The following is a 72,089-nucleotide window of genomic DNA, read 5'->3' on the forward strand; positions in this document are numbered from 1 at the left end:
TCAATGTATACAAAATGAATACAAGAGATTTGATATGGATACCTTTCTATAGTCCAATATCAATGTAAGTAGTATTAGACTATCTATTATTTTTTAATTGCTTTTTGTTGACTCCTACTGTTTTCTTACTTCAAAAGGGTCTCATGGAAGGCCAACATAATTTGTGATAACATATAGGCCCCTATCAGAAATGGGAAAAAATAGACAATTTCATAGAGAATGGTCAACAATGAACAATAATAAAACCTGATGAAAGTAAATTGATGAGGCTTAAAATCATAAGACATAATAACTTGCTATTTTCTCCTCTTTAGACAACTGGCCTCCCTATATTTACTGACACACCTCATGTAAATGTAGTATTGAATTACTTAAAGTCTGGTGAATTCCCAGTGGAATAGACCTGAAAACATGTCTGACATACATGTACATAACAAATAATGGCAATGCATATTGGGTGTCTGGCCTCCCGCTCTCGTGCTACTACATGTCCATGCAAAAGTCCTTCAAGATAAGTGCTTGAATACATCCTCTTTATTCTAGGTAATTAATTTCTAGATTTTCTATGATAAACTCTAAGGCCCATATTTTGAAGTCGGGTTGAACTTAAACTTGGGTTTAAAGTTGTGGTTTAAGTATGGATAGCCAATTGTTACATAAATCACTAACAGTAGAGATACCACAATTCAGCTCATTTGGCTCTAAAATCATTTATTATTGTCTGGGAAGTATAAATAGATGATTGTCTTCACCATCAATGAATCAGGAAAGAGCACAGTAAACATTAGAACATAAAACTTAATAAGAATTTTGACACTTTTGGCTTCCCATAATAGAGTTAGACCATGGTCTAAGTTAAACCTGACTTCAGAATACGGGCCCATGAACTTTAAGGGCGGTAGGAGTGGAAAAGGGTGGATGAGTGACAACTGATTCCACCCTTTTTAAAAACATAACTCCCTGGTCCTTCTTATACCCCTTTCATAAACCCAATTATGCGGCTAATAGCAGCATAATTTGGTCGTAAAATCAGAGGAGGACCAGAGTTATCCGCAATATTTTGATGCTGCAATTATCCGCATAATAGCAGCAACGGGACCAGATTTTGACTTTATGAACGCATTTCCAAAGTAATGCGGATAATTGCCATGGAGCGGTCACAAGGTCACCCTTTTCCAATGCAACCGCATCGGAGGGGGTGTGCGGTTGCCATGACGATTATCCTCCTTTTTCAGGACAGCGCTCGTAAAAATAGTGCAGATTATTTTCGGAGTTTATGAACACAATTTTTATTGAATTATCCGCATTACTCTTAGGCAGCTAATATGCTTTTCACATTGCATTTCCTTAACCCCATACTATCTTTTTTTCGATTCACACTGTCTTTCTTAACCCCATACTATCTGCTCAACCGTGGTTAATGCCTTAACCCCGGACTATCACTCAGCTCATGAATATTGATGGTTTTACCAAACAGAGCGTGATTAACGTGCAATTCGACTTCTGTGATTGGCTAATGCTTAGCCCCACTTTCCTTAGCCCTGTTTCATTTTCACACTGCATCTCTTAGCACCACAATAAGCCGGCTAAACCTACTCTTTTGCAGGGCCAGATAGTACCGTACTATTTACCGTGTTAGCCCACTTTGCTAAAACGTAGTGTGAAAACGAAGTGGGCTAAGCTTATCCCCGGGAAATTGGTGGGGCTAAGACCCCCCCTTAGCCCCAACAATTTAGGACAAAAAGTGCATTGTGAAAAGCATATAATTGGAGGATAGGCTTATGAAAGGGGTATTACTCTCAGGGGTGATTTACCCCTTTCACACCCTTTCATTTTCATAAAATGTAAGATGGTATATGGAGCTAAAGGATGTATTTGTAGATGACTATCAAAAGTAACCAACTCGAGTTGATAATTGAAATATTCACTGGTTCGAGTCCATTGTGCTATATTTAAAGTTTTTTTCTTTACAAGTTTTTAGTCAAATTATCCTGGAATTGTGCACTGGTTTTTCTACAATTGTATGAACAGCACTGGGGATGCAGCTGTGTATGTATAGTGCACAAGTAGTGGCATATCTGGAAAACCATATCAGGGGGGGTGTTTCATCAACATTTTCGTCCCACAAGTTGTCAGATCTGACAACTTTCCTGGATTCTGATTGGTTGAGAAGCACTGTTAATATAGTAACTGTCGGATAAAACAGGACTTGTCGGATAAAACGTCTGACAAGTCCTTTCATGAAACGCTCCCCAGGAGGGGCAAATATTTCCTGAGAGTTATCAACATTTTTAGAAGCACCTTCCCATAAGAAAAAAACATCTGAATATAAGTTTTTTAAAAAATCATCAAAATTGTTCTGTGGGGGAGGGGGGTGGGGGGCTAATGTGGAAGAGCAGTTTGAGCACACATGTTTTAATACTTGTATTCCTAATTGCAATTTTGTTTAATATAGGAAATACTTGACAGGGTTATCTCTCTATTTTTTTTCTTCAAAACTTGAGATTATATTGATCTCTATGTCTTTAAACTTAGTAACATGAAAATAAAAACTTATGTATAATTTTACAATATGACATTTTAGTTCCATGATCACGTACAGGATTGTTGTCATAAGATTGAACAACACAACAGTGCAGTGGATACACGGAAGGAAGAAACAACAAGAAGCAATGAAACAGAGAAAGGTGAAAATCAAGTCCCACATTTTGTCTTCAGAACAGTAGATTTGAAGATAATGAGAAAGCAGAAGTCTGATGTTTTATACATGGCATTGCTCATGACACAGATATCTAGTAGCCTATTTATTTGACCCAAATGCTATTCTTGGACACAAAACCAGTCCACCTAATCAGGGGACAATATCATCCACCACATCACTCTAATAGCTGCCATATTGTTGGCCTAACTTCCAGCCAAAGGTATTTGTAAAAGGTTTGTTTCAGAGAAAATTATTTCAAGAAAATCTTTAGTATTTCTAATGGCATGATTCCACATTTAGATCCTATCTCAATCATTCCATCTCTGTTCACTGAAGTTTTATCAGTTCAACACAAAGTATAAAGTGTTTTTGTATACATGACCCAAAAATAAAAGTAAAATGAATCATTTATATTGAAAAAAAGAAATATTTGGGTCTGAGGCCAAACAAATCAATTTAAGGTAGGAGCACTAACTACTAGGTGGGCATCTACACATATTACAATTTCAGGGGATTTACAAGTACAGTGAAAATTATGTCATTCAAAATCTATTTTATTTCAAGGTCAATTGGTTTATGAGGTAAAGTATAATTTATAAAGGGCCTTTTCATATTGCAAAGGTGTTCAAGTACAACCTGCATCAATGGAACTTTCCATTCAAGGGCTAAGGTACCCGCTCTGAAAGTATTCATATCTAAATAAAGAGAGTGCTTTGTTTGTCTGATTTTTCTTTATCTGTTTATATCATATTTTCAGCCCGGAGCATCCCATTCCGTGTGATAAAATCTAAGCAACGTCATGTTGCCTAAAAAAAAGTTGCTGAAGAAACACAGGGAATGAATTGTTTGTAAATATGACAATAAACTTAATATCAATACCATTTGGCATCTCAAATATTTTTAATTTGCAGTTATTGAAAGCTGGATCAAGAGAAGAGTCAAACATTGATAGATCCGATCAAGATCATGCTACTCACACAACATGTATCCTACAGTATGCAATTTTGATGGATTATATTATATATTTCACAACTTATAGTAGTAGCTAGTATATATTATTCATTTTCCATAAAACAACAAAGTATACAAAACGGATGTATAGCCCATATTCAGTTTTGTCAACATGACAACACTGTTCTTCCATGTGGTCCATACATGTACACAGTAAAAAAAATGATACCATGAGTGAAACAGATGACTCCACGCAAAATAACCCTTTTGATATTGAAATATAATCATGATACAGGTCCCTTGGAAAGGATTATAATCCATATTGTCACATATAGGTTGTTGCTACACGTACTTGCTAACATGTTTCAAACAAAATTATTAATGGGGATTAGAATTTAAAACAAATGAGCAGAGAGTGTACTGAGAACATGCTCATGTTTTCCATAAATAGTGATCTACTTTTGATGTGGACGTAGTCTGTTAAACTCAAATTGAGGACCACTGCAATGAAATACATGGATCATGCATGTTTTTATACAAAGGATAGTGAAAAAGGGAGATGGGGGTGGCATCTAAAATAATAAATTCATTACTTCATACATAGCCTTTTGTTCACTACGATCTTTTGAAATATTCTAGTTTGTCCCTCGGTCTTTCATTTGTATTCCATCCCCCCTCTCTCTCTCTCTCTGTCCCTCCATCTTCCCATGCCTTTCTGTATTCACTTGTCTTTTCCCCCTTTTTCACATAATTTAATCTCCAATCAACTACATGTACATGTATATTGCTTCCTTTATATCAAAATATCTTTCTTTAAAATAGAATAAAATATTTCAACACCCTACAGTACACCACAATTAACAGTAAATAACATTGTTTGATACCTCTACATGTATAGTTTACGATTATACATTTAAGCTTATATTCAATAAGTACATTTAAGTTCAGAATGGGTGGTATGAATAGACATGATGAGGGGCTAAAAGAAAGCTACATGGCACCTTCCCCTTTACACATGTCAGACTGTCAGTCCAAATCATCATCAATCATGCACATGAATAGGTGGATCTCAATCAGCCTTAGTCTGGCCACACAGTGGTGTAGAGGTTCTGACTCCCGCCTTTTGATCAGAGGGTCATGTGTCCGAATCCCATGCGGCCTAGTCCAGATTAGATATTGATGAAGCTCTCTTTTCTAAAGCTAATTAACATCTACATGTATAGAGGGCCTGATTCCCAATCCCTATCCAAGTGCCAGGCTTCTACAACGTCCAATCTAGATTAAACGCGGCCTAGCGTCCTTTGGCAAGGCATCGATCCACACTTTGCTACCCTCCAACCAAATGCTAAATAGGAACCCTGCATGCTGCAAAAAGCAATGGTGTGTTGGCTCTGTTGGTAGAGCATTCGCCTCACAACCGGGAGGTCGGGAGATCAAAACCCGGTCACGTCAGACCAAAACGTTAAAAGATGGGAGTTGCTGCTACCCTGTTTGGCATTCAATGATTGAAGGGATAGAGCCTCGTCGATCTGGCACTGCACAGTGGCTGCCTGGCCCATGATGAGTGGGGCAAAACAGATTTTTAGTACATGCATACATGTACCTAGCAATTGAGTGTTTAAACTTTCAATGGAATGCTCTCCAGGGAGGAAAGGAAGTGTACAAATGCTGTGTGGAGAAGCCAGAATCTGATTATCTGTTCAGAGATGTCATTATCAAAATATATTTATCAATCATGATCATGGAATTAAAGATACCACATTCCCGTCCTTGCAACTAATTTTCAAAGAGTTATGTTGATAACCAGTTTCTTGCAGTGCAATATTTAGTAGGATGGGTCGAACACTCATGCTAGTTGATGAAGATGGGCCGATGTCCAATGGCTGTCAGATAAAATCATCTTCAGAAAGATCCATTACAGGAGGGTAACTGTCATCCTTGATAACATTGCACAGACTACAGACAAAGAAGACCAAACCATAACCGCAATACATTGTGTCATATTATCTTACCATATGACATCCTAAACTAAATTATGTATAAAAAGAGTAGTGACATGGGTATGATATTTTGGACATACAAGTAAAACTAGAGGATACACATGTACCAACTAATTTTTTTTACTTCTATTGAAATGAAGAGCAGAAGTTGTTGGATTGATATATTGCATATTGGACACAAAAATTGTATTTTTTACATTTAAAATATATCTTTCTTGAAATGTGATAACAATGCACCTTATTGGCAAGCTTCATGTATATACATGTATGCAACAATCAGGGGGAATGGTGATATGATTATTATAAAAACTATGAGTTGTAATCTATCTTCTAACATCCAAACTACTTGGTTATGATTCTTGAGGCTTTTGTCACAGCTTTTTTTGGGGGGCCCTCTATAACATACTTCTGTACAAAATTCAAAATACACCACAGCCCCCCCCCTGATGAACATATCATTTATTCCTTCTCCACACCACTTGAGTATTTTTGTTATTTAAATTTGTATTTCTCCATACATATGAATTATAAATGTTTTATGTAATTAATACATACAGGTATTTCTTATTCATTCTTTTATGCCCCCGCCTCATCTTCACACATTTCATGTCTGCATTTTCTTTTCTTTTCATTTACTCTTTTTCCCCCACTTTCATTTCACCACTCACTACCTCCCCCCCCCCCTCTCTCTCTCTCTCTCACTCACTCTCTCCATCTCTTTCCTTTCTTCATTTCTCTCTCTCTATCTCTCCTCCTTTATCTACATGCATGTCTTTATCAAGCACATGAAGTCCTTGAATATTTCCTCTCCTATCATTTACATTTTCTTTGAAGATATTTCCATGTCATCAGGCATCAAGCACAAGCTATGGCGCACCCCACAAAGTCTAAACATGACCATGCTCTCCAACTGAGTAGGTAAAATAAAAATAAAAACATTAGGAAGCTTATTAATGTCATAATGGTTTCATGATTGAAAACTTGAAGGAAGTTCATCCTGATATTTGTGAAGGTTTGAGTTAAACACATTTTTAAAAGAATTGAAAAAGTTTTTATTTTTTGTACCATACATGTGATGTACTGATGTCATATAGAAGCAGCTTTCCCATACATTGTGTAGTAATAAATCAAGGAAATGTCCTTTTCTATTAAAAAATAAAAATGATTTTGAATGTACCAATGTGAATTTTGCATGTACAGTACATGTAATATTATGAACATATGGGGCATTTGCCTGTATATATGACGTCATGAATACCTCCACCAGTGTTTTTTATTATTTTTTTTCTGATATTTTTACAATACCGTAAGCTTTTCGTCAGGGTGAACTTCCCCTTTGGGTCTTGGCATATGTACAGTATAATCACCATCTATATTCAGGTACATATTTAACCACACCTGTTCAATCCTACTTTAGAGTTCAGACTTACGAAAAATGAGGATATATTCAATTTTGTGCACTTTGAGATCTCTTTCAAGGTCTGTTGAAGATCTAAGATGCCATCATGACAAATCAAACGAAAGCAACTTTAATTCAATTTGGAATGGATAATTTGTAATATTTCAATATATTGGGAGCAAAGTATGAATGGAGAGTATTTAGCCTGCAGCTTTTATATACATGTACATGTACCATTAAAACATTAAAGACTACACCCAACAACAAAGGATCTCTTCTCTTCTTTATGCAAACTGACTGAACATCACAAGCCCTTGCATGCAAAAGGCTCATGTGTCGAAACCAATCACATTCCCAAGACATGGGGGATGAACATAAATGCATAACATAACCCCATAATGACTGGTTGCTTATCATATTACTATTCTCATGCAAGGTGCCTCTTGGATTGAGAACGATGCTTGGTTGTTTTCCCATGGCTGGATGCCAATTACTGACGACTTTCTGGTCATCTTTATCTCTCGTTATCAATCGTAAACAGGCTTAGATTTGACATAAATATTTTGAGGAAAGTTCCCCTTTCATGCTGTGCATGATATTTCTCATGAAAATATAGATATTTTGAAAGTAGGCTACAGATCTCCATGATCTGAGCTTTGTGCGGAATTGTTCCAAATATCCCAACTTTCTCACAAATATGTATTTCATGGTTTGCTTAATTATTTGTTCAATATACATTGTACAACTTCCATTGAATACAATTTAATTTAAATGTAGCCTTCATGTGCATGAACCTTTCATAAGAACCTACATGTTCTAGAATATTATTGTGGAAAAAATCTTGATACACCTTTGTACCTTCAAGTTTTATTGATCATGATTAACTCTTTAATACAAATGAAATTAGGAAAGCCACTTCAAACATGCACTGTATTAAAATGACACAAGTAATGTTGTGTTTTGTTGCAGAACATACATTTTAATTAAATAAAATTGAATATTTTTCAGGGCAAAAAAGGAAAAATAAAAGGGGAACCCAAATTTTCCAAGGCCAATGAGAAAGATACATGTATAATGCTGATCAAGGCCATGGTGGCATTGGGTCATTCAAAGGTCTGGAAGATGGACTTCATATAAGGAAATTCTTCTTTTGGAATTGAGTAAATTAGTTCTTGGAACAGTTACATGTACCAGAAGATGTGGACTCAATCACTGGAAGGATGCTGCTTTTGTACACAACTTAGCATAATGAATGAAATTTCTGTCTTGCCACATGCAACTGTTTGAAACTGATACTGTAGTAATGATCAATGAACAGGGTAGTCCTGCAAGCATTGTTGGATGATTAAAGTAAAGTAAATAAAATAAACAATGTACAATTTCCCTTGGGCTTTCATGTAGAAATTAATGCTAATTTGTCAGTTTTTTGGTATAATCACTATGAATATCTTCTCTCAACCTGAAACCAGAGTGCATGGTCAAAACCCAAACACCTATTCTTAATGTGCCATTAAATTCTAATTATAAAATTGCTTCCATCTTCATCAAAGCAGTCCTAGGAGATGGAGGAGGCCAAAACCCACAGACGTGTTAAAATATATTACCATATAGGTGATTAACAGTTGTGATTTAATGCATGGTTGATTAAGAACTTATTCCTACTGCCCCCCCCCCCACACACACACTGCAATTTCCCTTGCAAGCATTCTTCTCCTTTTATTTTGCCCACATATTTGACCTACATGTATCATCTTCAAGTTCAACCTGCACGAATCAACTTTTCTTAAAAAGTTATCAAACTACTAATTAACATGAAGGGTCCTGACTCCTACATGTAACACATACATACATATACATGTATGTAGTGAAAGTTCACAAATACATTGTAGCACTAATGTGATAGCAAAATTCAAGATGAAGGTGACATGTTACCAATTCTCTGTTATAACAGAGATGAGCCGGAGGACACAGATGGGTGTGAAATGAAGTGAAACAAAACCATCACCAATCAAAGATGTATGGCCTGATATCCATCCGTCAAGCATAATGTACATTGTGTATGATGGATACATGTACGTGTATTGTAGGTTGCACGTAGAAATAGGGCCTACTCCATGCCATGGTAGAACCCATGAATGCTAGAACATAGCATTATACAGTTTGTATCTTTAAGTAAAAGTTGTACATTATAAACTGAATGATATGATGATGATGATGATGATGATGATGATGGTAGTGATGATATTGATGATGATGGTGGTGATGGTGGTGGTGATGATGATGATAATGACGATGATGATGATGATGATGGTGGTGGTGATGATGATGATGATGGTGATGATGATGATGGTGGTGATGACAATGATGAAAGTGATGATGATGAAGATGATGATCAGATGATGATGATGATGATAAAGATGATGATGGTGGTGATGATCATGATGATGATAATGTGATAATGATGGTGGTGATGACAATGATGAAAGTGATGATGCTGCTGTTGGTAATGATGATGGTGATAAAAATGATAAAGGTGATGATGCTGATGATAATGATGATGGTGATGATGAAAAAATGCTAATAATGGTGGTGCTGGTCGTATGGTGGTCTTCATAACGATGAAGAGGATTTATAGGGTAATAAAGGCAACCAACATACAAAATTTCAAAACATTAATGCATCTTTTAGAAACTTATGGCAAGTAACAGAAGTTCTACTGTACACCTAGACTAGTCTGCTTGCACAGACCCTTGGTTTTCACAGTTCGCATAGTACATGATGCAAAGTCTGAATTAGTGAGACTAGATTCACTATGTACTGCGGCTGGCTCTATTTTGACACAGTACATGTAGGTGGTTTCAAACCGCCTCGATCACAAGAATCCCCGTTAAATTACGAGAACTTTTTAAGGCTAGAAAATACCCGTTAATTATTCCTGCATTCACACCGCCCCAAAACACATCCTTCGGGATAAGTTCCCGAAGTTACGAGCATGCGCAGTATGGTCTGATAACCAGGCAAGGCGCGAAATTCAAAATCACTAGCCCAGCAGCCACCCACGCCGCCGCGCCCAACGACACGCTGGGCTAAAAGTTCCCGTAATTTGCTTTCACATCGCCAAAATACCTACGACCTTGGAAAAATCCCCACGAAAGTTCTCGTAATTTCGCCAAGTACCTACTATTTAGCGGGTATTTTCTTTCGGGGAAATTACGCGTAGTTTGCTTTCACATTACCAAAATACCTGGTATTTTCTGATCGGGGTAAATTTCCCAATCAGAGAATACCTGGAACTGGCGAACTTCGAGGCGGTCTGAAACCACCTAGTGTCTTTAAAGTCTAGTCTTCACTCTAGACCTACATGTACTATTAATTGGTTAAAGTGTCAAATAAGAGTCTATGCCTGCAGACTACACCCAATGCAGACCTGCATCATAACTTTATTAAACCCTACAACAAAGATCTACATGTAGCTACATTCATCTCAATTATTTGATATCCCAAAAGGAAGAGTAATTGAGGATTCTGTGGCCATGAGTACACAATGTACTGTATATCCAGTTGTAATTCCATTACTGCAAATTACACAATCCTGTTATAAACAGCATTATAGAAATAGTGCATTTACCCCTTTATAGCACATGCCTGTATTACAAAAGGTACTGTACATGTGGGCCTATGTATGTACTGCACAAATATTAGTGTTTATGTACGTACAGTATGTTGTTTGCACTACAGGCCTGACAGGAGTGGACCCTGAAAATGGTTGCTAAATCCATGGTAGGGTCCATGCTAAATCCAACAAAATTGACACAAGATCTACATGTACTATACTGAGTACTCCATGGCGTCCAGGCTTCTCTCTCTCTCTCTCTCTCTTGTCAATAATGTCATGCCTAATTGAATTCTGTTTTTTCTACCCATCTGCCTTTCAACATGGCAGCCTAACGAACATGACTTTAACATAGAGGCCCTTTTATCTTATTAAAATGTGACGAGCGATCGGGGGAACGCTCTGATTGAAATGGAATGAATCCATGATTCCTTGCTAGACAGAAAGGGGACTTCAAATAGAATATATAAGAAAGAAAAAAAAAGAATGAGTTCATACTACAACTAGAATCCTTAAACAGTATCAAATCAAACTCATTTGCCAAGAAATTCATCATATTAATGAGCTGCACTCAACCCAGGGATGGTATTCCGAAAACCATGTTAGCACCAGCACTACGCCAGGTACATAGTGCATATGAAATAAAAAAGCATCACAATTTGCATGCTTAATCACTAGTTAGCAGAAATCATGATGATTCTCTTCCACACTATTCCCTTGCTGAACTTCTAGAGTTAACTTTTTCAAAAATAATTAACATAATCTTCATTTCCGGGTCAGCACTTGTCCGATCCGTACTATTTGAGGGCGAGTTAAAACGTACAAGTTTTGCATTCTCTATGACAAGAATGCAAGCAGGAGGCTATTATTGCAAGGCACTCAAGCAAAGTATAAAGGCGAGTCAGCCTCGTCTGCCCAGTGCCCATCAAAGTGAAAATCATTTGGTTTAGAATGTCAGCATGAATAGATTGTCCAAAACAACAAGCAAGGTCATCACTCTCAAACAGAAGAGGAGACAAAATATTCACATAAACACACTAAAGATTAAACAAACATGATCAATGTGCTTTTGTCAAGAGTCCTATCTTTCTTTCTTCACAAAAGAATGCTATCTGGTTCTGATGATTTCCCTCTTTGGCTCAATATATTTCAAACAGTAGCAAATGAAATGACTTCCAATTCTTTTAATGAGGGCTACACAGGCAAACCAACAGTATGAAACTAATGCTACAGGTCTGAGGTCTGTAAATTGGGAATTACTTGGAGTTAATAGCAGACTTTGCAAAATGTTTGAAATCGTAACAAGGCCTAGCTGCCATCAACCTTAGTGACTTCAGACAAAAGTAGCCTACAGACGAGAGGGAATAGCATCAAGCTTAAGCATCATTTCTTGAAAAGCGATGCCCACACCGCATATTCATCCTCTTACCTTTGACTGAAGGATGACACAATGCTGACACATCCAGGTCATCCACAGCCCAGTGAGCTCAGTACAAATTCAATAAAGTCTGGTGAGTACTGTACATGTACATTTTTGTAGATCTAGCCTGAATATGCCAACTCAGCCCCAGACAAAACAATACAAGACAAAAAAAGACAACCTGTGCATATGTAGCCAACAAGAAAGTTAACAGAACAAGGAGAGAGCAACAATATTATGTGTACCAGTACATTGAGGCCCGTTTAGACACTGTTTCATCAAATTCACATTCAAGAAAAAAAAAGTTCTGTGAAAATCCTCACACTATTTCATGTCTTCCAATTAAGTATACATGACTTGTATGAATGAGGGCGATGGGCGGTTTCGCCCACATGACAGCAAATATTGTCCCTACCATTTACACATGTACCATTTGGAAAACAAAATGCTTTGGGCCGACCATCTTGAAAAGTGCCCCAACGTCTACCCCATCAGTATTCAAGAACATTAAGAAAATAAATATTCTCCAAACACGAGAATAATGCTTACCTGGTACATGTATAGCATAATTGCTCATTGGGGAAAAAAGCAGCCTTGAAATTAAGGAAATAGCCAGCCAAATTCAGCCATTGCCCCAATTAGGCAAAAAATACAGCCTCTAAAAATAAAATTATTTACCCAAGACATCACAGATCTAATCTGCATTCCCAAAATGGACGATCTACAAGCATTTTAAATCTCAATTTATTCAATGTGCTCATTAACTTTCTTATCATTCATTTAAATTTTCTCAAACTCATTGATCTGTTGAACTTTGATTTTTCTCTTTTACATGAATTCAACTGCTTTCAAGGTTTCATCACTTTAATTCTCCTTTAAAATCAAAGTCAAACCAAGTTGCAATAAACTATGGCAAATGCCTACGTATGTCTATATAAAACTATAAGGTGTCCATGTCTTTCAATTCAACAAAAAACTGAAAATAACTCTGCATCTGCAAGTCAAAATCTGGGTAATAATATATCTGTAAAGCGCTTAATAATAGACACAACGTTCCGATGGATTAAGCGCTATATAAAAACAGATTATCATTATTATTAAAATCTACAAACTGATAGACGTTTCCTATGTTCAATTTTAAGTATTTTGAAAGTTAATGCATAAATCAAGACCTTGCTATGTTTTGTAAATCCTATTTAAATGCTCCTACATGTATTTGTCTACAGTATTTTGCCATAGATTATACTCTTAGTTAGTGAGATGCCAGTTGGTTTGGAAACAAACAGAAAAAATAAAAAGAATAAACATACCAATACACTGAAAATTTCAATGAAAACAAATTCATGGAAAATATGAAAACTATGAAATATAGCATTTCTAAATATTACTTGACAGAAATATAAACCTTGGATTTAGCTTCAGTGCAATTCAAAGAAGTGTTACAGACTTGGGATTACACTATTGAAAATGTTTGTTTAGCCAGAAATTGCGAGTGTGTCTGAATGACCTCTTCAATCATGTCATTGTCACCAGAAATCGAAATGAAATCATTCGATTCCTGCTGGCACTGCTGCCCGTGGACAGGAATAACCGTTGTTTCAGGGGATTTATTTAACAATTTCTGACATTTTACAATAATCCCAATTTACCATGTATTGGTGAGTGGAGCAAACGCAGTTCAACGGAACAACCAAAATACAGAGACTGAATCTTTTGGTCTAGGCCTATGGCTATCCTGCAGTAATATATGCTGCTGGCCGCTGGCTGCACTAACTTAGTTGGAATGAATAGAGGGCTCAAAATAATGCATCAGACTTTGTATCCCAGATTTACACATATTACACAGTGATGTAGGCCCTAATCAAATTGTAAAATTTGGCCCAGCACTCATTATTATAAGACTAAAGTAAGCTTCTTACCTTTTTATCCACAGTTCCAGCGAACTTGAACACCGTCTTGATGTCTGCCCCACCGCCCGCAGCTCCGGCAGCAGTGGCACTCCCTTTCCCGCTGCCATCTCCAGAAGTACGGGCCTTCTTACAAGAAAAGATGAGAGCTTCACTTGGATCACTGGAACGCTTTCGTCTGACTCTCAAGACAGTAGCCATATTTTAGAGTATCCTAAGTTTTCTCTCCGTCGAAATATTCCAGAATAACGTATTATGATCTTTGGAAATGAGTTATTTTAGGCTTGAGAGACGGATCGAGGAATCACCTTCGTCGAAATGCAGAAGACATGTGAACATTGCGCAATATAACGGGCGCGCGCGCATCAAGCGCAGCTACGAGCACGTCGTATATTTTTATATGGTCGGATATAATAGAGGGAGGGAAAATTTGCTCACTGATTTGCAATTTTTCCAGTGAGAGAGGGGGAAAAAATCCCGGGCTGTAGGCCCATATATTGAAATGACACCATAATGTCACGATTACCATAGATCTGCAAGAATCTTCATCCGTTAAGGAGGCAGATGTAACTTGAAGAAGAAGAATTTTAGATCTTTAACGTAAAACTTGAATTCATTTGTCATAGATGACAATTTTAAAAATTTATATTGCGATTAAATAATAAAAAGCATCTCTATAATCAGATCCAGAAAATTGAAATAGGGGCCTATTTAAAGGAAAAATGAAATCTTTGGAACAAGATAGCTTGTTCAAAAACAGACAAATCATAGACACATATCAAGGAAAGTTTGCAACGAGATGTGTGATGTCGCATGTGAACATCTTTCCCATTTCTTTATATCATAGCTGCCAAGTAGTACTGATTTTCAGTATTTAGTACTGGTTTCATACAAAATATAGTACTGATTTCTAAAGTTCAGTTTTATGTTTTGTCCTAAGGCATATCTTTGAAAATACTGATTTCCTTGCCAAAATACTGATTTTCAGCTTTTAAATTACTGAAATGTACTTGTACAGGTTGGCAGCTCTGATATATGTATATACATGTATTTCACTTACAGTAATCTGCCTCTTTATCACCCAGTGGCGTACCGTGGGTCACGGCATGGGGGGGGCACCAGCAAAATTTTTGAGTCACTTAGGGAGCGCGCGCAAAGCGCGCTCAGGTGCCAGGTATACTGATCGACCTAATAGATACATTTTAAGGACATGCAGTACCATTAAACGGATATGTATCTCAATAATGCGAGCGTGAAGCGCGAGATGAAAATTTTTGATATTCAGACCTAAAAAGGGACATTATAAGCAATTTTTTTGTAATCATGATACGTACCTGCCTCGCTAAACAAACAATATGCGAGCGCGAAGCGCGAGCTGAAAATTTGTATATATTGACCCCAAACAGGGAATATATTTTAGAAATCCATTAAGAGTATACATATCTCAGCGTAGACATCTAATGCTAGTACCATCCTTTGTGGATTTTGTTAGAATTACATCTTAACACATTTAGCACTTTTTGTAGACATGGTAATCATGATTATCATACGCATCTCACTAATCAAATACTGCGAGCGCGAAGCGCGAGCTGAAAATTTAGGAAATTCAGACCTGAAGAGGGGCATTCTAACTGCTTGTTTGCAGGAATTCACTAAGACCGTACGTATTTCACTAACCAAATGACGCGAGCGCGAAGCGCGACCTGAAAATTTTTGATATTGAGAAAAATCAGAAAAATTGACATTTTAAGGACTGATTTTAGGAATTCATGAAGAGCAGACATCTCACCAATCAACTAATGCAAACGTAAGCACGGAAGGAAATGTTTTATATCAAGACCTTAAATATAGGGCAATCACTGTAAGTAGTCATGAAAAAGAAGCAAATGTCACCATATGAAATAATAATAACTCGAATTTTGCATACCAAAGACGTGCTGATAGAAAGTATCGTACTAATAATTGTACATTTATTTTGTATAATACTCAACTGCGCATTACAATAATTAAGGGTAAAATAGTTAAGGTAAATATACGAAAGTACGATTAAGTTCTAATTACTGGAAAAGGGAAGCCTATATCTCTACAAATTATGTAACAAGTGACTTATTTATTGATACTTTCTTGAAACAGATAGTATAGGCTTTTAGTTTATTTTTGAAGAAGGTAATAGATGGGAAAGTTTGGCTGTGCACAGCACTAACAAAGGCACGCACGATCACCTAAAGTAATTTGTTTTAAAACTTAGGAGCATGGTGTCATGAGAACTTCGGAGTCCGTTATATGAATGGGTGTGTGATCGTACGATATAATTCAAATGACATTGTTCTTTGTACAATGATCACTAATTTTCAGTCATAATAAAAGGAAAAGAATAAGATATATAGCCTCTTTCTGCAATACGCATGCGCTTTACAATCGCATGAAGCGCGAAGAGCATCCAATGTGACGTCACATGCATGAAACTCGAAGCGCGTCACAGGTCACCCTGGGAACGCCTCTATGTTATCACAGTGATTATTGTAATAATCTTATCCGAGTTAACTTGCATTCAGCAGTTTCTCTGATAATTCTTCACAAATCTTCGGTATTTTCCAAATCTTCATCATGGGATGTACAAATTCAAAAGTATGTCCTCTGCCTATGGGTTTGGTGGTGGAAACTTCACAAACTCGGCGTCAAAAACGTAATGGGAGATCATTGTTGAAGGCATTGAAAAAGGTGCTCCGCAGGAGGAATAAAGTAAGAAACCCTCAAATTTCAGAAGGGGGGGGTAAGAAATTTTTTTGGTGGCCGACCGTCTACAATGTTTGGTATAATTATTTTTTAAAGTAAATTCGCATGCTTCAAGCGCTAAAAGTTCTATTGACTTGATTAAATTGATCTTTTACGAATGTGATTGGAAAAAAAGGTTGTCAAACAAGAAGCTTATAACTACTAATATTGTTCTTGATTACCGTTACAGTGGATGAAGAAAATAAGAGAGAGAGAGAGAGGGGGGGGGGGTGGATGGAAGGGGGATTGAAAGAACTCGTGGTATACTTTCTGATTGTCTTGCAACCCAGTGGCTGACAAATTTGCAAGGGGGTGTGTTTAGAGACGCACCATTAGATACGGGGGGGGGGGGGGGGCTGGAAGTTTGGGTTGATGCAATTTTTTGCTCTTTCTTCTTTGAATAAAGCTTATTTTTCCTTAGTTCATTGAGACTAGCTTTTTATTCCCCTTTCAGGTGATTTGTTAGTGGACCAAGTTTTATTTTTACTTTGATGGTAAGTCAATTTTTTTTTATTTTTTTTTTTTGGGGGGGTAACTTCCAGCCCCCCTGTATATTTAATGTTGCGTCCCTTAACAGCTTGTATGAAGAATACTCACATAAGCATAATCAATTGCTACATTCATGAATCATACTCATTAACAGGTGGCACCAATCAATTTCTGCGACATTGATGACGTCATCAACCAGCCTTCGACATCATATCCCAGAGACGAAAATATCAACCCTCAAGAATTCCTGGCTTATGGTATGTCATGAATAAAATGTGTTATTTAGAAAATATTTGTAAGAATGGTAGGACTATAATTACAAAATGGCAGCGCCTTTTAATTTGAAGAATCTTTAATCCAATAAGTTCTTCTCAAACTGTTTTACTTTTTAATGGTTCTTCTTTAAATTTCTTCTTTTTTATAATTTACAATTCTCTGGTCTATCCTCTACACATTTCGCATTTTGATTTCCTGTTTGCATAGAACGATTCTTGGCCAGTACTGTTCATGATGACAGCGATCAGTCTGACTTCGATGACGATGACAACGTCGTCAAGCAAAAACAACCATCAATGTCATACCCACCAGGAAAGATCAAGAAGAGTTGTGACATCCTCGTCATTGGTAGGTCGTCTCTCTCTAAAGAGAAGTAACAAAATAGGAATTAATCACAAAGGGAAGGAAGATAGCCTGGGATGATTAAGATTATTGTACCAAATTATTAACGGATAGTGAAATACAAAAAAAATATCTGAAGTAGGGTTTAAGCCCATGGATCTAGAAATTGATGCTTACTTTTAAATCTCGATTTACGAATAATAATAATATTAAACACGATATTTGTTCTTCTTTGCTTTTCTCTGCAGATCATAGCGAAGACGAGGATAACTCGGCTCACATCACTCAAATCAAAGCACGCCCTGGGGGTGTGGCTTTTGAAGTTGCGAATAACTTTGACCATATCACAGATGTGACAGACGTCAAAGTCAGCCGTGGGGGCGTGGCTTTCGAGATCACAGCAGACCAATCTCTTGCTCCCTCTGCAGATGTTTCAGAGATGTCTCTCCCAAGTTCACCAATCACAACCGTGAGCTGCACACGTCACGCCAAGGAAGGCATGGCTTTTGAGATCGATTTCAGCGATAACGAGGAGCAGAACCTACAACTCAAGACTCTTAGCAAAGTGACGTCACTCATTGCCAAAGATGGGTGGAGCGAGCATGACATCATCAAAGAAACTGACGATGTATGGGTTGCCAACAAAGTTCTTGCAATGAATGTAAGTGGAGTGGGTCCAGATTCTGGAGAATTGTTTTTAGTTTTAATTGAGTTGGATACATTACAACAGAGATACGTCATAATTCGTTTTGAATTCATGTTATTGCTTACGAAAAAGCAAATAGGCCTACGTACATATTTCGAAACATTTAATGCTAGAATACTTTAAGAAGCTTTTTTCTCTCACCAAGTGATATCGAGTAAAAAGTGTCCTGAAGATGTCGGTGTAAGCAAAGACACTACCGTGTCTTTGGTATAAGCTGATAATTGGAATAATATTTGTTTTTGTTTCTTGCTGGTTTGTTTTAAGGACAATGCAAAGAGGAATGAGAAAAGGTTGGCGTCTCTGAGGAAGGCTGAGGAAGAGTTCGACCTGATGACAGCCACTATGACAGAGAAAGCCCTTGACAGCTTTCACTACATCCTGGTGAAGGAGACCTGTACAGAACACAGTCTTCTCAGGAGAGCCCAGTTCAAGGCTTGGCAGAAGAAGATGATGCAGTAGATTGAGCATGTAAGAATTTCTTGCACAACCAGGCTATATTACAGTCAGCTATCCACAATGATATCTCTTCTTTCTGGCCTGCGACACCTTCCCAGAACGGAATGGAAGAAGAAAATGAAGAAGATGTGGGATTCCCTTCAAACGACCTTCGTCGCAGAGGAGGGCTTTCGGTGTGATAGACCGGATAATTCTTTGACACTCTTGTTGCCAAGAACACTATCTTCGTTGAAAGGTGGATATTCTGACACGCGAGCCAAGTAATGATAGATAATCTGCATCCAAGGAAAAATCAATAAACCTATTGCCAAAGATGTACGGAAGGAGATGATGCAGTTGATTGATCAAGAAAATAACTTGCCGGATGTTTTAATTGAGATGGACAAGGAAAGTGGGAGTTGGATGGACCACATTATAGCCAAAATTATTTCTTGAAATCCTGGTGAAGGAAACCAGCTCTCCCCAAAGTCACCTTAGGCAGGCTCGTTGAAGGTCTGGCGGAAGAAGATGGTGTTGTACACTGATCGAGGAAGATCTTCTTGTCGGTGAGATGGACGATTGAACAGACATGATCCCTCGTACACTGATACATTGTGGTGAAAATCTCCTGGTGCATGGCAGAACATGCAGAAGAAGATGGTGCAGTAGATTGAGCTAAGGAACACCTTCTTGTACCTTATGTGGACATTGGACATTATAACTGCCAATTCTGATGAAGAAAAGAACAAAGTCATGGTGAACAAAAGACATGGCAGAAAAGGACATTGGGAGATATAGTAGGTCGCTTTAAGACCAACTGCACAAAGATCACATTTAATGTGACTGAGCGAGATTTGACAGCAGTATTGATAAAACTCGGAGCAAATTCATGTCGAAAGTCAGAAAAGTGTCTTACGGAATGAAGCAGCATGAATTAAATCAAAAAAAGAAAATCAGTTTTATGCCGTCTTCTTTCTCATGACTTTGGGACATCATTGAGTGCAAATGAAAATTGTGCAACAATGATGGTAACTGTTACAATAATGGTGATCATGGTGATGGTGGTAGTGATGACAATGGTGAATATGATAAATCATAGTGGCAATGATGGTTATTGAGAAGATGCTGTTGAAGTTGCCAATATGTTTTAAAGCCCACGATCCAATTTTGGAAGAAATCGCATATTGCTCATTTTCTGAAAATGTGAATAAAATGAAACTTTTTATTTTAGGTTCAAAATGATGAACCCAAATAACACTAATATATATATATTTTGGATGATTGCAAGCCTAAGTTAAGGCCAAATTAGTTAGAAATTGTAACCAATCATACGATTGGTATGATGTCATCACGACTAGAAAGTCTAATTGTCTAAGTCTAAGTAAACTATTGATGCAGGCATTAGACAGGTCCAGATTTGAGAAAGAGTTGATGAACTACAGGGGCGGATCCAGCCTTCGCCAATAGAGGGGGGGGGGGGTAGATTTCTTTTTCAGCCACATTTTCCCCGATCGGCCGCTCGAAGTTGATTTTTGTTTGTTTATTTGAAGGGATAGTCCTAATAGTCGCTTCTGAGCTTAATATTCTTATAAATCAACATAAATATATAATAATGTCATAAGCCTTATTTAAATAGTACGAGAGCGAAGCGCGAGCTATTTTTTATTTCATGTATTTTGTGCTAAAATTTAAATATTCTGAGTAATGTTTGTGATCCTAAACGAGATGTGTATCCAATTAGATAATTACTGCGAGCGCGAAGCGCGAGCAGAAATTTTTAATGTACGTTTCGATCTGATCAAAAAAAGGATCTGTTAAATGGCTGCTTGCAGTTAGCCATGAAGGCGTTACATGTTTCAACAATCAAATAATGAAAAAATGAAAATCCATAATTTATTGTTCGAAATAGACATGAAATGAAATACTCCGAAAATTTGCTTTGCCCAATTGATCGTGGGCCCGGCACCCACTGTGCAGCGCCAGATCAACGAGGCTCTATCCCTTTCATCGTTGAACGCCAAACAGGGTAGCAGCAACTCCCATCTTTTAACATCTTTTGGTCTGACGCGGCCGGGGTTTGAACCCCCAACCTCCCGATTGTGAGACGGACGCTCTACCAACTGAGCCAGCACACCGGTAATTGCGCGAGCTTAAAATTTTCCTATTCCTACCTGAAGGATAAAAATTTTAAGCACTTTTTGTATTCGTGAAAATGAATATATAACTAAACAATTAATGAAAATTCGAGATTAACACCAAAAAATTGGACACTCTATTTATGTTTTGTTAATCAGGATATGGATGAGTAATTGAAAAACTTCCTACATTAATCATGCGACCGCAAAGCGCGAGCAGAAAATTTTTGATATTGTGATCTGAACCTGGATAATGATTTAAATAGAGAACAAGCTTTGAAGTTACCCCAATCGGAAGTTCTCGAGAATTGCGCATTCAAAAAGAATGAAATATTTTTATACCCCACGAGATCACTATACGTTGAGGTTACACCTCTTTTACCAAAATCAAAGTCAAAATCCATGTAAATTTCATCAAATGTTACAGTAATAGATAAAAATTGTATATTGAAGATGGAGAATTGATTCATATTGCTATTCGTTTGCCCTATTAATGCTATAGCGGCACCTTTATTTCTTTCAAATGGTGGTGAGAGATTGACAAAAACATAATCTCAATCAAGTGGTTAAGATTTCAATACTAAATCTGAGAAGTACAATAAACACTGCCCTTTATTTAAAATCAATGTCATCTTCACCAAAATTTGACAAGTATAGAGGAAGGTTTACTTCCATGCTGGAAACATTAAAAGTATAGGGGTTCATGTGCTTGCTTTCAAACTATCGTCATTTTTGTTGGAGCAAGCATGGCAAGTGTGCTATTTAAAACACCGTGCCAAAAATGCGCCAAAGACTGTATCTACTTGAGGAAAAATGCCAAACCACTCTACCATTTTACTTAGGTAATGTTCGTCATATTTTAATTGCAGCATTTCCGAGAAGATAACTCTGAAATTGTCGAGGTGTTTAAAATGGGTCCCTGGATTATTTCAAGCTAATTAGCTTTGTAAATTAACATATCAGATATGCAGTTAGGATTATTATCATGTGAAAAAATCGGCTCGGTGTAAAAATGGCAGAGGTACAAATGACAAAGAAAAAAACATGGCAGAAGTAAAAAGGGCGGAGGTAAAATTGGCAGAAGTAAATATGGCAGAGGTAAAAATGGCAGAGGTAAAAATGGCAGAGATAAAAATGGCAGAGGTACAAATGACAAAGAAAAAAACATGGCAGAGGTAAAAAGGGCAGAGGTAAAAATGGCAGAAGTAAATATGGCAGAGGTAAAATGGCAGAGGTAAAAAATGGCAGAAGTATAAAAATTGCAGAGGAAAAAATAGCAGCGGTAATATTGGCAGAGGTAAAACCGATACCACTTCAGTTGGTATTTTTTTCTTAGACTTACATGCACGACCTTTTTATATGAAATGGCTCTTATAATATTCAAATTTGAAGAATACTTTCAATCCAAAACATTGTACTTAATTCATCAAAGGGGAAACTCACACTGACATAAAGTTTGTTAAAATGATATTGGTGAGGGTTTTAGGGAATCCAACATAGATTTAAAAAGCTACTAAAATTTTACGTTAATGGGGACGTCATTTGCGAGCTGTTTTCCCCATATATGGTGTAATAAAAAACATCAATGAAATGTCATTTTCTTAAAAAAAAGAAAAATGAAAATTGTTTTAGTTGTACCTTAAGTATAATAACATACGAATAATCTCACATCCGCTGCTGAAAGATTTTTTATTAGCAATCATGAACCACTGATTAAAAAATTGAAAAGTAGACATTATTTTTGATGGATGAAATACGGGGTAGTTACTAGTTTATTTATGACGTCACAGATCAAACTCAAACTTCTAATAACTTTATTAATCTTATGGGTTTTCCGCAAACCTTCACCAATATTTTTTTCTGCTATTTTCACAGTAAAACATTTGTCAGGGTGCATTTCCCCTTCAAAACAGGTCGATAGAATGGTACCTAATACCCCTTTCATAAACCCAATTAAAATGAATTAGGCGGCTAATAGCAGCATAATTTGGTCGTAAAATTGGAGGAGGACAAGAGTTATCCGCATTACTCTGATGCTGCTATTATCCGCATAATAGCAGCCTCGGGATAAGATTTTGAGTTTATGAACGCATTTCCAAATAATGCGGATAATTGCCATGGTGCGGTCACAAGGTCACCCTTTTCCAAAACAACCGCATCGGAGGGGGCGTGTCCAGTTGTCATGGCGATTATCCGATTTTTTCAGGACGGGCGCTCGTAAAAATAATGCGGCTTATTTTCGGAGTTTATGAACGCAATTTTTATTGAATTATCCGCATTACTCTTAGGCGGCTAATATAAGAAACACCTATTAATTTAAATCCCTGATTCGCTGCACATTTCAAAATTCATGCGGTCACCGTTACCATAGAAACAAGTAAAGGAACCCGATATCCACTTGGACTAGCTGCAATGAGGTATTACTCTGAAAAAATGAACACTAGACATGCTAGATGCTATGATCATATTATTTACATTGAACTATATACGTATCATATCAATATCTATTCGGATCATTTATGATGTTGAAATATAAAAAATTACTTTTATTACAGAACTTTTTTTCCTGTTATCCAAGTTATGCAAGTGGTTCAAAGAAATTCCGAACTCGTTTATTTCAGTGCACATTGGTGTTTCCATTACGAATCGTTTGGTATGTTCTACTATACGAATTGGCCAAGATACATCCTTTCATCACTCATTAATTGAAATCATTTTGGCATGGAAATGTTTGAGTTTAATCATATCAACGATAAAGTATAGACCTAAAATGATTTTTTTTAAATACAAATAATATCTCATCATTTCATAATACTCATTTTGTCGATAGGGGTCCATTCAAGGTCAATAATTGTTACTGATATTATAAATGGAACGTCCTTGCTGATCAAGCATGGCGTGATCTTTACCTCTGTCATATTTTACCTCTGCCATTATTACCTCTGCCATTTTGACCTCTGTCATTTTTTACCTCTGCCATTTTCACCTCTGCCATTTTTACCTCTGCCATTATTACCTCTGCCATTTTCACCTCTGCCATTTTCACCTCTGCCATTTTTACCCGGCACCAAAAAATCATGATACCTATTCAAAGCTGATAAATCACCTGTTCGTCCATTGTAACGTCAATGCACATGCGCTTTACGATCTCATGAAGCGCGAAGAGCATCCAATGTGACGTCACATGCATAAAACCCGGGGAGCGTTTCATCAACATTTTTGTCCGACAAGTTGTCAGATCTGATATCTTTCCTTGATTCTGATTGGCTGAGAGGTACTGTTACTATGGTAATTGTCGGATAAAACAGAACTTGTCGGACAAAGTCCCTTCATGAAACGCTCCCCAGTTCGTCTATTGTGACGTCAATGCACGTGCGCTTTACAATCTCATGAAGCGCGAAGAGCATCCAATGTGACGTCACATGCATGAAACTCGAAGCGCGTCACAGGTCACCCTGCACTGAAAACCAAAATTGGTCGCCAGACTAGTTTAAAGTTAGTCCAGATGGTGCCCACCTGGACTAGCTATAAGTTAGTCTGCTTTACTGGACTAGCATGATGGACTAGTTTTGCTTAGTCCATCTTGCTAGACTAGCCTTTCATTAGTCGGTTGACTAGCATGTTCCTAGTCAAGCGACCAGTTTAACGTTAGTCATGCAAGCCTGACTAGTTTGATGCTAGTCCAGCGACTAGTTATTGGTTAGTCCAGCGAGCTGGACTAACATACAGCTAGTCGCTCGACTAGTTATTGACTAGTTTTAAGTTGGTCCAAATGGTGCCCACTTGGACTAACTTCAAGTTAGTCTTGCTGCTGGACTAACATGATGTTAGTCCACCAAGCTGGACTAGGTTGCTGAACTAGCATGTTTCGGTGCGTCAAGCTGGACTAGGTTGCATTACTAGCATGACGGACTAACTTGACGGACTAGCCATGAATGATCCAGAAAACCTAGCCGCGCCTTCAGACGTTCCCACCACGTTGCTAGACATCGCTAAAATAAGAATGAAAATATTTTCGAGGAACAAAATAAGAAATCAAGAAAATTTGTAAATTTATTTACAGTAACAATACAGTTTTATTATCCAAATATCATATATTTCCAAGACATTAAAGTAATATCACATCATCAAAATAATGGCATCCAGATGGGCTAGAGCATATACCATATTTTAGACAAATTATTTCTCACTATTAAAGTAGAAAAAATACCTCCTTGACAGTATTAATTAATCAATGCATTCTTTACAATAAATTCTTTTGAATTTGTTATTTGTTCACAAGAAAATAATATCAACCCCATATCATCTGACTGCCAATGAAATTAAACTTCCAAACATATATGCAAAATCTAACCTATTTACTTTTCCAAATGAAGATGTTCCTTCTAGATTTAAACATATATTATTAGGACGTGCAGTTTAATGCGCACTACATACTACGATTATTTGACGATTTGTTTTTCTTTTAACAAGGTTATGTAAACCATCATATTCAAATTCTTTCTTTCAATTTAAATAATGAGATTGAAAAAATCTTTACAAAATATATAGCAAAAGATATCGTAGATTAAAAAAACACTGTAAAACGTAACAGAGGAAAGAAATAAATAAAGTATTAAATACTAAATATTCAAAATCAATACACCGAGCATAGTTTGCATGTACATTAGTGGAATCCCCACTCTAGACAGGCGTAAACTTGAAAACATTAGAAAAGCGTTAAAAATATTGCATATTTATATACATTAAATACAATCATTGCAAAAAAAAAGTAAATCAAAATGAATTCGAATAAAAAATCAAATAAAATTTGTAAAGTTGTAATTATAATCATTAATTAGATTTCAGTCTCGATACAGGGAATATGTATATTTTGTTGAAAAATATGGCAGTAGGAAAATGACTCAAAGGTTGATATTCAATTGAAGGACTTCAAATATGAAAATATACATATGAAAACTTTATTATTTCTGGAAGTTTACTTGCTTACTTTTGTTCGATGTGTTTCTGTAAACATGAGTTTTGTACATTGCAGTATGTTATCATGCTCCTCATGAAAATATCAACAAAATAATTTTGATACAAATTCAAGGTATAGAAGGACAATTTTGGTTTTGTACTCGAGTGACAGAATTATGAAAAAATACATAATACAAATTAATAGTCAGATGAATTCCTTTGTGAAAAGGGTGATAAAATGCAGATAAAACAAATTACAGAATTTGGTATGTACAAACTGTTGCTGTCCAAATAAATAAAAAAGAACTAATGTTTTGCTCTGTAATGTCATAACACAAACATTTGCATTTGTTTATTACGCAAAAGGAAACCTTTTCAAACTTAGTCATATACCCAGAGCATCCCACAATAAACTTGGCGTCTGATTAAGAAAACACTATTTAGATTTGAATTTGTGAAAACCAACATTTTATAATACAGATTTAAAATAAATCTGATATTGTTTGGAATATCAGATTTATCTTAAATTATTATTATTGTATGGAATAAACCTTAACCAAAATTATTAGGACACTAGAGTGTTTGATTATACTAGATTTCAGCAATAAAGAATTAACACAAATAGATATAGAAGGTTAATTATCTTAACTCACTGCATGATTGATTTATTGTTAATGTAAATATGGGCCGTGGACTGTTGTCTCCATCCTGAATATCTAATAAGATCTTTGCATAAATATGAGAGTCTTACTTAGGCAAGTGGGATATTGAAAATAGACGATATAAAACGAACAGATCGACATCGTGGCCTCTGACAGAAGGTCGAGCGATTTGGTGATTGTGAGGATTGTGTTCCGTGTCCGTCTGGAGGTGTAAGGGATTCAGTGACTGTTCAGATAAATGATATAACAGACGATGGCAATGACAATTAGAGTGATAGAAACAATTGGAAAATCAGAAAGATGAAATCGATATTATTCAGAGTTAGCAGCATGTGCTGGCGAGGAAGGCACCACTACGAAAATCATAGTAATAGTATATACATGTATCTTTTTTGTCATAAAAAATCGCAATTGTCATATAGAAAGAGATGACCCCTGTATCTTACGTCATAATTACATGGACTATGAATAGTTTTCATACAGTCTGATACTTGTGCAGAAATCCCCTTAAAACAATTGCCTCATAGCTAGCTATCACATTATAAACATACCGAATCCTAAAGACTAATGTAACTAATGTTTCCATAAGAATGTGTTTATTAAAATTGAAGAGAACATGGGAGTTAGATGTTAAATGTGGAAGGAACTTCATCAGAAATTTCACAATGTTTCATTTTTGTTAAATCATATCAATATTAAGGAAATGTGAAGGAAAGCAAAACATTACACATAGAAATTTAACTAACCTCAGTTCTGGTGACACAAAGAGATCATTAAATTTCCATGAACATGCTGAAGAAGTCATGTTGTTGCCAAGGATGGGTCCACTGCTTATGTCATTGCTTCTAGAATGCTTAACTGAAAAAGAAGAACAGATGTTCAATTATTATATTCATTTTATTTCTTTTTATCAATCGACGCAGAATATGTCAGGTACAATAAACAATAAAAAACATTTCATGACAACTCCTTTACACCATTAAGAACAACAGTGAAACATTGTTTTGTACAGTATCTTCAGTGGTATATGATGATGGTCAACTTGTCAGTAATTAATCATTTATAATGTTTTTTTTATTCTGCCTATTCTTTTAAAATGTAAATCGTTTGTAAGCAGCAGATAAGCATAGAAGTGCTTCCTCACCTTCTCTTCCTCCCAGACCTCTATCGTCTATAGATGATTGGTATGCTTCTTCTTGCCATTCCCAAATTTAATCGATGAGTTAGACGTTTTTGCGAACCCATTTTCAATGATCGGCATATGCGATATTTCTTTATTCTGTAGACGACCCATCTCTGTAGATAACTGTGTAAAAGAAAAAAAATCATCATCATCGTTTTACTACAGAATCAGTGCGTCTCATTGGGTTGTTGTTTCTTATGTGATAAACAAAATAATTAACTAGCTCCTGCAGTTCGCCATCGTCATTTGTATAACATATAAACATTGATTTTATGCTTATGGGTCTTTTAAATCACTCGTGGGTTATGTAAAAAGGGATAAACCTATCGATTTTCATCTACTTGCATCAGTTCATTTATATAATTTTATAAGCCACTTCTTCGTGAACATTTGCCTAATAATGGACATAGATTATTCTAAAAACTGCCTACAGTAGGCTCCAATTTCAATTTTTTTTGGTGAGATTCTGAATAAAGAATTTTTCTTTCCTTTCCATAAGTGGTACAAGTATAAAAGTATCAAACCCAACACAATCCAACTGACAATGGGGGAACGCGTAAAACATTCCATTCAAAGACTGCTTTCCAAATACAAAGATCCAGCTAATGGAAACTTAATAAAAATTATATAAGCCTACCTAATATTCCAGATATCACAAATAAAATATAAAACTAATGATAGCTACTGAACAATTATAATTATTTTCACAATACCATATCTAATCTTACAAAATTCAGAAAGAAACACAAAGAATTTCCTTTCCTACATGCATGTAGAAAAGACAACAATCTCAAATAACTTGGGCTACGAGTATGTATGACATATTTTTGAATTTCCTTCAAAAAAGATGCATTTCTGATACTTTAGTTAATTTCAAAAGTTCCACAAATCAATTTAATGCGTATTTGCTAGTGAAGAGTCAAAAAATATAACCGAAAACCCCCAGCCGAAGTTATCGGCACTATACTCTCCTATATAAGAATACGAAAATTCTCACACTCCTCTCACACACTTCACTTATAATTATTGGAAACACTTAACGGGCATGCAGTGACATATTTGTGCCGTTGCTGTGTGAAATATGCTCTTCGTCCTCTCCCAGATTTGTCTCTTTAGGATCATGCATGCATTATATCGATTTTAATCTTTAAAAAGGAGGAAAATTGTACTTACTTTGAATTTTTCGATATGGTTCGACTGATTCTAGAAAACAGGCAAAAGATACAGGCTTTCAGTAGAAGAACTTCAGACTTGCTTCCCTGATCGTATCACACAGCGAAATGATGACCCAAATGATGCATTGTTTGTGAAAGCGTTAATTTGAGCGGGCAATTTCCAACTGAAACAAAAGCTGGCTTAGGATTGGTCTTTGTATCCAAATAAGCAACTTCTTTGTAGTGCTCAGTGCTACTGCATGTTGACAGTAATGCATGTGTTTGCTTTTCGGGTTATTCAATGCACAGGCTCAGATTCCAGTTAGGCCTACCTGTAAACACTGATTGTGGGACATGGGTTAAATGTGCCTATAGGCAACCATCTTGAAAGAATCAGAACATTAATTGCATGTTGCTCATCTTTCATCCGATCTTTTTTTTTTTTTTGCTTTCATGCACTTCATGATAATCATTGATTTTTGTTAGAACTTTCTTCATTATTCAACAGATGTCTTGAATCAAGATCCGTGTCGTACTTTGAGCCGCAGGTTATTCACTATAATCATGATTCTGTGAAAGTGCTAAAATACCTAATCTTTTCTAATAAATATTTTTTTAGGCGTACTAATCATAATACATAAATTACAATAGAGGACAATGGTATATCCAAGAGCTTTCTTCTTTTTTTGTGGTGGAGCCAAACATACTTTAGTTTAAAAAAAATGTAAAAGCTATTTTATTTTCAGCATCTGACTTGCCTTGCCTCAAATTCGACAACCCAGGCTGGATTCACTATTAAGACAAGCAGGAAACCTTGCCTGACAACCTATCTCGATTTACATAACTCAAACTAGACTGTACTGCTTGACAAGCTAAAAGCTAGTCTGTCTAGATTGACAAGTCATAAACTAGTCCTCCCTGCTTGACAAGCCCGAAGCTAGTCAGTCTGGCTTGACAAGCTACAAGCTAGTCCGTCCTGTTTGACAAGCTAAATGCTAGTCTGTCTCGAATGACAAGCCTTGAACTAGTCAGTCCTGCTTGACAAGTCAGAAGCTAGTCAATCTGGCTTGACAAGTTACACGCTAGTTCGTCCTGTCTGACAAGCTTAAAGCTAGTCTGTCTCGATTGACAAGCGATAAACTAGTCCGTCTTGCTTGACAAACCAGAAGCTAGTCCGTCCCTAAACTAGTCCAGCACAGAAAAGGACATTAGTCGAGCAATTTCGACTAATTTCAAGCTAGTCCAGCAGGCCGAAAGCTTGTCTTAGAGGCTGGACTAGTTTAAAATGCAGGTTTTTCCTAGTCCAGCAGCCTCGACTAACATGCCAGACTAGTTAAAGCCTAGTCGAGCCTCCGCTGGACTAGTTTAGGTTTTCAGTGTGGGAACGCCTCTATTTTATCACAGTGATTATTGTAATAATCTTATCCGAGTTAACTTGCATTCAGCAGTTTCTCTGATAATTCTTTACATATCTTCGGTATTTTCCAAATCTTCATCATGGGATGTACAAATTCAAAAGTATGTCCTCTGCCGATGGGTTTGGAGGTGGCAACTTCACAAACTCGGCGTCAAAAACGTAATGGGAGATCATTGTTGAAGGCATTGAAAAAGGTGTTGTGCAGGAAGAATAAAGTAAGAAACACTCAAACTTTAAAGGGGGGGGGGGGGTAAAAAAGAACTTTAATGGCCAACCGTCTACAATGTTTGGAATAATATTTTTAAAGTAAATTCCAATGTTGCAAGTGCTAAAAGTACTATTGACATGATTAAAATGATTTTTTTGTACGAAGGTGATTGGAAAAAAGGTAAATTAAAAAGGGTCTGCCTACTATTTGATTACCGTCACAGACTCACAGTGGATGGAGAAAACAGAAGGGAGAGAGAGAGAGAGAGAGATGGGGGGATGGAAGGGGACTGAAAGAACTCATTGTATTGATTGTCTCGCAACCCAGTGGCTGACAAATTTGCAAGGGGGGTGTTTAAGGACGCACTATAGATACCGGTGGGGTGGGGGGGAGCTGGAAATTTGGGCTGATGCAATTTTTACCGGTGGGGTGGGGGGGAGCTGGAAATTTGGGCTGATGCAATTTTTTCCCCTTTCTTCTTTGAGTAAAGCTTTTTTTTCCTTAGTCCATTGAGACTAGATTTTTATTCCCCTTTCAGATGATTTTTACTTTGATGGTGAGTCAAGTTTTTTGTTTGTTTTTGAAAAAAATCCAGCCCCCCTGTTTATTTAATGTTGCTTGTATGAAGAATACACACATTAGCATAATCATTTGCTATATTCATAAATCAAAATAAATGAATTGAATTGAATTGAATAATACTTATCAACAGGTGGCACCAATCAATTTCTGCGACATTGATGACGTCATCAACCAGCCTTCGACATCATATCCCAGAGAAAAAAATATCAACTCTGAAGAATTCCTGGCTTATGGTATGTCATGAATAAAATATGTAATTAAGAAAATATTTGTAATAAAGATAAGATTATAATTACAAAAAGGCAGCGCCTTTAAAAGTGAAGAATCTTTAATCCGATAAGTTCTTCTCAAATTATTTAAATTTTTGAAGGTTCTTCTTTTAATTTCTTCGTTTTTTTATAATTTGCAATTCTCTGGTCTATCCTCTAAACATTTTCCATTTTGATTTCCTGTTTTCATAGAACGATTCTTGGCCAGTACTCTTCTTGATGACAGCGATTCTGACTTCGATGACGATGACAACGTCGTCAAGCAAAAACAACCATCAATGTCATACCCACCAGGAAAGATCAAGAAGAGTTGTGACATCCTCGTCATTGGTAGGTCGCCTCTCTAAAGAGGAGTAACAAAATAACCATCGCTATTATGGAAGGAAGATATCCTTGCATGATTAAGATATGGTACAATATTAAGGGATAGTGAAATAAAAAAAAATAACTATTTGAAATCTGGATGCGTTGTGGCCCAGTGGATTAGTCTTCGGGCTTTGAAATAGAGGGTCGTGGGTTCGAATCCCAGCCATGGCGTAATTTCCTTCGGCAAGAAATTTATCCACATTGTGCCGCACTTGACCCAGGTGAAGTGAATGGGTACCCGGTAGGATTCATTCCTTGAACGCTTTAGCGCCTATTAATATGGCGGCTCAGCTACAGCCGGGGTAATAATATGATACCAAGTATCGAAGCACAGTTGAGTATATGCACATAGTAACTGCGCTATATAAATGGACATATTATTATTATTATATAAGCCCATGGATCTGGAAATTAAAGTGCCTACTTTTTATTTTCCTGATTAAAATCTCGATGTAAGAATAATAATATTAAACACGATTTTGTTCTTCTTTGCTTTTCTCTGCAGATCATGGCGAAGACGAGGATAACTCGGCTCACATCACTCAAATCAAAACACGCCCTGGGGGTGTGGCTTTTGAAGTTGCGAATAACTTTGACCATATCACAGATGTGACAGACGTCAAAGTCAGCCGTGGGGGCGTGGCTTTCGAGATCACAGCAGACCAATCTCTTGCTCCCTCTGCAGAGGTTTTAGAGATGTCTCTCCCGAGTTCACCAATCACAACCGTGAGCTGCACACGTCACGCCAAGGAAGGCATTGCTTTTGAGATCGATTTCAGCGATAACGAGGAGCAGAACCAACAACTCAAGACGCTCAGCAAAGTGACGTCACTCATTGCCAAATATGGGTGGAGCGAGCATGACATCATCAAAGAAAGTGACGATGTATGGGTTGCCAACAAAGTTCTTGCAATGAATGTAAGTGGAGCGGGTGCAGATTCTGGAGAATTGATTTTTGTAAATTGAGTTTCATACATTACAGCAGAGATTCGTCAAAATTCGTTTTAAATTCATGTTAGTACTTACGAAAAAGCAAATAGGCCTACGTACAAATGTCGAAACATTTAATGCAAGAATACTTTTAAAAAAATATCTCACCAAGTGATATCGAGTAAAAAAATGTCCTTAAAATGTCGGTATAAAGATAATATTTGTTTTTGTTTCTTGCTGGTTTGTTTTAAGGACAATGCAAAGAGGAATGAGAAACGGTTGGCATCTCTGAGGAAGGCTGAGGAAGAGTTCGACCTGATGACAGCCACTATGACAGAGAGAGCCCTTGACAGCTTTCACTACTTCCTGGTAAAGGAGACGTGTACAGAACATAGTCTTCTTAGGAGAGCCCAGTTCAAGGCTTGGCAGAAGAAGATGATGCAGTAGATTGAGCAAGGAAGAATTTCTTGCACGACCAGGCTATACTAGATTGCAGTCAGCTAGCTATGCACCATGATTTCTCTTCTCTCTGGTATGCGCCACCTTCCCAGAACGGAATGGAAGAAGAAGATGTGGGATTCCCTTCAGCACTGAACATGGAACGACCTCAGGCGCAGAGGAGGGCATCCGGTGACATAGACCTGATAGTGTTCTTGACACTCTTGTCAAGAACACCATCTTCTTTGAAAGGTGGACTTTCAGACACGTTAGCCAAGTAATGAACGATAATCTGCATCCAAAAGGAAAAATCAATAAGCCAAATGCCCAAGATAGGCTTTCAGTGTACGGGAGAAGACGATGCAGTGGAATGATCAAAAAGATAAATTGACGGAGGTTGAGATGGATAAGGGTAGTGGTAGTTGGATGGATCAGAAAGCCACCATTGTTTCTTGAAGTCCTGGTGAAGGAAACAACCCCAACAAAGTCACATTGGGCGGGCTCATTGAAGGCCTGGCGGAAGAAGATGATGTTGAACACTGATCGAGGAAGATCTTTTTGTCGGTGAGATGGACGATTGAACAGACATGATCCCTTGCACACTGATGCACATTGTGGTGAAGGATAATTTCGCATATCAAAATCTCCTGATGCATGGCAAAAGAAGATGGTGCAGTAGACTGAGCTAAGGAACACCTTCTTGTGCCTTAGGTGGACATTGGACATCATAACAGCCAATTCTGATGAAGAAAAGACCAAAGTAACCTTCGGACATGTTCAGGGCTAACAAAAGCCATGGCAGAAAAGGACAATGGGAGATATAGTAGGCCGCTTTGAGACCCACTGCACAAAAAAATCACATTTAATGTGACTGAGCGAGATTTGACAGCGGTATTCATGAAACTCGAAGCAAATTCATGTCGAATATCAGAAAAGTGTCTTACGGAATGAAGAGCATAAATTAAATCAAGAAAAGAAAATCTGTTTTATGCCGTCTCCTTTTTTCTCATATAACTTCGGAACATCATTGAGCGCAAATCAAAATTGCGCAACAATGATGGTGGTAGTGATGATAATGGTGAATATTAATAAATCATGGTGGCAATGATGGTGATTTAGAGGATGCTGTTGAAGTTGCCAATATGTATTAACAGGATCCAGGATTTTCCAAAAGGGGGGGAACGAATTTTTCGGAGGAAAATTTTGCCAACCCCTCAAAAAACAAAGGTTTCAACCACAAATTAAGGATATTTCGTACCAGAAAAAAAATTGATAAGGAAAAAAAATAAAAAGGTCTTCTATTTCAAAAGACAGGGCACACCTCGTTTTGAATGGCATTTTCACATTATAAATTTTCATTTTGCTTCTCAAAAATAAAACTACGTTTTATTCCAAATTGGGTAGCATACCAAATTATTGTAAGGTGTGCGGGGACCTTTACAGAGGCTATAAATAACCTTTGATCTTGTGGCAAGGGTGTGATATGAGAATGATGATGATGATGATAGTAAGGTTCGTGAGTATGTTGGTGATAACATGGACAGGTCCATGGTCATTACGATGATGGTTGAGTGGGCTTTGCCTTGCTCTCCCACAAATGTAATGCGGGAAAAATTATTATGGAGATTGTATTTTTGGAAATGTCTTCTTTTTTTTGGGGGGGGGCCCTTCCATATATTTCTGGTACATCTGGATCTGCCCCTGTAGAGACTTATGGTGATGATAAGGCTAATCAGTGGTGTAATGTGCCAACACGATTAATGGGGCCGAAAATGGCGTTCGGGAGGAATTCCTCATTTAAAAAATCTTGCGAGCAAACAAAACAAGCAAGGGGGGATATTGACCTTTTCTAAATGAAAATCAAATTTCGTAAAAGAATTAATTTTACATATTCAGAAAATCATATTTTTTTTTCTTTCTTTTCAAGTGCAAGGCCCCCTTCTTTTCTTTGTCGTGGAACTTACTAAATAACAAAGTAAGTTGACAGGAATATTCATATTTTCATTGCCAAACTTCTGTGTAAAAAAGTTATTACCTCGTCTCCTACTTGTCAGAATTTTTCTTTTCCTCTAAAAACAAGATTACGCAAGAATATAGAGATGGCGCTAGACTGCACCGCTTCAAGTGTATCACTGATCGACAAATTTTCACGATTTCTGAATGATCGCAAGAATAGCAAGGTGGTTCACGAACCACGAGTCTTGCCCGATTTCGCGTTCAATTATGCGATATGATCTTTTGACCCCCTAGATGACCTTTGACTTTATCATCCTCAAGAACACAACAACCAAAAATCATTTGAACCGAGAATACACACAATTGATGCAGATACATAGAAATAAGTGCAAGTTGAACAAAAACTTGAATAAGGAAAGGACCGCTTAACCTTTTAACGTCTTATCATTGACCTTTTAACCCCTAGATCGCCTTTGACCCAACATCCTCATGAACACACATGTGGTATTACCCAAGGATCATTTTAACCAACTGTGATCAAAATTGATGCAGAAATAGGGAAATCGGAGCAAGTTGAACAAAAATTTGAAAAAGGATGGACATGACCATGCACTTATCATTTTGACCTTTTAACTCCTAGACAACCTTTGACCCCATCATCCTCATGCATAGGGTTACATTAATTTTTAGCATTTTCAAACAAACCAACAGGAAAAGTGATGGGAAGGTCTCTGCAGAACTTCGTTCAGGTATGGACCTACTTGGTCCATGGTTCAGGCAAGACTACAAAGAGTGGGCGAGCCGGTGGGCGAGACACCCACGGCATCTATACAAACTGAGGTCCATTTCATGAAGACTTGCAACTACTTTAAATTAACTATTATTGTAACTACCATAGTAACATGCCTAAGCAGCCAATTACAATCAAGGATTCCATACAATTTACAGGTCTTTATATATGACACGGGCCCCAGATCATGTCGGCTAATGAGGATATCTTATGATTTTTTTTATAACTGCCGGACGAAAATGGGTGGTTAAAAGTAAATTGCCAATAAAAGCATACGACGAAAAGGAGTGCTAGCCCTACAACCACTTGCCAAAATACACCCCCACACTCCCCCCCCCTCAAAAAAAAATACCTGCCAATTTTGGAATTAAATAGCACTCAATGTTGAATTAAATTGTTTTTATTCAGACAAGTTATGAAAAAAATGCCTGTCTCTGGAAAAACAACCGATAGTCTAAAAGAACTTATACGAGGTCGCTTCAGGGTTTCAAACTACTTAAAACTACACAAAATAATACAATACAATACATTACAGTACAATTCAATACATAACAATTTTATTAATAAACTTTATTAAAGGACAAGTCCACACAAACAAAAGTTGATTTGAATAAAAAGAAAAAAGTCCAACTAGCATAACACTAAAAATTTCATCAAAATCGGATGAAAAATAATCAAAGTTATGACATTTTTAAATTTCGGTTGATTTCAGAACATAGTTATATGCACAGTCCAGTCGGTATGGAAATGAGGGAACTGATGACATCACTCACTCACTATTTGTTTGTATTTTATCATTATGAACTATGAAATATACTTACTTTCTCCTCATAGTCCTGTGAAACAAAATTTTATTTTCCCCGAACATATGGAATTACCATTGTTAAGTATTGTTCAGTCAAGTTGGTCCGTCTAATTCAAACAATATAAAAACAAAAGAAATAGTGAGTGAGTGACATCATCGATTCTCTCATTTGCATATGGCTTTATTGTGCATATAACTATTTTGCGAAAAATAATTTTTTCTGGGGTGGACTTGACCTTTAACAAACTGAAGTACATTATTATAGATACGAAAGCATTTAATGCATTATCAGAAAATTAATCAAGAGGTTGAAGGAGAAGGCGAAGCATGCACTTGTGAAAATGAGTGGAAGCAAGAGGTTTTGAGACATGGAGAACCATCCAATACTTTCCCTTTATAGCCACTTTGATGCTGCAGTGATAAAATATGTTGGACATGATTGTGTTTCATTGCATATATCTTGCAGATTGTAGACAAAAGATTCCTGCCTAACTACAGACTTACGTGCGAATTACAAAAGGAAACATGCTATTGTAATGATAATTACTTTACGCTGCTTCTGGTCGGATTATTATGAGCAGACACATTGCTCACTTTTACAGGGGACAGCAAAAATAAATGCTGCAATATTTCTTGAAATATCATTTGAAATTACTCGACTGACCGCATTTACCGCAGTTCTGACACAGTCATATAGTATCACAAATTGATACAGTCCATCAAATTATCATAGCATTTTTATATTTTATGTGGAAGGAAGTGTATGGGATTTTGCAAAATGTTGATTTTAAAAATGTCAAATTATTCGGTTTTATCACATTTTGAAGCTGTTATTATGCAATATTTCGTCCAATATCAGGACACAATACGCCTTTGATACATATTTCGTCATGTGCCCGGGGGGGGCACTCGACCAAAAAAGTAATAGGTCTGTGCCGCGGGCAAGACAAAAAACGGAGCTTTGGAGCGGGCGTATTGTAAAAAGGAGGGTCCTCGGAACGGGCTTCGGAACGACAAAAGTGTTGTGAAAAGGGGGTCTTTGGAGCGGATCGCCTGCTTGTGAGTGTGTATTCATCCCTATGGAACGAGCATACGTGCATGCAGCTATATAGCCCAGCGGCACGGGCTGTGTTCGCTAGCGCAGAGGCGATCGTCGGATAGCGCTTTGTAGCGCCTTTGCGGCCGCCTTTCACAAAAATTGCGGCTCATTGTAGCAGATCTATACGTCAGGAACGGCGTAACGGAAAATATGCGAAGCTTTGGAGCGGATTTCTTTCTTCTTTTTCCTCGATAAGAAGAAAATGCTATGCTTTGGAGCGCTTTCTTCCTTTTCTCAATAAGACAAAAATGCTTTGCCTTGGAACGGAAATTTGAACGAAAAATTGGGTCCCCTCCGCGGACATACCCACTATACATTATATACTGAGTGCCCCCCCCCCCGGGTCACTGTTCAATATCTATGTTTGTGCTAAAAAAAATAATAGAAATATCCCAGTTATCTTTTTTTTCGCAACAAATCATTTTTCAGTTTTTCCATGAAACTGATTGCATCACAGGTCGCCACCAAATGCTACATTGCCACCGGTATATTTCTTTTGTACTTCTTTAGAAATTGGAAGCTATTTGCTTTGGCCATGTTGGGGTTATTGGGGGAATTGTTATAACTTTTGAAATTGTATGGATCATGAGAGCAGTCAAGTAACCTGTGTATTTCTTTTGTACTTCTTTTGAAATTGGAAGCTATTTGCACATTGCTGTCACTCCATTCTTTTTACCACCATGGTGGAAGGGCCAGTGATAGGCAATGGAAGATTATCATGAATACACACGTATATGAATATGAACCTACTGCTCTTGCTTCAGTTGCGTGCTAAACTGTACAAAAACTATACATCGTTGTGTATTATTTGCAAAAAAACAACCTTAAGAGAATGTTGGCAATCATGACCATTCTAACAAAGTTTTCAAAATATAGCTGTCGAAAAAAAAGAAAGAAAACGATCTAATAGCCCAATTAAAATGCATTCCATGTCGAAAGCAGGATCATGCTGCATGGTTGCAGTCAAAGTTAATTAGTAGTACATAGTTGTTGGATGAAACAAAAAACCGCAATTAGCTGTTTATACCCTAACCAACTGATTTAATAAAGTACATTATTTATTATGAAATATGACTTGTCAATTGAATTAATCTGCTCACTGTTAATGTTTACGATAACTTGCCAGTGTTTCTGTTTCGCATTGCTTCTGACTTCAGTTTGGCAATTTGATTCAAAATATAGTAAGCAATATTGAATAATGAATAGAATGTATAAATTAAAAACTATTTATAGTATAGAATTTAAAAATTGTAAAACTGTCATTTTTTCAAAGGTTCAAATAATTCAGGTGTCAAAATAATGGCGAACAATCTGGCATTATTCAGTATGTTTCAAAATTATGCAGCTATAACTGTATATTTGCTCTAAATTCGTGTCTCCCATTAGATACAGCTTAAACCTTTACATGTATAAATAAACAAAACAAAAATGGCTGAAAAAATATCTTCCTTCTCTTTTTTTTATTTTTCCTCATTTTCTTCTTCTTCTTTTCTTCTTCTTCTTCTGGAGTAAAGGATAATCTAGATTCCGTACAGTTTGCACTAAAATGTAATGGGCATTTTATTAGGAATCGACAGGCAGCTCATACCATCATGAATTGTCTATATTGATGAATATTTTAATTTATTATTAATGTAATAAAAGAATACTATACAAATAGCGAATAGGCATGAGTGCGATGGTGCGAGATTTCGCATGAGGTGAAAGAAAGATGCTCTATTCAACGAGGCGTTAGCCGAGTTGAATAGAGCGTTTCTTTCTTTCACCGAATGCGAAATCTCGCACCATTGCACGAATAAGAATATTCGCTATTTGTGTTGTACAACGCCTCGGAATCTAGCGAAAATATGAAAAAACAAAGAGCTTTTCCCTCCAGTAATCTATGAAAAGGGAACAAAAATATTGAAAGCGAAAAGCAGAATCCCACAAGCCGGGCCCACAAGCGCACATGATCTTGGACAGCATTGCGCATTTAGCCAGCAAGCTGTACGCGCATTTTTTTATTTGTCACCTTATTCAATGAAATCGCATTGTGACGTCACCTCCTAAAGCCGTGCAATGGTACATTTTGGATGGTACGTCTTGTGTGCAACGGTACGAATGTGTGACATTCAGCCTCCCATTTGCTCGCGTACAACAAGCTAAGTAGGCGTTGTACAACACAAATTGTATCGTGAAAGTTGCATAAACTTAGTTTGGGATTTCTGAAATATTAGATCATTCTATTCAATTCTCAAATTAGCAACCTGTTAAGGTCAATTGTGACAAAGCTCACTTTCGTTAATGACACGAGATCGAAAGTAAAAGAAAATGTGGTCACTTGCGCAATATTAAGGCCAACTGATGAATAATTGATTTGCTACATTGTGTGCGATCATTAATGATCTTTTCTCTCAAGCCCTTCCTAAGAAGTAGAGAGGAAGAAAGAAAGTGAGAGAGAGAGGGGTTCAAGGAGAGAGGGAGAGACAGGAAGGGAGGGAGAGAGAGAGAGGGAAATAGAAACAAGGTAAATTTCTTGTCATTGGAGACAAGTTTTCATTTTCGTTATTAACACGATCTGCCGAGCTCTGTGTCGTTCCAAGACAATCTTAGTCAAGATAACTTTGTCGTGAGATTTTGCATATATGTATATATATTATAGAACGAGTCAACGATAAATTGTGTTAGTAAGCGACACCCTAAAAGTTATCCTACTCTTGGTTTTAAGTCCTGCACAAAGCGCTGATTATTCAAACCCAGAATTGAGGAATACTCGAAAGAGTATACAGGAAAAAATCGCGTTGACACCATTCTCTAGTTCAAATCTAAACTTTCCGACATCAATTTCACCATGCATGGAATAGTGGTCCACCACTTAGACGAGCATACCCCCTTGCGGGACACCTATTTATCGGACAGCTCGAGCTTGTCGAGTATTTCGTCATCCCCATCGTCCAGCCCATGCCATCGTCAACAACGGAACGGGAAAGAACGCGTGAATGAGTCGTACCAATCTTTACCAGCCGTTCTTCAACTCACCCTCGGGCTGCTCGGGCTGTGGAGCCCCTCACCGATGTCGCATTCGAAGGCCAACCTGAACGTCCATTGCCAGCATACGGTCGTCACCATGATCCCGGGTGATGGCCATGATGACGACGACGGAATCCATTTGGAAAAATCATCAGACGGCGTTCTTTTCGACGAGAACCAAAATAAAACCAACATGGTCAACAAGAGAAAACGTACGTATCATTTCAAATCGTTACGTTATGAGTGAAAACAAGACGATAAAAACAACTTCAAACTTGTGTTGAATGTAGAGGATTGAACAAATAATTAATGTAACTAACTAATTAATGCGAGCGCGAAGCGCGAGCTGAAAAATTTTGTCACCCCGACCTAAGAATTGGACGTTCTAGCCACTTTTTGTAATCATGAACACGATAGGTATATAAAAATTGATGCGAGCGAGCGGGATAAATGAGATTTAGGCCTAAAATTGGGACACTTATTCATGTATTTTTATCTGTAATTCCCAATCCCTCTGCGCCTCGGAATAGTTCACTAGATAGATGGCGCATAATAAATGCTGTGTTTATTATTATTATTCATGTTTTGTAAATCATGAAAAGCATGGTTAAGCCGGTATTTTCCTACATTAATAATGGGAGCGCGAAAGTGGATAATTCAAGCGCGTTTTGAACACTGGCGTAAATCCCGGGGGGATGGGGGGATATATCACCCCCACACTTTTCGAGGAGGGGGGATGGCCTGTACAAACATCCCCCCACTTTTTACGGAAGAAATGAAAAAAAATCACAAGAGATAATTGTTCTCTTGGTGAAAATTCTTCCTAAAATACCGCTTAACAAATAAAACAATACCATTGGATCATAAAATGCAAATAAAGAGCCAGTTCACCATTTGCAAACGAAATATTTTTGTCCTTATTATAACACTGAAAAGAAACCCCCGTTTCTTCCAATTCATCAATGTTGGGGTTTCGGGGGGGAGGGGTTAGGATGGAATGTCAAAACATTTTGAACGTAATCTCTAATTAAACCATCATGGGGTAAAAAAAGATAACAATATCGGAGGGGTATTTGCCATATGGACATACAGTGGCGTAACTACCGGGGGGGGGGGGCATGGGGGGCACATGTCCCCCCAAACGGGGAAAAGGAGAAATGAGGGAGAAAGGAAGAGAAACGTAGTGGGAAAGAAGAAAATATAATTCATTATAATGTTATATTATAATTATTCATGTTACATTACATAAGAAACATTTTTATCATAACTTTATGAAACATAATTTGCCCAGGGCCTACGTCTTCATTGTTCCTGGTGCTCGCATTGTCTGTTTAACATGATATATAATCCTGTTGTACTAAAACATCACGTTTTCAAGTCAATATAAACCAAATATATTTTCTAGCACTTGAGTTATCATATATTGACATATGCTTATTTTACATGACTCAGAAAGTGATTGCCCCATGTTAAGGTCTCTGTATATAAACATTTCCTGTCCGTGATTACGTTCGCACTAGTGGATTGGTGAGATATGTCTGCTCTTCGTGAATTCCTAAAATCAGTAATGTCCCTTCTTCTGATCTGAATATGAAAAATTTTCACCTCGCGCTTCGCGCTCGCATCATTTGGTTAATGAAATACCTATATGGTCCTAGTTAATTCCTACAAAGAAACCTGAGAATGCCCCACTTCAGGTCTGAATTATCTAAATTTTCAGCTCGCGCTTCGCGCTCGCAATATTTGATTGGTGAGATGCGTATGATAATCATGATTGCAATTACTACAAAGAGTGTTTCATGTGTTCAGATGTAATTCTTATAAAATCAGCAAGCGCTTGGCACTCGCATTAGATGACTATGGTGAGATATGCATACTCTTAATGGATTCCTAAAATATATTCCTTAAAATCTCGCTGTTTGTGGTAAAAATATACGAAAATTTCAGCTCGCGCTTCGCGCTCGCACTGTTTAGCAAGACAGGTACCTATCATGATTACATAAATTTGATTATAATGTCCCTTTTTAGGTGTGAATAAAAAAAATCAGCTCGCGCTTCGCGCGCTCACTCAATGATTCAAAAAAATTGCTGGTGCCCCCACAATGCCGTGACCCATGGAACGCCAGTGTGGATATATCAATGACAATTCCTTGCATATCTAAAAACATGATTGCAAAAAAAATGCCAAAATATTTCAGTCATCCCCCACCCATCAACACGGATTTACGCCAGTGGTTTTGAATAAAGAACAAGCTTTGTATCTCAATAAACGTGTGTGCGTGCTTTAGATTTAGACCTAGAATCTGGGCATTCTAAATATAATTTCTTTTATTATGAGAATCAATAATGCGAGCTGAAAAAAGGTGATATTCCGATCTGAAGAAGGGTAAATTTAAGCATTATTTCAAGCACTATGTAGGTGAGCGCTAGCTTAATTTTATTAAATATTAATTTTGACCTAGGATCGGGACATTGTAAGAACATTTTGTCATAATATAAAAATAATGACTAATGTATCTTCCTATTCCTCTTCCTAAACTCGAGATGAACTCGTAAATATTCCATTCTGAAAAGAGGGAAAATGTAATTATTTGGAATTCATGGATATGTTATTATCTTATCTATATATCTAATAAACCTTATGAGAGCGCAAAATTTGTTGATACATCAAAACCTGAAAACCTGACACATTAAGAACTTTTTAAAATTATGAATAAGATGCATGGGTACAAATATTTTTTAACAATGCGAGCGCAAATTGCGGGCCGAAATTTATAATAAAACTGTCATGAAAAGGGGAATTTTAAGTAGTTTTTAAAAATCAACTTAGAGGTACACATAACTCACCTGGATCTGCCTATAAAAAAGCGTTTGCCATTTCCTTGTTTGTTCATTGGCAAAAAAGAATGCCTATATATATTGAAATTCCTGCGTTAAAAGTTCCAATGACAGATGAAATCATTTCCCGCGCGGATAATCATAATTTTGTATTGTACTATAGATGCAAGAACCAAATTTTATACTTTATTTGCAAATTTCTGTGTAAGTTTATAGTTTTATTTTCTTTTTGCACTTACGAATTATTGATAGAGCATACTTTAACCTGTGCATTCATGACCGTGGACTATATTTTAACCTCGGCCAATGGCCTCGGCAATATACACAACCCATTCGAGAAATTCTGAAACCATGAATACCACATAAAATTATTTTATATCATTTTGCCCAACTGATCTTGAAATACGTCACGGTGTATAATCATCAATTACCATCATCATGTGACGATAAAAAAAATTAATTGCTTCTTAATGGTAATTATAAACCAATCGTTCATGAATGTGTTTGTCCTTCTTTACGTACTCACTTCTCAATGGATTTACTTTCATCCAAACTTTCAGGATAAATGAGAATAGAAACTTTGCACTGAAATATGAGACAGAGGCGTCGATTATGGGGGGGGGGGGCATGGGGGGCGATCGCCCCACCAATGAAAATATTGGGGGGCAAACATATCGTTTTGCCCCCCAATAATTCCGCATGTGCTAAAAATAAAATAAGATTGTAATGTTTTACACAGAAATCAGCGAGCAAGATTGAGGTACACAACTCGTTCTTCGTCTAAAATCGTGCTCAAAATGTCCACTTTTCAGATTGAAATATCAAAAAATTTCAGCTCGCGCTTCGCGCTCGCATCATTTCTGTAACAAAAACCTATACTCTCCATGATTAAATAGGTCCCGTTTTCAGTTCTAAACCTCAAAAGAACTCCCACTTCGACTTGCAATAATCTTTTGTTGGATATATATATGATTAAAAACGTCCATTAAACTCAATTTTTTTTCAGATCGAAATATCAAAATTTTCAGCTCGCGCTTCGCGCTCGCATTAATCTGCTGGTGAGATATGTATATATATGTGTGTGTGTGTGTGTATACATATATATATATGTACACATATATATAGGCATATGTGTGTGTGTGTGAGTTTGTTTTGTGTGATCGAGCGCTTTTGGAAAATTGATTCATGATTTTGCCCCCCAATCTGAAAAATGGATCGACGCCCCTGATATGAGATTACATGTACAGGCACATAGGGGCATGATGGAGGTATCATGAGCTGGTCACATGGGCCTATTAACAACGGGAAGGCATGAACAGATATTCATTCGAGCCAACCCATTCTCAATTTTTTCTAAATATGGCTGATTGACAAAATGTATGAATATGATTGTCCATCTAACACTGATTATATTTTGGTAATAACTTAAAGGGGAATGAAACCTTTGGAACAAGGCTTGTGTAGAAAAAGAAAAATCAAAGAATAAAGAAAGTTTGAGAAAAATCGGACAAATGAGAAAGTTATGAGCATTTGAATATTGCAATCACTAATGCTATGGAGATCCTTCCATTGGCAAAGCGACAAGGATGTGTGATGTCACTGATGAACAACTTTCCCTTTGGTGGACTATAAAATACCCTCAAAATGTCTCTTTTTGCTTTTTCTTACGATGATACAAACTCTTTATCCATTATGTATTCTTAAAAAATATGTATTACATGCCCTCATGTAGAAAGAACACATGATCTATGGATAGATGTGATAAAAGAGGCAATTCAAGTGAAATATATACTAAAGAAATGGGGAGAGTTGTTCATCAGTGACATCACACATCGTTGTCGCATTGCCAATTTGCTATCTCCATAGCAATAGTGATCGCAATATTCAAATGCTCATAACTATCTCATTATTTGTCCGATTTTTCTCAAACTTTTGTTAATCTGTTTCTTTGATTTTTCTGTTTTCACACAAGCTATCTTGTTCCAATGGTTTCATTCTCCTTTAACTTCCTTTTCCCTAATTGGGAAGAAATATCACCAACTTTGGAACTATATTTTGACTGCATGGCGGAAGGATAAGGGCTATTTTACTGTTTTATATTATGATGAATTGGATCCCTCAAGAGATGCATGGGAGATGTCTTTATAAATGCCGATTTATTTTGAAAATAAGCCGGTCGAGGGACCCTTTTCTGGTCAGATATGGATTGCCAGATATATATCCTGTCCACTGGTAGTAAACATTATTTTTAAAAGTGCCATTTTAACACACTAGTCTATGGGAAATGTTTTAGGCCCGTGAAACCAGCAGAAAGCAGAATACTGGTCACACGGGCCTAACTGTAACTACCGTAAACTGACAGGCCGAAGATATTCATTCGAGCCAACCCATAGCTCAGTTTTTTTTAATTTGATATTGCTGAATGACAAAAATGAATGAATATGATTGACAAGCTAATACTGATTCTAGGGAGGGTAACTACTGAACTTTCTCTTTCCAATTCACTACTTTGGAACAATTTTTTTTACTGGCGGAAGAATTAGGACAATTTTACTCTCAGAAGTGATGATTTTTATCCTGTCATGCAGGTGTAGTCTTCGTAAATGCCTTTTTTTAATGAGCCGGTCGAGGTAACCTTTTCTGGTCAGATATGGAATGTCAGATATCCTGTCCACTGGTAGTAAACATTCAACCCTCGAATTTCCTCCTTATTTCCTCCTCCTTTTATGAAGTTTTTGCCACTTTAACACACGAGTCTATGGGAAATGAATTAGGCCTGTGATACCTACTAATTGATCATTGAGACGGGAGATGGCGCTACATGAAACTCTTGGTCAGACCCATTAATCAGAAGAGACACTAAAATAATCAAAATGGCTCTGCTTTGGGTAATATCGTACTTTGAGGACAATACATATAAGAAAAAAGTAGACTTCTTTTTATTTCGCTAACACAATAATTATGATTGGTTATGAAATTAACAGGTTGATTAAAAGGGGTTTTTTTTATACAAAATGAAGGACATCATTTCGTCCACGAAACAGTTTGACAAGGCAAAAAAAAAGGTCTTCACTTTCCACTTAAAAAAAGGGGGGGCACTTTTTGGGTTGATTGGTGTTGGTCATCTTCTGTTGGGATTTTATCAATCTTCATACTTTATACACGGGCATATATTGCCTGTTGGAAATGACAAACAACAAACACTCCAGAATGGTGCTCGAAAGCCTATCAATTTGCGTCCTAAGATTATAATTTGTGCAAAATAGGCCCTGTCAAATCTCATTTATCATTGCCGCTTTTACGGTGAGGCATTCACAAATATTATCCAATTATTAAATCCTCTCAATTTGTATTTCAGGTTGTCTGATCTCTGACGTCATCGCAGTCCTATATCTTCTTCTGACGTGCGCTCTGTTGACCTATGATTTCCAGACTTACTTCAGAAACTTCTGGGGAAAGAAAAGCGATATCCTACACCTCGTGTCTTACTCCACTTACCTCTTTCAGGTAATGGTCATTCCATTCGCATGCCTCTTCTCCCGCATTTGCTACATGATCATGGGAACGCGTTACAGGCAAGGTTATCCGCTCTTTCGTGGATTCTTGTCGAAGCGCGTAAAGATTTTGACTGGCTCACGTTTTGGCGCCAAAGGTCTGTCCTGGTTTCGTCTCGTCTGCTTCCTCGCATGGCCGATTACGAATGCTACGCTCAGGTTGGCCAACGATTACCGGATCAGATCTAACTGTCGCAGTCACTTGAAAGTCTACAGAGAAGTCTCTCACTGGAGCGCTCTTATCGGGTACATCTTTTACGGCTGTTTTTGCTATCTCATCCACATCGAGCGCGTTTCGTTTCAATGCGAGGTGCGTCAGATTTCCAAATACGCGCGCGACCAGGCCTCCGCGAAGAATATAGACGGGGTACGCAGACGGATACTGAGCTTCTACGAGCATTACCACATTCTACGTCGTTTGATCCGGTGTTGGATGGCATTCACCATGGTCGTCGCCACTTGGGGACTGACCGCTCACCTCACCTGGAACTATCTCATCTACAGCAACATGGATGTTCATGACCCCCATCGCACTCCCGATCTCATAAGATCTCTCAACATTCTCGTCAGCGCGCAGAAGGTCATGTTCTTCGTGGTCCCATGCATTGCAATAGGTGGGCTGAACCTGGAGCACGTTTGGAAGCGACTGAAGTACGAAATCGCAAAGAATCAGAGGTATACATACAAAACTTACTGGCGGGCCATCAACAAGTACCTGCACGAGATCAACGCGGAAAACCCCAGAGAGATTACCCCCACCCTTCTTTTTACCGCCATTGGTTTCTACTTGGGCTTGAAACTGGACAAAGGGGACCAGGAATTCACCAAGTGGAACTATCCGATCTCCTGTAATACTACAGAGCAACATCTTTAAAATCGTTTTATTTCACACGAGTTGAAACGAGTGTCGGAAACAGGTACTCCATTAAAAAAGTTGTATTACAAGTTATCACCCACCCTCCCGAGGAAAGCTAAATATTAAGTAACTTTTAGCACTGTGAATTCTTCGTTTAAAACTGTGTATATTGGCGACTAGGGATTCTGATTGAACGAGATCGTGTCCTGTAGGTCGGGCTCATGCAGTAGTTCTGTACATTCTGCACATCCAAAATTTATACATAATTACAGGGTAGATATACCCTCACTTGTCATATTGTCCCATTTACACAATTATACACAATAATTTATGGTAAGTAAAGAGTGTGTTTTCTATGGCTTGTGCCATACCATCGGGTTATCGCGTCGGCTCGGGAAATCGCGTATAGCCTACCCGACCATTCGAGAAAATGACCCCTAAATCAGGGGCGGTGGAACGTTTTTTTTTGGGGGGGGGGGACTAGAAGGGGTACTTAAAGGCAGGCGCGCCGGAACACTTTCAGTTTTTTGGGGGGCAAAATCCCGAAGGGGGCACAATATTTTTGACAGCGTGAGATACCGAAGCGATCGAGCGGGAGAGGGTGTGGCGCCCCACGGTAAGGACTTTGTGTAAAAAATGGAGTATAAAAGTTGCGTTTTCAAGAGCATTCAAAAAATAATTTTCTTGAGAATTAAACATAGAATTCACTACGAAAGACTATACCAATAATTTATGAGAACCTATGAAACCTACGCGCAAAACGATCGCTTCGGAATGTGGTTTTCATGTCTGATCAATTAAATTACGTATTACGCTTATACTGACTCAAAATAACAGAAATTACATTTTCATGCAATATCCTTTTCAGATACATTTATGCACATTTACATACACGGACGACGCGAGAGGGCACAATCATCATAAGTTTCAAGTAATTCCTGTCAGAACAAGGAGTGTATTAAGCAGAATAAGCGTAACAACAGAAACAAAAGAAATTCTAATGAATGTCTTTTCAAATTCAAAATGTCATACTGTTCTGAGGTGGCAGACCTCGATAAGCACTTAAATCTCCATTCTATGCAAATCATTTCTGACATCAGCATTGGAGATAGTCCCTGATTATCCATGCATTGGCAATACGTTTCATATTTTGTAAGTAGAGGGGAAAGAAATTTGACAAGCTTAATTGTCTAACAATTTAAAATTTTTCTGAAAATCATTAAAGTTTAAAACATTACTCGATTTATATGTTTCCTTTTGCATGTTTTGTATGGCTGGGAAGCACTTTTGGATGACTCCTTCAAAATCTTCTTTTTTCTTTACATATTTTCTGGGGAAAATGTGACCATAATGTGGTGATAACTGATAGAGGTCTGCAAGCGTAGACTATACTTTGTTATTACACGTGACCACTTGCATGGAGAAAGCTAAGATGACGCATTAGTGATTACTTGTTGTTGCATCTCAACTTATGTATGTTGTAAATACGTTTAAAGAACTGCCTACTGGACTTTTGATTTATATAACCTAAGTTCCAACCACATAAGTAGGAAATAATGAATATCAAAATCCAGGAAATATTCACTTGTAAATAATCATGAACTGATTAACAAACTACCACAGTTCATAATGTACATTATGTAACATTATTTAGAAGAAAACAATTACATTCCAATAGCGGATGTGGTTGACGGTACACCATGTGGAGTATTCGAAAAAGTCGAGAGAGGAAGAAGTGAAATTGATAGGGGAGTGGACAGTTGACAGTCGAGTAATTTTTTGTTTAAATGAGCGTAGTCCTGAAAAAGACAGTAAACCAGAAAAGGTTGAAGAGTTGAAGAGACTTGAGTAGTTGATAGATGAGTACTCCTGCTCTGCACTCCATTCGCCAACTCAATCTAGCATCTTCTCATTTATCCAATAATCCAACTACTCAAGCCTCTCTAACTCTTTAACCCTTTCTGTTTTACAGTCATTTTCAGAACTACACACATTTTCAAGAAATGTAACTCTAGGACCTACTCTCAATATTTATCTTCCAATTTCTCGACTATCAATTTTGCTTCTTCGGAAGAAGTAAAATTGATAGGCGAGATATTGGATGATTGAGAGTATGTCCTAGAGTATATGACGACCTCGAGATGATATGGTTTCTGGGCTTGACAGCTAGTCATAGATTCCATATTTTGCTCGAGTAACTATATATGGCGTTCAGGCGCGTTAGTGATATCGGGTCCAGTCTGAGCGTTTCTGGGCGACCGCGCGTTTGTTAGCCGACAAAGCCAGCATGCATTGGTAAACCACTTTCAATTTGCCATTCGGTTTTAGTCTGAAATGTATTCATTAAAAGGTTAAACGTTATCACACTGTAATATGATGGAAAAGGGGCTTATCAGAGGTATGTTTCACAGAGGGACATGTTCGTCAAAAGACGCGAGGCTTACTATGATATGTAATTGCCCCGTCAGAGGCGAAATTTTTTCATTTTTGACAATGGAAATGACAATTTTTAGGCAGAAAAGTGCCTTCATTGTTTACTTTTGTCCTTAAACATGTTAAATGATTTATAATTTTTCTACTTTTAGGGGGCACGTTGGGGGGGGGCAAAATCTCGTTTTGCCCCCCCCAAAAAAATTTTATTTGGGGGGCAAGTGCCCCCCCCCCACCCCCGCCTATGCTTATAGGTCAAAATGGGTATTTTGGTGCAAACGGATATTTTCACCATGAGATTAACATCTGTGTGAAGTAGTTGTGTGTTTTATTATAAAGTTGAGCGAAGCCCTTTTATTGTTTTTTTTTATTTTTTGTGATATTTCTACCGGAAATTTTAAGCATTTTTGTTACCATGAACAGGTTGAATGCCTTACTGAATAATAATTGATGCGTGCGCAAAGCGCGAGCCCAAAAATGTGTTGTGTTTTTTTTAGGCCTAAAATTTCTGAGGGTATTTCATTTTGAAAAAGGGCACATTCATTTTGAACAAGGGCAGCTTCCGTTTAAAAAAAAAAAAAAAAATGGAAAATGCCTTTTTTTCAAAATAAATTGTGCCCCTGCCCCCCCCCCCGCCCACGGTTTTGCCGCCCCCTGCCCTAAATTCCCGAAACGTCGGGTCCACTTTAGCTGACCATTCGATAATTTTGCAACAATTTTCACATAACATTGGGTAAACTGGACCCGACCTTGGTCGGATTACGCGATTGCCCGACCCGACGTGATAACCCGATGTAATGGCACAAGCCATTTTTATTGACTCCATGGTAAGGGATTTTAGGTTTTATCGTCAAGTACATTTCCATTTTAGTACAGTTGACGTCATTTGTATACTCGTAGTAGTTTTAGGAGTAGTAGTAGCAGCACAGTAGTAGTAGTGTATTTTCATTCTTGGTTAAGAATATCGGGATAGATCTATCCTTTGTGATGACATAAAAACATAGGCGTTAAAGAGGGGACACCCTGCCCTCAGATGGGATTATAAACAATGCCTTTTTTTCGGGTGCTCCTCCAAAAACGGAATGTATAGTCTCAGACGATAGAGCGTCCGTCTCACAACTGGGAGGTCCGGGGTTAAAACGCCGGTAGCGTCTGAGTGTCAGACCAAAAGACGTTAAAAGATTAGAGTTGCTGCTACCCTGTTTGGCGTTCAATAATTTAAGGGATATGCATATGGCATCATCCATCTGGCGCTGCACAGCGGCTGCTGGACCCACGATCGAGCATTTCATTTCATGTCTATTTCGAATGATAAAATATGGATTTTCATTTTCTTTTTCATCATCTCTAATGGTATTCCCATTTTTTGGGGGGGAGGGGTGGAGGCTTGTCCGAATATATTCCCTTCGTCTGTACGACCAGCTTAGTTAAGCATCCAACCAATAAATTATATATATATATATATATATATATATATATATATGTATATATACACTGTTAAAAAAACCCTGATTTTACAGAAAAATAAAAGAAGATTTTGCAGAAAGCAATACCAGAATCATTCTTTAAATTCATGAAACAGGAATTTTTCTGCAATTTAACAGAACAGGTCTGTTAGAAAAAGGGGAAAAGAGTGTTTTATTTAAGGAAATTTGTAAGATTACACACACCAAATACCAATTTCCTGTAAGATTACGCAATCTGGTAAGATTACAGGTGTTCTCGAGACTCTGCTGCAGGAACTTCTTTTAGTTTAAGGATAAATTTTCTAACAGTGTATATATATATAATTTATTTATATATTTTTAAAAAGTGCTAAAAATAAACTTTAATAAGTGGTTCTGGACTCTATAGGTTACAAACTTGAACCAAATTATCGCAAAAACATTGTTTACATACACAATGATCATTCTCGAATTCTTCTTAGTGTTATTTTCTGTAATATAAAAACTAAACCAGTTTGAATATTTTCACCCATTATAAGGGAATTTGAACTATATCTTTAAGAGAATATGATTACAAGAAAGAATGATATTTCATAGAATAATGGTTGTTCTCGTATACTCATTTATATACTCTCATCTGATAGCCTATACTTTATTGAAAAAAAGTATCTAAGTAACATACTATAATTATTAATACATAACGAAAATACTTCAATACAAGAATAGAATGCACCACTATAAGTAATGTTGTATATAATATGTTGAAAATCATAAATATCAATGAAATCTTAATAATTGTTTTGAAAATGATATGCGAAATGTGCAAATTTATAATTCACAATGAAGATAATTATACGCAATGAATATACTCAAAATTAAAGCAGTCGTAAATCCCCCAGCTTAAACATATTTTGAAATGAAAAAAAAATCGTATAGTGATATGGTAAAGCAAAATGATTTTACTAAGCAATCAATGGAAATTGTTTCAAAATCTAAACATTTCCTTACAATCGTATTGATAACTCAAATGATTTCAAAATGCTGTAATTTTTTCACTAAACTATGTCAATGTATAACAATAAAAGCTGTCCCTGATGACCCTTATAAGTGGGGATATTAAACGATGTTTAAACTTTTAAGTACGTTGTTCAAGCCCATCACTCTAACAACTATTGTATAAACTCTTTAAAATTTGTTTAAACTCTTTAACAATTATTTAAACTTTTGTAAACAACTTGTTTGAATAACTTGTCCAAAAGTTTAAACGACTTGCTTAAATTCTAAACATCCGTTTAGAATTCTACTTAATTTTATCAATTCATGAACTCTTAAAAATATTGGGTGAAAATGCTCCATGATGGTAATTATGTATCCAACCAACATTGGGCATTTCTTTTGGGCATTATTATTTATCCAGTGTGATGAAAATTTGCTCATTCTAAAGTAATTTATGCTTATTTTTTAACCTGACTGGTTAATATGCTTCCGCATTGGGTAAAATACTTCCTCCAAATTGGTTGCATACATAATAACCCGCGTGCTGGTTAAAATTTTGCCCAATATTTTTTACAGTGAGTAGTTCACCTTATGTCACTTGAAAAAGTTCTGAATAAGCGGAAGAAGGGGGATAAGGAGTCTCCATTACATAAGGGAAAATGGGTTATATTTCATTCCTCACTTTCAAGGGGAGGGGGGGCACAAATCTGCGGGCATTTTCATTCATTTAACCAAAGTGGAGTGGGTTCATTATACCCCCTGCCCCTGGAAGTTTACCAGCTTTGATATGTCTATCCTTTATTCAAAAAACATACCTGTGAAAGGAAAATTCCGAATAAATTCCTGGGCGCACATAACATTGAATACTAAAAGACTTCTCAAAAATGTACAAATATCAAAAGAAGCAGTATTAATTATCAATAGTGAACCTCTACCTACACGATTCTTAATGTATTAATATTCTATATATGCAGATAATCAGGAAGATTTTTGGGACATGTGCTCGTGGTTTAAGGCGTTTAACGGCGTTCAAGGCTGAATTTCTTCAACATATGTCGCGGGGAATAGACCCTGTCGCGTTCCAGTTTCCGTTACGATCTTTCCCTGCCACCAATCACTTCCGTCCTTTTCGATGAGATGAATGGTATCGTTCTTTTTGAAAGACAGTTCTCCCTCTTCCATTGCCTCGAAATCCCATAATGCCTTGTACTTCACAGTAGGAGCCTACAATATATACAATATAAATACGAGTTTTTTTCATACGGTGACACGAAATTTGCTCCGGCGACAATATGGGGGTTATATGTTAGGATTGGGGTTAAGTTTAGAAAAGGGTAGTGTCAAATCCATGCAGGGTTGAATGAAGTTGGTCAGTCCATTAGTGTGTGGAATTTACAGCGGAGCAAGTGTCATGGAACCTTTATACGTACCGTTGATCATTATTGAACTGAAATTAATGTCGAGGATGAGTTGCCGATTTTTCACATTGTATTTTGCCATCGTTCAACATGTTAAAAACCGATATTTTAAGAGAGCAAGTAAAAAGTGATAGGATTAACAACCGTTTCCAAATGTTGCATTTACCACTTTGAATGTTTCGACTTTCGATCCAACTTGTCCAGCACATCGTTAGATTTATGCAAGGTTTAAATTATCCCTCTTCTAGTAATATTCCCTGAAAAGACAAAACTACATTTTAGAGTCATTCGATCATTACGAAATATGACAAAAAGCCCGAGGTATTAGACCGATTGCATATAATAACTATATATTAATCATCCGGTCTATCTTATGATGAAACTTAAATACCCCCAAAGTCAGCATAAGACAATCATAATCGGTGCACAAGCATGTACCGTGTAGCGTGTGACATCACTGGGATCAGAAAATAGCGATGTCTGCATGCTTTTCGAGTGTGCTACACTATTCATCAGCAACATGCCCAAATTACTGAATGTCAAGTCCACCCCATAAAAAATGTTGATTTGAATCAATAAAGAAAACTCAAACTAGCAGAACGCTGAAAATTTCATCAAAATCGGATGTAAAATAAGAAAGTTATGACGTTTTAAGGTTTCGCACACTTTTCACAAAAAAAGTTATATGCACATCTCAGTGACATGCACATGAGACGGCCAATTATGTCCTTCACTCGCTATTTCCTTTGTTTTTTATTGTTTGAGTGAAACATTATTTCAGTTTTTACAAATTTGACAATAAGGATCAACTTGACCGTACCATAAAATGTTAAAACAGTGGTAATACCACATGTTCAGGGAGCACTATGATTTTGTTTCACATGGCAATGAAGAGATTTTTCGTATTTCATGTAATGAAATACAAAATGATAGTGATTGTGTGACGTCACCAATCCCCCATTTGCATAATCTAGACCAGGATGTGCATATAACTGTTTTGAAAAATTTAGCGACACTTTAAAATGTCATACTTTAAGTTTATGCTTGATGGATATTAGTTCTCTTTTTTATTCAAATACACTTTTTGTTGGGGTGGACTTGTCCTTTTACAGATATCAACTTACCAACTGCATTCTGAGCTCATCTGGTGTCTTACTCTGGATAATCAAACAAAAATGCAGAGGACATAGGTAAAATAATAAATCTAGTTTATATTATTGTGGGTAAACAACATTTCTTCATGCAATGGTTTGAGGCGTTATCAGTACAGGCGGAGCTACACTCCAGGGTGGGGGATATGGTACAGGGTGAAGGATGGTAGGGGTGAAAAAACGGGGAAGAGGCAAGGGCGGAAATCTCTTCCCAAAGGTAGGGGGACCAGGTGCTGGAAATTTTGACAAAGCAAAAAAAAGGATACCCAAAAAGTAAGATCATCTCGTCCAAAATACATGTTTTATTTCGATTTTGAATGATGTATTTCTTCCAATCATAAAATACCCAAAATAGTAGGGGGACATTTGATAGTGTCCCCCTCCCCCCCTACTATTTTGGGTAGGGGGCGCGTCCCCCCTGTTCCCCGAGGATTTCCGCCCATGGGAAGAGGGTAAAGGGAGAACAAAAAAACTCCGTGATACCCATCTAATTTAACGGGCGGGGGGAAGTGACCTCACAATCATTTAGTCCCTCCTTTCATGTCAAAATATCCTGGCGACGTCCCCTGCGACTCAGCATCGTTAGTTTCATAGAATCTCTCTGAATGTCTTACTTTTTTTTTACTTTTCAACATACCAAGTAGTCCAATATCTCCCTCGCTCCGCTCGCTCACAAATTTTCAGGAATAGCGGATCGTACTAAAAATTGACCCCTTTTATGTTTTTGCCTAATCTTAACGTGCTTATCATGTCCCTGGTTTGAATGAAAATAGACCTACGAAAGATATTTCGTAACAAAATTTGATCGCGACAATTTATTATTTTATTATTTATTTTGAAGTGAAAATCATTGATGACCGATACGAAAGCTGTCCACAATTGAATGCCCTCACAGGTATGTGTACCAAAGTTCATGTTAAAATAACTATTATCATAATACACTGTGTCATGATTATTGGCAACTGGGAATTTCTTAACCAAACAGGGTATAGGCCTGGTCCCACTGGCCGATGGATGCAAAACGTATTCATAACGGATACAGCGGACAAGCGATATTTCGGGGTGGCTCCATCCGTTTTCATCTGCTCCAGCTAGACAAGGGACAAAATGGGCGAACAGCGAAGACAGCAGACGGATGCTTGATGGATATAGAGCGTATGAAATACGTATGCAAAGAATACACAACGGATGCATAACGTTTTCAAACGGATGGCAAGATTCTTTTCCGTTTTACTCCCTCTCTGCATCCGTAATGCAGTGGAACCGGGCTTTATAAGCGTCACGATATTCACTGTAACATGGCTAACAAAATGATATTTCGCTGAATAGTGTCTTAAGGTATGCATGCAATACATTGGCCTAACAATGAGACCTATAGTACGTAAGCCCAGCATTAGCCCATGTATTGCTGGTTTTATATACGAAATATACTTACCGTATCTATTGTTATAGGTGGGTCTTTGAGATAAATAGTCTGTAAGAGAAAAGGCCATTGAGAAATTAATTTATTTTATATCCGTCATGATAAAAATCTAAGCAGTTAGTCCCAACCAATGTCATGAAATTGGCAAAAAAAAATGCCGCATGAATTCCGACATCTGACGTCATAAGCCGCGAGAACAGGACCCCAAGCCGTAAATAATTTTTAATAAGGGGGACCTATCTATGGGCGGGGCTTAAATCTATCAATCGCATGTAAGATGGTAAAGATCCGTGATTGTAACAGTGCGCGTATACACACGATAATGATCAATCACGTCTAGCTGTCCATTTATCAAATATTTATCAATAATTTCTATCTCGAAGACCGGGATCCTTATTGCTATTTATTCAATTAAATTTCCTGTCTCTTGTATTTATGCTTTATCTTATACTGTTTTTTTTTGCGTAGTAAGAATGCCCTTCTGTAAAATTGTACTTGATTTGTATTACTTTATATTACTTTGTATTATGTTTTGAATGGAAATGAAATAAAAGAATTGAATTGAATATTCAATAATAATACCGATAAGCGATAACGGATATAAACCAAGTTCATGAATACGGCCTCCGATCTGAAGTTTGGTGAGACTAGGCTTTTCGCGACCACAACAACGAGGTCGTTAGATCTGCGGTTCGATCGTGTGCAAAAATTGTTGGTACTATGGTAACAGCGACATCTCCGTTTTGGGATGATTTTTTTTTCAAAAGTCGAAAGCCACAGGTCACCTGTCACTTGAGAGTTCTCGCACAACAACGCAAACTGACCTCTGCGAACGACGCTAGTGACTTTGGAAGAGACTTTTGGCCCCATCGTAAAAAAAAAACTGTAGAGCCTAGCTCATCTGAGCGGCCGATGGATTGGTGGATCGCTTGCAATTACATTCAAGGGTCACTTTCACCTGTACAATCTAAACCGTGTCTCATGCGTTGATCTGCAAAGCTTAAATCCGTCTGTAATAAGTCAGGATTTTTTTCTCGTTTGATTTGGCTCCTCCTTTATTACAAACGACAAGCCGTCTTCCACGCAATGTGAAGGAAATATGACCCATGTGTTCCCTGTACCATATGTAGGCCTACATGTCAGAGAGTGAAAATATACGAATCTATAGAGGTGACTTGATTGACTGTTCGCTTCCATATTACAGGGCGCTCTCAAGCTCTACGGCGACGCCAATGCGTGTATTCTTGATGGTTGCAACAACAAAAAATCATCCCAAGTCGGAGATGTCGCTGTAACCATAGTAGCAACTAAAATGCACACGAACCGCAGATCTAACGTCCCTGTTGCGGTTGCGAAGTCTTACTACTACTACTACTACTAATGCTATTACTACTACTACTATACTACTACTTCTACTACTACTACTACTACTACTACTACTACTACTACTAATGCTATTACTACTACTACTACTACTACTACTACTTCTACTACTACTACTACTACTACTACTACTACTATTTCTACTACTTCTATTACTACTAGTACTATTACTACTACTACTACTACAACTATTACTACTACTACTACTACTATTTCTATCACCGACACTACTATACTTCTTCTACTGCTACTACTTTTACGACTACTACTGCTGCTGCTATTATCATTGCTACTAAATTTGCTATAATGATAATATTGCTTGTACATTTCTTTTAAAATGTTGTTAAACTTATCCGGAGGTACAAAGTCTGTGTTTTTCTGTCATACCTGTGTTCTGCTGACAGAGGATGTCCGATGATAATCGACAAGTTGGTTTAATGAATTGAATTTCACCACCCAAAGGAAATATTTTCCAGACCCGTCTCTTAGAACTTTGAAATGCTGTACATTATTTTTATGCCTTTAGAAAAAAAAGATATGAGAAAAACAAAACATATATTTAAGTTTTTTTTTCATATAGAAAAGTACATAATCATCATAAACATGATATAAACGGGCATAGAAATAAATCGAATTGTGTGTAAGTGATTGCACCGAGACGGGATTGGCAACTTGTAATCGGATCTTCAAGGTCAAGTCCACCCCAGAAAATTATACAATATTTCATTTTTTACGGATTTGACAATGAGGAAAAAATTAGAATATTTCATATAATAAAATACAAAGAAATATTGAGTGGATGACGTCATCAGTCTCCTCATTTGCATACTGTCCAGGATGTGCATATAACTGTTTTGTAAAATTAAGTGAAACTTTAATGTCATAACTTTCTTATTTTACATCCGATTTTGATGAAATTTATGCTTGTTGGATTTTCTTGTTTTATTCAGATCGACTTTTTGTGGGGTGGACTTGTCATTTAACTGGTGCAATCTCATCGCATAGTATTCGTTGGGCTTTAGGGAGCTAGCGCCTGGTGCGCCAAATTGATATTCAACAGGGGGCGCAAAATTGATACCGGTGCCATATTGATCTGGAACTCGAGGGCGCAAACTCAACCCGAAAGTAACGGGGGCCAAACTGATGTTCAAATTTGGGACCCAATTGATGCTGAACACATGACCACGCATGGGAAGCGGGATGCTGGAGCCGAGGTTCTGGAGCAGCCCAATATTTTCAAAAAAATCCCGGATTTGACATTTTGTTTTATTAATAATAATGGAAATGCATAGCTCCCTTCTTCGCCCCCGTCATGACTAATCATGTACATTAAAGGTGCATAATTCTATTTCATTGCCGGGTTTCATTGGTGTAATTTCGCTTCTTGGCGAAAAATGATATTTTCTGCAATAAAAAAAAGGTAGAGGTCTATGTTTACTTCTTTCTTAACATCTGATGACGGACATGGTGACTTAGCTTTGCTTGTAATAAGTACAACTATATAGATTCATCTTGAAGTGATCTGATTTGTAATTGAATTTATAAACCCGAAAGTAATATGCTGTGAATTCAGTTACTTTTTTAACTACGTGTTTTATTGGGTTTGCAATCACAAACATAATCACAATATTTACATAATTATGATTTGTATGATTACTGAAAAATTCAAGGTAGTAACAGCAGTGAGGAATTCACTTACTTTACAGAGAGAGAGAAGTCTCCGGGAGTGCTTTCTGACTCTCTTATTAAGAAGGCGCCATCATTAGGCATGATTGCCAAGTATTCTTCCGCCATGTTTCTCTTCAGTTTCCCGACATACCAGCTGTCATGATTATAAATATAACATGATTAGAGGGGTGCATACTCCTGGTTTAAGAATCACATATGAATAAATAGATTAAACCAAAACGATCGAAAGGTTGAAAATTTTCATCGAAAGCAAATTATTATCATTTATTTATTTGGCCATATAAACATACAAAAATTGTACAATGCAAGTACAAAAACACAATAGATATGAAAAGTAGAAATGAAAGCAAAGAAGAAAAGAGTAAGAAAGTGTTTTTTTCCATGGGCCATGACTCGCGAAAGTAAAATTCAATACTATTGCCCAGAGACATACGAGCCCTCTAAGATAAGAACGAAGTTATTGAATGTTAGAATTTAGCAATATTTTGTGAAAATAATACCAATAATATGCATGAAATATATAGGCTTATGATGTCAGGCCCCCTCTTCCTTCCCCCTTTTTCAAAAATTTCATTACAAGAAATGATAAACATTTCATATTTTCGTACATGTGTGCATATAAAAAGTGCCATCGTAACAAAATAAGTTGCAGTAATTTATATTTGAAGTTTACATTTTTGGAAGACAAAAATCCAATAAATATAAATTCAGCTCGCTCATACTGCATGCATATTTACGAAGACATGTATTTGCCGAAATGATATAAACTACAGTGCCATATGACTTTGTTGCTACTTACTAGATTTCGATGAAATGTCCAGTGTTATAAGTCTGATTTAGCTTTATATATTTATACATTGTTTTATCATTATCTTATTTTCAGCCGTGAGAGTCAGTTTAAAGGGACCCTGATGACGAGTTAATTTCAATAAAAGCAGAGAGAAAAAAAACATAATTGATGAAGGTTTGATGAAGATGAAGATCCATCAACGAATGAGGGATTTGTGAATGTTCAAAGTCTTTAATTTTTTGAGCTCGTCCATTATGATGAGTAAAAATTACTTTCTACTACGTGTCTGAGGATAATCACACAAGTAAAATCCAGTTCAGTTCTTTTTTTTTTAGATAATGGCAATGAGTGGGAATTGTGTCACACGGCATATAGATGAGCTGCTTGTTTGTGACCTAAAGAAATAAAAACTTTTAATTTTCATAACTCCGTTTTTTTTTTCAATAGATGTCCATCAGACCTCCACAAGGACTTTCCTCTTTTTTCTTATATTATTGGAACCAACGAATTGGCAGGGTGAAATTCTTCTATCAGTCTTTTAGAGATAATATACAGGTCAGACAGAGCCAATAGAATAATAATGATTAAAAAAAACTCGTCACCGCTTTCAACAATGTGTGACAATGGTTGGACGAGGCAAAACAGTAATTAAAACGATTAATGATTTGTGACGTCAAATACGAAAAGCTGCCATATTTAATGAAAATAAAATGCATAAAATATCAAAATGTTAACGGTTCCTTAATGTCTAAAAAATTCCTATTTTTAAGAGCGGGTGTGAAATATCTTTTTAAGAGATACCGAAGGTAACTTAAAACCGTTTTTTTTTCGTCTGCGAAAATGACATTTCATTGATTTTATTGTTAAAATTCACAGTACATTGGAAGCTGTTCGCATTTGACGTCACAAATGAAAAAAAATCTACACACGTTATATAAATCTTTGACTGATTTTCCTCAAACCTTGGCCTCACTACTATTTTTAAAATTATTTTTCTGCTATTCTTACAAATAAACTTTTTGTCAGGGTGAACTTTCCAAGTCAGTAATGATCAACATTGAAAGGTTATGAACACCCCTATCGCTTAAAAAGCAGAAGACGCCATGTTTTGAAATAAAGGGCCTCTTTGGCGCCTTTTTTTAATACAGGCAATGCAGAAAGATACATCTTATCGCTGTCCATGCGATTAACTAAATAATTGTAAAATGACAAGAAAATGACCCAGGCGTGGTTCTATGGGGAGGGGGGGGGGGGTGGAGACAGAAGCCCTCTAAAATTTTCGACAAAAAAAACAATAGTTATGTTGGCCATATGTGCGTATTATGACTTTAATACAGTATTCTCTTCAATCGACAAAATTAAAGCTGTTACTCTTCAATTCGATTTTAACACCTTTTTTAAAATTTCAAATTGACCTCCCTACTTTACCCAACACGAATACTAATGCCTTGAAATTCAATTTAACCCTAGATTTGTTTATTTTTGTCAAAAGCGCTTTTTTTTATTCTTTAGGATATACCGTATATATTTTAGAAGAAAATGGTTCGGCCGCTATATTCTCTACCACCGAGGCTCAATTTAATGTAGTTTAGAGTCAGGAATGTCGATCCATGTTTCGGATGGTGAGTGAAAAAATATCCATTATTTTAGGTGCGGTATGATTTACAGTGTTTCAGTTGAATATATTCAACAACTGTTTGACAACTTTAAAAATATTATCGTATTCAATGCAAAAAGAAATTGTTGAAAAGTAGGCCTATCAGAAATCACTACAAAACCAATGTACCTGACATCATAATATATAAAACTAAATGTCAAGTTTTAGACGCTTTTCATTATACAAAAATTTTGCACACTAAGAAATAAAGGTTAAAATTTGAACCCCGAAAGGTTGATGCAAAATCAGCACCCTATGGGTTCAAAAATTGAACCCCTGGTTGGGGTTCATTTTTGCACCCTGCGGGTTCAAAACTGCACCCCTAGGGGTTCAATTTAAAATATATGGGTACAGTTTTGAACCCGCAGGGTGCAAAAATGAACCCCAACCAGGGATTCAATTTTTGAACCCCAATCAGAGGTTCAATTTTGAACCCATAGGATGCTGATTTTGTATCAACCTTTCAGGGTTCACTTTTGAACCTTTATTTCTTTGTGTGCAGAATTTGTATAATGAAAAGCGTCTAAAACTTGACAATTTGTTGATATATTATGATGTCAGGTACATTGGTTTTGTAGTGATTTCTGATACTTTTCAACAATTTCTTTTTGCATTGAATACGATAATATTTTTTAAGTTGTCAAACAGTTGTTGAATATATGCAACTGAAACACTGTAAATCATTAAAATGCTGACTGTCATAAATGTAATTAGACTGAATAACTTGATGTAAAAGTACTGATTCAATGAGTAATGGTTGATTTTACTCTATATGTATAAAATGTTTCCTAATTTACTATATTATAAGTTACATACATTATTTCGTTTCCGGATTAACGAACCTTATTTCGTTTTCGGACTAACGAACCTTTGGAACAACGAACCTTATTTCATTATCGGACTATCGAACCTTCGGAACAACGAACCTTATTTAGTTTTCGGATTAACGAACCTTTGAAACATTGAACCTTATTTCGTTTTCGGATTATCGAACCTTCGGATTAACGTACCTTCGGAATAACGCTAAAAAGGTTCGGATTAACGAACCCTTTTACGTTTTCGGATTAACGAACATCGAGGTATAGGCAATTTACGTGTTTCGGAATTACGAACCTTCGGAATAAAGAATCTTCGGAATTACGAAGTGTAACCGAATAAACCAACGTCGAAAATGTCTCAAGCCCCCAGAAGCTCCCTCAAAATTTTTAGTATGGAACCGCGCCTGAAATAACTTACAAATGATCTTTAGGTTGGACGTAGTTAAGTGGTACTAGTCCATCTCGTCCATCCATTTCAGCCTTCAGCCAATTCTGAGCTCCCTTTGTTTCTTCCATCAACTAAAAAAGTAGAAATGAAATAGATGACTCAAGATGAAATTTTTTGTTCCAAGGAATTAAGATGATCTAACTACAGAATAGGTAAAATATTAGGGGTATATAACAGCACCGTGGATAACAGATGGTGGTAGTTTGTCCCTTCCTTCCCCCCTGGCGGAGCTCACCGGGAAAGTAAAACAACGGGGGGAAGGAAGGGGAAGGAAGGGAGGGAGGGAGGGAGGAAGGAAGGAAGGAAGGAAGGAAAGAAAGAAAGAAAGAAAGAAGGAAAGAAGGAAAAGAGAGGAAGACAAGAGAAGAGAAAAGGGAGGAAAGAAAGAAAGGAAAAAAAGAAAGAAAAGAAAAGGGAAAGGAAATGAGAAAAGAAAAGGGAAAGAAAGAAATTTAGCATAAACAGAAAAAAAGAGGTAGAACGGAAGGAAAGAGAAAAATGAAGAAAAAGAAAATCTTCCCAAGATACTCTCATACATGAGTGAGAAAGGGAAAATAAAACAAGAAATGGCAAAATGGAACGGAAAATTATGGCGGGAAAGGAAAATAAAATAAAATAAACAATGAAGGCACTTTTCTTGATTAAAACTGTCAATTTCATGAGACTAAAAAATTAGAATTTTTCACCCCTTAAGGGGGAGTTACCAGGGGCTTAGCTACGGGGGGAGGCCCAGGTGCCCACCTGATAAAAATTGGCGGAGCAAAAAATAGGGGGAGAAAGAAAAAAAGGGGAAGGACAGAAGCAAACAAAAAGAGGAAAATAAGAGGGGGAAGACGACTGAATAATATAAGGTGAGGGGAAGACTTGCGAAAAAAATCTTTCATGTCACTATATAAAATTTGCATTGCCTGTTCGATGAGATTCATATCTTGCTCAATAGGCTAATATGGAATTTAAAATATCAAGTTTTGAAGTCAATATACGAAACATATTTCAGCTCGGACATCGAGCTTTCATTATTATTTTTTTATTTACAAATTGATTTTTAAAGGTATAGTGTATGATTGGTTGATCTCAGACAAGGGCAATGAATCAATTTTGAAATTATTGCATTCATTAAATTAAAAATGTCAGTTTTATGGTTTATATATCAACATTTTCAGCTTACGCTGCGCGGTCGCATAATTTGATTTTCCAAGTTCCTATTGTCTTCGTGTATTCCATAAGGTTCTCAAAATATTCCTTTTCAGGTGTGATTATAAAAACGTATAGGCCTATCAACTAGCGCTGCGCGTTCGCACTTTGATGGTGAGTTTTGTATACCTATATATTAATTCAATAACAAGCTACTTAAAATCTCCTTTTCATTACAGGTTATAAAAACTTCGGCTCGCGATTTGCGCTCGCATTAATTGTAAAAAAAATTATTAACACATGTGTCCTATTCATGATTACATAATGCTTAAAATGTTCAGTTTTCAAGCCTTAAGATCAACAAATTCCACACTATCATTAATCATATTAGATTAATAACGAAGAAAATAACATTTTCATGAATTCCTTATTACTAAATTGGCCCTTTTTCAGAATGGAATATCGATAAGTTTCATCTCGCACTTAGATATAATAAGAATAGTCATCATTTTCATATAATGACAAAATGTCCTTAGAATCTCCCGCTCGAGGTACAAAAAAAAGTTATCAGCTCGCGTTTCGCGCTCGCATCATTTATTACGTGTGATCCGCATTTAGTTTGCTTAATTTGACCCTTTTTCAGATCTGAATATAAATTTTTCAGCTCGCGCTTCGATCTGGCATTATTGATCTTCATGATTAAAAAAAATATATACAGAATGCCCATATTCTAGGTCTAAATTTAACACAGGCGCACGCATGCTGGCCAGCTTGTCCTTTATTTAAAACGTGCTTAGGTTATCCAGTTTCAGATCAGAATATCTTCGCGCTCGCATCAATTGTTTACTTACATACCTATCCCTTTTATAATTATAAAAGTGTTTAGAATGATAATTTCGTTTTAGGTCGAAATAACAAAAAATTCAGCTTGCACTTCAAGCTTAAATTATTTAATTGTTGAAATATGTATCGTCTTAATGGGTAACTTCAAACAGTCCTTAACAATTCCCAATTTCGATCAGGCCAGAACATTTTATTAGAATTTTCTGCCCGCGCTTGGCGTTTGCGGTAATTATCTAGACAATCTAGTTGCATACGCATTTTGTTCAGGATCACAAACATTGCCCAAAATGTTAAATTTTCAGTACAAAATACATGAAAGTATACTACTCGCACTTTTTATATAGTGCTTATGAGATTATTTCCAATTTATTTCCAATTTTATAAAAATATAGCTAAGAAGTGATTGTGAGGACTACCCCCTTCAAAGAAACAAAAATCAATTTTGAACGACCTATCGATGGAAATCATTTTGGGCCCCACCTCCTGTTGGCGAAAGCTGGATCTGTCCCTGTGATACATACACACACAGAAAAAAGAGTGCCCCCCCCATTAACAAGCGAGGACCCTCATTAACAAGCAAGGACTCCCAGTGCCCCCCCCCCCGGAAAAAATCCTAGATTTGCCATTGGGAGTAACACAAGTAAATGTAGGCCTAAATTTAGTGTGAAGGCCTGGGGCCTGTTGCATAAAATTTTTTACCTGAGAAAACTCTGGTAAAAACTGAAAACTAAGGTTAGCCTCATATCTGCCATTGACTTTAATACAGGGCAAAAACTCTGGTAAAAACAACCTGAGTTTTCTCAGGTAAAAAGTTTTATGCAACGGGCCCCTGGTCACCCGGCCCGAGTGTTGTTGGAGCGGTCGTGGAGCGGAAGTGAGAGAGGGTCGTATTTCGCTCACAAAATTGGGGAAAAAATCGAAAACAAAAAAAAGCAATCGAAATCGAAAATGGTGAACGGTAGCGAGCGGTGATGATTTTTTTCTCTCCGCTCCACGACCGCTCCAACAACGCTCGGGCGATGTGACCATGCCTTTAAGGCCTGGTCACACCGCCCGAGCGTTATTGGACCGGTCGTGGAGCGGTAGGGAGAGAGGGTCGAATTTCGCTCACAAAATTGGGGGAAAAATCGAAAACAAAAATCGAAAACGAAAAAAAAAACAATCGAAATTGAAAATGGTGAACGGTAGCGAGTGGTGATGATTTTTTTCTCTCCGCTCCACGACCACTCCAACAACGCTCGGGCGGTGTTACCAGGCCTTTAGATTGTTTCCTTGCGTCCTTCGACGAGTAGGCTATGCCCCCCATGAAACATACCTTTTGTATTAAAACCCCTTTCAATTTCTTTTTCTTCGAAGTTTTCGTCTTGCAAGATAAAGCAGTGGCCGCATCAAGACTTTTAAACGGGGGGGGGGGGGGGGTGGCAAATGTGGAGGCAAAGACGGACAAAGAGCTGAAAGTTTTAATATCCTGAGATGATAAACGTTATAATCACCATGATCAGGAACGACATAATTTTGATGCGAGCGAGTAGGGTAAGGGTTTAATGTTTTAATTTTCAATACCTTTTTTGTACTTGCGAACATGCATGCAGGACCTGTATCTCGCTAAAAACAAATAATAAAATCTCGAATCCCGAGAATAATAATTTGTGCATATTGACTTGAACAATTATTTTTAAAGCCCCATGATATCCTATTGAACAAATCATTCATCTCAACCATCAGCCACTGCGAGCGCGATGCGAAATTTTGAATTTTATGTATTGACTTGAAAGATCAGTGCTAACAGTGGATGAGAAAATGTTCAAAATTCGATGAGTCAAAATGCTGTTCAGCTTGAGTAAGATGCTTATGACAGCATTTACCCAAAATTGTTTTTTAGTTTTCAATTCTACAGAGCCCGGATCGAGAAAGGCATGCCTCCGGAGATAGGGAGGGGCTGAGCTCTATCATCTCTATCCTGCTATAATGCTTGTCTGATTATGAAGGGGGTAAGACCACGGTAAGACCTTAGCGTCTGTTTTATTTTAATTCGTTTGTTTGTTTGTTTATTTCTTCTTTTATTTACCTCATGATCTTTGATGGCTTTGCTCCGGGCTGAAGGTTTTTATATCTAAGTAAATAGAGTAAAATTCACAAAGAAAACTGTTGACTATTTCATCAAAATCGGATAACACATAACAAAGTTACTGGGTTTTAAAGATTTGCATTATTCCAGTGAAACACTTCGAGGCATATCTTCATGAATGTTCATAAGGAGGGCTGATGATGTCACATCCCCACTTTCCTTTTTCTTATGTTATTACATGAAATCATAATTGTTTCATTTTTTCATAAATGTGTAAATGATGTGTCTCCATTACTATGAATTAGGTTACAGAAACTGAATGAATAACTAATGCACTGAATCAGTTGGTAGAAAAAAATGAATAAAACCGGCTAATTTCATATATAATTGAGCAAGGTGCCATACGGAAAGGAGAAATTTTCATATAGCGCTTCTGGACCATTTTTTTACGCTGAATATGAATATATGAGGTAACCAGGCTGTATCCTGAAAATTAACCCGTGAATGCGCTTTTTTCAAATGGCCGCCAAATTTTCAGGACATTTTAATTTTCGTACATAGATTTTGACATAAAAATTTAATTGCCACAAAATTAGTGTCATATGAAAGAAAAATAAATTTCCTACAATTTGGTACCATTTATAGGGGATAAGTAGGTCATTTGGCTGAGATTTTAAGTAGAAAAATGCATTTTTTGTCATTTTTTCCCCAAAATTGAAAATTTTGCAAATACGTTATTTTTCATAATTCTAAGAAACCAGTGGTCTTGAAATGTTCAAGAAAACTTTATTGATATACTATTATTATGTGGATGAAGTTCAAACTCTGTATCATTTTTCTTAGCAAATTTATAAGGTATCAAACATGAATACTTCAATTTTAGAAATGTCGCTTTTTGTATGCATTTCCATAGACTAACTAATACGTATAACATGTATAATATGTATGTATAATGTATAGTTAAAAATTAAATCCAATTATCTCCGCTCGTTAGTCACTTGGATAGTTAAGAGTAGGCTTTTCTATATCAGCTACATAAAACAAAATGTTGGCACATCAAGGCCTAACACTCTCATGAGGTGGGGGGGGGGGGTCGAACCCCCCCCCCCCCGCCCTTCTTGGCTATATCATGCTGTTGTATATTGCCTATTTATTGGAAAATCACCACTTTTTGAAGCACCCATTGAGGCAAAAAGCATTTTTGCTATACAGTACAGCCACTTTAATTATTTTGAAACCGCTTGGAGAGGAAAAGAGTAAGCTTTGTTCTAAAAGCTACATCAAAAGTAGTGACACGTACATCGAAGCCAACCCCTCTGGGGGGGTCACCCCTCCCCCTTTTGCTTATTGCCAATTTATTTGGAAATTCACCATTTTGGACCCAACATTGAGGCAAAAAAGTGTTTATGCATTATAGTGTTTTATTGCTTTGAGAAAGTAGAGTGTGTTCTACCAGCTACATAAATAAGCGCTAGCACGTCGAACCCTAGCCCTCTCAGGGGCTAAGTCACCCCTCCTCTATATCATGTATATTGCCTATTTATTGAAAATTTCACCATTTTGGATCACCCATTGAGGCATATTAAGGGGCGTTTCTATATCATACAGCCAATTTTATTTTCTTGTAATTACTTGGAGAGAAAAGCGTAGGCTTTGCTCTATCAGCTACATATTATTAGGAAGCGCTGGCACATCGAAACCTATCCCTCTCACGGGCTGATAAGTCACCCCCCCCCCCTCCTCTATTATCATGTATATTACCTATTTATTGAAAATTACACCATTTTGAATCGCCCATTGAGGCAAAAGTGCGTTTCTACTATACAGTGCGTCCCACAAAAAAACGAAACCGAGATTTATCGATGATTTATCATAACTTAATCACGAATACAATAGACAAATGACCTACCATTTTAAAGCTTAGAAATTCCTCTTTCATCTGGATTTACTAAAATTATTTCTCATTCACGCATGAGTGAGCAAAAACAATTTGAAAAGGGGACTCCAAAAAGTCACTTGGCGGGCCATATCTGAGTTTTAAAAAGAAAACCACATTTATAGAAAATTTAATATCTGCTCTTTAATTTGATACCTCAATTACAGAAAAAGGTCAAGGAATAAAAAAGTTCTGGTCATTTGAAATAAGGCTTGTATTTCCATAATTTCATGAGATAAACGTGTTTTCACCGGTTTCCACAGAAGTTTCGCATGGTGAACAAAATGGTTGATCGTCAACAAAACGGAGTGTCGAGTGAGTTTGAAAGCCAGCCTGGAGAACCTCTTCATTTTATGAAATTATTGAAATTCAAGCCTTATTTTAAATGACCAGAACTTTGTTATTTCTTGACCATTTTCTGTAATTTAGGTATCAAATTAAAGAGGAGATATTGAACTTTTCATAAATGTGGTTTTCTTTTTGAAACCCAGATACCCCCTGCCAAATGAGTTGTTGATATCCTTTCTTCAAATTGTATTTGACCACTCATGCGTGAATGATAAATAATCTAAGTAATATCAGATGAAAGAGGAGATTTACTGCCACTTTTACTGCATTGAAACCACTTAACCAGCCACTTATCAGCCACATAAAAAGAGGTGCAGGCAAATTAAAGCCTACTTCCTTCAGGGGACTGTCGAAATTACCCCCTCCCCTCCCTTGAAATTCACCATTTTGGAGCCCACATTTAGGAAAAAAGGCGTTCCCAATATAAAGTTCTGCCACGTTTACTACCTTGAAACCACTTAGGGAGGAAAAAAGAGGTTTTTGCTTTATCAGCCACATATAAAGAGGTGCAGGCAAATAAAAGCCTACTTCCTTCAGGGGACTGTCGAAATTACCCCCTCCCCTCCCTTGAAATTCACCATTTTGGAGCCCCCATTTAGGCAAAAAGGCATTCCTGATATATAGTTCTGCCACTTTTAATGCCTTGAAACCACTTAGAGAGGAAATAATAGGTTTTTGCTTTATCAGCCACATATAGAGAAGTGCAGGCAAATAAAAGCCTACCCCCTCCAGGAGGCTGTCGAAATCACCCATCCCTTTTGCATTATTGCCTATTTATTGAAAAAATCACAACTTTGGAGCCCCATTAAGGCAGAAAGTCATTTCTGATTATTTTTCTGCCGTTTTTCGCCCTTTAAAACACTTGGAGAGAGAAAGAATAGGCTTTGCTTTAACAGCTACATACAAAGACATGCTCGCAAATAAAAGTCTATCCCCATCAGAGGGCTGTTGAAATCATCCCACCCCTTTTTTATTATTGCTTATTTCTTGAAAAATTCACCATTTTGGAGCCCCCATTGAGGCAAAAAGGCTGTTCTGATAAATAGTTCTGCCACTATTACCGCCTTGAAACTACTTGGAGAGGAAAGAGTAGGCTTTCTTCTAACAGCTACAAGTCCTATATACTAGAAACACGTTTTTTTTTCCTCAACGGGGTTCCAAAATGGTGATTTTTACGATGAATTGGCAAAAATCGTAAAAAAGGTGGGGTAACATAATTATAGTCCCCTGAAGTGAGTCAGGCTTCGATATGGCAGCAATTTGTTATATATAGCTGAAAGAGAGGAACCTATTCTTTCCTCTCCAAGTGGTTTCAAGAAAGAGAAATTGTGTGTTCTATACAGCAGAAGTGCATATCGCCTCAATGGGACTCAAAAATTGTGAATTTTCAAATAATTAGGCAATAATGCAAGAGAGGTGGGGTGATTTGACAGCCACCCATATGGGTAAGCTTCAATGTGCCAGCATTTCTTTATAGAGCAAAGCATGTTATTTCCTCCTTAATTAGTTTCAAGGCAGTAAAAATGGTAGTACTATGTATCAGAGATGCCTTTTTACCTCAATGGGGGCTGAAATATGGTGAATTTCCAATAAATAGGCAATGACGCAAAGGCGTGAGGGGGCTGATTTCGACAGCCCCCAGAAGGGGTACGCTTTTATTTGCCAGCACAAAATTATGTAGCTGATAGAGCAAAGCCTATATTCTTTCCTCTTTAAGTGGTTTCAAGGCAATAAAAGTGGCAGAACTATATATCAAAGACACCTTTTTGCTTCAATGGGGGCTTTAAATGGTGACTTTTCAACAAATAGCCAAATAATGAAAATTAGTTGGGTAACTTCAACAACCGCCTGAAGGAGATAGGCTTCGTTTGCCAACACTTCTTAATAT

The 72,089-nt window shown here is 37.0% G+C and overlaps 4 protein-coding genes and 1 long non-coding RNA gene across 6 annotated transcripts in view; 3 read left to right on the forward strand and 2 right to left on the reverse strand.

Moving 5' to 3' along the window:
- The first annotated feature begins 16,598 nt into the window (after positions 1-16,598).
- LOC121409760 lies at positions 16,599-19,052 on the forward strand. Its single transcript, XM_041601666.1, has 5 exons — positions 16,599-16,619; positions 17,410-17,512; positions 17,739-17,879; positions 18,122-18,534; positions 18,844-19,052. The coding sequence occupies exons 1-5, from the start codon at positions 16,599-16,601 to the stop codon at positions 19,036-19,038; spliced, it is 873 nt and encodes a 290-aa protein (XP_041457600.1). The 3' UTR covers positions 19,039-19,052.
- An 8,444-nt stretch (positions 19,053-27,496) lies between these two features.
- LOC121409440 lies at positions 27,497-29,463 on the reverse strand. Its single transcript, XR_005969149.1, has 3 exons — positions 29,127-29,463; positions 27,915-28,076; positions 27,497-27,628 (listed from the first exon to the last, which is right to left on the reverse strand). It is a non-coding gene; the product is annotated as an uncharacterized LOC121409440 (long non-coding RNA).
- A 1,141-nt stretch (positions 29,464-30,604) lies between these two features.
- On the forward strand, positions 30,605-34,282 carry LOC121406786. Its single transcript, XM_041597656.1, has 5 exons — positions 30,605-30,625; positions 31,445-31,547; positions 31,776-31,913; positions 32,455-32,867; positions 33,132-34,282. The coding sequence occupies exons 1-5, from the start codon at positions 30,605-30,607 to the stop codon at positions 33,324-33,326; spliced, it is 870 nt and encodes a 289-aa protein (XP_041453590.1). The 3' UTR covers positions 33,327-34,282.
- A 6,223-nt stretch (positions 34,283-40,505) lies between these two features.
- LOC121409441 lies at positions 40,506-48,672 on the forward strand. Its single transcript, XM_041601374.1, has 2 exons — positions 40,506-41,188; positions 47,173-48,672. The coding sequence occupies exons 1-2, from the start codon at positions 40,798-40,800 to the stop codon at positions 48,240-48,242; spliced, it is 1,461 nt and encodes a 486-aa protein (XP_041457308.1). The 5' UTR covers positions 40,506-40,797; the 3' UTR covers positions 48,243-48,672.
- Positions 48,673-53,580: 4,908 nt separating this feature from the next.
- Positions 53,581-72,089, reverse strand: part of LOC121407936 (growth factor receptor-bound protein 2-like) — a 26,599-nt gene continuing 8,090 nt past the window's right edge. Inside the window, exons 2-8 of one of the 2 annotated variants that reach the window (XM_041599194.1) lie at positions 67,918-67,962; positions 63,843-63,943; positions 60,170-60,292; positions 58,858-58,990; positions 57,100-57,138; positions 55,638-55,670; positions 53,584-54,319 (exon numbers count right to left, since the gene is read on the reverse strand). In XM_041599194.1, the coding sequence (XP_041455128.1) occupies positions 54,125-54,319; positions 55,638-55,670; positions 57,100-57,138; positions 58,858-58,990; positions 60,170-60,292; positions 63,843-63,940 (621 nt within the window). In that variant the 5' untranslated portion in view covers positions 63,941-63,943; positions 67,918-67,962 and the 3' untranslated portion in view covers positions 53,584-54,124. Of the gene's footprint in view, positions 54,320-55,637; positions 55,671-57,099; positions 57,139-58,857; positions 58,991-60,169; positions 60,293-63,842; positions 63,944-67,917; positions 67,963-72,089 lie in introns of both variants that reach the window. The other variant, XM_041599193.1, reaches the window with a different exon arrangement.

This window comes from Lytechinus variegatus, chromosome 2 (assembly GCF_018143015.1).
Source record: "Lytechinus variegatus isolate NC3 chromosome 2, Lvar_3.0, whole genome shotgun sequence".
Lineage (NCBI taxonomy): Eukaryota > Metazoa > Echinodermata > Echinoidea > Temnopleuroida > Toxopneustidae > Lytechinus > Lytechinus variegatus.

Coding starts and splice junctions, on each gene's coding strand:
- LOC121409760 (XM_041601666.1), top strand. CDS start 16,599: ATGGGATGTACAAATTCAAAA. Junction 17,513..17,738: donor TCAAGAATTCCTGGCTTATG/GTATGTCATGAA, acceptor CTGTTTGCATAG/AACGATTCTTGGCCAGTACT. Junction 18,535..18,843: donor ACAAAGTTCTTGCAATGAAT/GTAAGTGGAGTG, acceptor GTTTGTTTTAAG/GACAATGCAAAGAGGAATGA.
- LOC121406786 (XM_041597656.1), top strand. CDS start 30,605: ATGGGATGTACAAATTCAAAA. Junction 30,626..31,444: donor TGGGATGTACAAATTCAAAA/GTATGTCCTCTG, acceptor ACTTATCAACAG/GTGGCACCAATCAATTTCTG. Junction 31,548..31,775: donor TGAAGAATTCCTGGCTTATG/GTATGTCATGAA, acceptor CTGTTTTCATAG/AACGATTCTTGGCCAGTACT.
- LOC121409441 (XM_041601374.1), top strand. CDS start 40,798: ATGCATGGAATAGTGGTCCACCACTTAGACGAGCATACCCCCTTGCGG. Junction 41,189..47,172: donor CATGGTCAACAAGAGAAAAC/GTACGTATCATT, acceptor TTTGTATTTCAG/GTTGTCTGATCTCTGACGTC.